The sequence below is a fragment of the Cherax quadricarinatus genome, chromosome 4 (genome assembly GCF_038502225.1).
Source record: "Cherax quadricarinatus isolate ZL_2023a chromosome 4, ASM3850222v1, whole genome shotgun sequence".
NCBI classification, from domain to species: domain Eukaryota; kingdom Metazoa; phylum Arthropoda; class Malacostraca; order Decapoda; family Parastacidae; genus Cherax; species Cherax quadricarinatus.
This window is the reverse complement of record NC_091295.1, coordinates 13,128,758-13,200,846: the sequence shown is the minus strand read 5'-3', so window position 1 is coordinate 13,200,846 and position 72,089 is coordinate 13,128,758. Positions and strand designations below refer to the sequence as shown.

Below are 72,089 nucleotides of genomic sequence, written 5' to 3'. Positions count from 1 at the left end.
TTTTTTATTAATATACATATACACTTTAATTATTATAAAGAAAGCATTGTTAAATTCTTAGCTCTGCATTTTAGTTGAACTATCCATACACTTATTAATGGCTGTGGCAAGTAATCATTTAATTTTAATTTTGATGTTTACGTTATATTGTATACATATTTTGAACAAAGTACATCAGCTATCCCTTAGTATCAGTCTTAGTTTGTGGAGAAAATTGACTTTTTTTTTTTTTTTATGAAGCTTTCCATTGTGATATCTAATTCGTCATTCAGTACCTAGTGATTTTGTGAGGAAAAATTGGCAGCTCCACTGTGTGGTGCCCCTTAACACACTACCTCCTCCAAAGAAGGTATTACCACAGGAATGTTTTGTTTCCCATACTCACAAACATCCTTTATCTACCAAGGTTAATTGTGAGGACTAGCAGTTCATTCACATTAGGTTTGTGACATTTTGTCGCACTTCCATATGTTCTATCCTCTATGAGAACTCCTTGTATCTGGAGGTAAATAATGAGCTTTATTGATATAATATCCCAGGGCATATTACAGAACTGTCTTATGGCTGTTCCTTGGCTCTTTGTATAAAGGCATTTTAAAGCCTATATACTAATCATTTTTCATTGTTTAACTACAGTGAGATTGTATCCTGGAGCAATTGTAAATAAAGTATTGGCTGACCATGTCAGTAGCTGATATTACATGTTGTTAATGCTGCTTAGGTATGAATAACTATGAATGCATGGCTTGCATGCATTGCAGATTTTACAGTTCATCAGTTATGATTAAATAACGTCCTGACCGATTTAACAAATTTTGTGAAGCAGCCATTTTAAAGAAGTGCCCTATGCAGGTGGCTCCTCTGCTTTGGGTATGAATTTAAGTAAGTGGGGACATGAAGCATTATCACTGTAAATACTGTAGAGTTTTTATGTAAAACCTTCATGCTATAGTATCAACTGTTCTAGAATAAATCTTTGTTGGCTTACGGGATATAATAAATTATTTGATGTTCAGAGCATTTCAATTATCCAATTTATTCTGGAAAATTTATGGTTAAAATTATACAGAAAACCTCTCTTTTTCCTTCCAATTGAAGTTGCCTTGACTTTGCTGTGTGTGTGTTTTGGGTCGGGGGGAGTGTACATCCCTGTTCTTCAGAGTTGCACAACATTTATCGTGAAGTTACATACACTAAGTCTCTGCAGGGTCAAACCATGAATTATTTACCATTAATGACATATAAAAAGTATTAAAACGCCTGCATAAAACTTGTATGAGTAATACGCAAAATACTTTAGAGTTAAGCCTTGATACGATACAGAATGTATATCCACAGGGATTTACTTTTTTTCCTCAGGGCTCACTTGGTCAGCATGAATCAACTGGAGGACACCTTTATATTCACTAGACCTGAACATTACACAAATAACCCGCACATAGGAGAAAGCTCACGACAACATTTCGGTCTGATTTTGACCCTTTACAAAGCCAGTCACTTTGTAAATGAGTGTGTAAATGGTCCATGCCAGACCAAAATGTCATCATAAGCTCCTCTCTCATATGTGTGGGTTATTTGTGTATTGTTCCAGTCACGGTATTGTGCTTTTTTTTGTTCTTTCTAGACCCGAACATGTCGGACTAAGCAGTTACAAAAATGCATTGATTATTCTCTTGGAAACCCTCAATGCAATCATATCGATAAGCACATTCTTGTTGTCTACCCACCTAATTTCTTCCAACAAGCCTTGCTACCATTTGTTTGTATAGCCATGAAATGTAGACAGAGTTCTTTATACTCCAGTCATGTGCTGCTTAAGGGTGTATTAGCTAACATTTGTCCTTGTAGTCTGTTCCTAGACATTCTTTGAACACACCGGCCATATCCCACCGAGGCGGGGTGGCCCAAAAGGAAAAATGAAAGTTTCTCCTTTTACATTTAGTAATGTATACAGGAGAAGGGGTTACTAGCCCCTTGCTCCTGGCATTTTAGTTGCCTCTTACAACACGCATGGCTTACGGAGGAAGAATTCTGTTCCACTTCCCCATGGAGGTAAGAGGAAATAAACAAGAAGAACTAGAAAGAAAATAGAAGAAAACCTAGAGAGGTGTGTATATATATATATACTTGTACATGTATGTGTAGTGTGACCTAAGTGTAAGTAGAAGTAGCAAAACGTACCTGAAATCTTCCATGTGTATGAGAGAAAAAAAAAGACACCAGCAATCCTACCATCGTGTAAAACAATTACAGGCTTCCGTTTTACACTCATTTGGCAGGACGGTAGTACCTCCCTGGGTGGTTGCTATCTACCAACCTACTACCTAGGTCCTAGACATACATTCTATATATATTACATAGAAATATAAGGTTTACATTTTCTGCATACAAAGTTCCCTGCAGCCTGTTATTTGAAGTTGTAGTTTCATGGTTCATTGGCATGCCTAACCAGCTTCATTCTAAAATTGCTGGAATTTCATGCATGGTCTTCACAAGTCCTTTGGAAAGACTACAGATTCTTATGGTTAGGTAAGGATTGTCAAGAAACAGGACACGCGTTTCCTGACGCAGGTCTTAGTCAGATGATGCCCTGCCACTGGAGCTTTCGGTTATCTGACCGAGGCCTTCCCCTGGCTTACTGGCCCACCCCTTTAACCCTTTGAGGGTCGACAGGCCCTCTCCGAAACTCGTTCTCAGGGTCGGCCAAATTTCAAAAAAAAAAAAATTATTTTTTCTTATGAAAAAATAGTTTTTTTTTCTAAACATTATAGGATAAACAAAAAAATTTTACCATCAATACTTACGGAGATATGGATGCATGAAGTTTGCAGAAAATGAGCCTCGTATGGCAACAGCGGCGACTGCCGCTCATCCGGTAAACTTTAGTTTACTTGTATTTGAAGGTTTGTTGTTTTTTTCACTATTTTATTTTTTCACATAACTTATGTGGACTATGAGACCAAAGTAAGGTGCAATGTACATATATACACTCGTTGTATACAACACAATAAGCACACAAACATAATTATCAATATATTGTTTACAAAACTTGTTTACAAAAACAAACAATACAAAACATTGTTTATTATTATTGTTCTATAATATATATACCAATATACAGTCACTGAACATATTCCTATTAGTTCTGCAGCTTGTGGAACTCTGAAACATGGTGTCATACACAATGGTGTTTTATCTTTCTCCCTCATTCTATCTCTTTCAATCTGTCTCTCTCTTTCTATCTGTCTGTCTACCTCTGTCTCACAGGTACACATAAATACAAGTATACATAGTATAAATTACCTAGGATAACCCAAGAAACCCAGACAAAGTGCTATACTCTGCTTGAAGATGTGAGTAAAAGTGATGACACAGTCTTGTGGCTCTCTGAGACAGAGAGCTAGACGGATAGACAGGGAGCTTGACAGACAGGCAAATAGACAGACAGAAATGTTAGTATACCAGCAAAAACAAAGGGAGGGAGATGTTTATCTCATCTTTTGGCATCAGCTCTACCCTCATTTACCCTCATCAAACGTCAGCACTTATCAGATGTTATCTCCCCTTATCTTGTTACTGTCATGGGTGAACATTTATTATTACCTATTATTATTATTATTATGTATTATTATTATTATGTATTATTATTATTATGTATTATTGTTATCATTACGTATTCTTCTTCTTCCTCCTCCTCCTCCTCTTCTTCTTCCTCCTCCTCCTCCTCTTCCTCCTCCTCCTCCTCTTCCTCCTCCTCCTCCTCCTCTTCTTCCTCCTCCTCCTCCTCCTCCTCCTCTTCTTCCTCCTCCTCCTCCTCTTCTTCTTCCTCCTCCTCCTCCTCCTCTGCCTCCTCCTCCTCTTGCCTCCTCCTCCTCTTGCCTCCTCCTCCTCTTGCCTCCTCCTCCTCTGCCTCCTCCTCCTCTGCCTCCTCCTCATCCTCCATTCTTGGAACAAGTTTGAAGAGCTTGTAGTTCATAATCACTATCACTATCATCACCAATGCTCACATCTGAGTCTGGGATTTTGGAAAATAGGAGTTTCCTCTTTGATTCTGGTACAACTGAACGTGAACAAGATGGCCCAGCACCAGAGGTGGAAGGCTGTGGGTTGTCTGGGTTTTCCTCACTATTACCCATATTTATGGTCATTAGTTTCGGTCAAAACCTCACCAGAACCTTGAAACTCATCTTCACTGTCACTTCCATCTGTATTAGAACTGTCACTGGGGAACAAAAGTGTCCCAATTCGCCGAGGAGTGAGGAACTTCTTACCGCGAGGCACGGTGGAAATTGTGTACTATGATGGCATTCCCACAATGCACCACTGGGTGCCAGATTTTTTTCCTACTGCGCACACCCACCACACAGACCCATTCTCTCACATCTAGGTTTATCAGCCTTTTCCTGTGAGATTTGAGGCCGCTAGAATTTATGCGTACTAGTACGACAAAAACCCCTACGCGTAAGACGTACTAGTACGACCAAAACCCTCAAAGGGTTAAAAACTGTGGTCATTTATAACCATTTAGTAATTACAGATTCTTATGTTTCTTTAAAACTCTAAATTCATAGGGGTCATACAGTGCATGGGCATGTGGAGATAGAGGTTTGAGCCAGGGAAGGGAAGGGTAGATCGTATTTATTTTTTGCTGATTAAAACTCTGTCGGGGCCCATTGTATCATGGCTTTGAAGGCAGTGTTGGTCCCGTAGTATGACGCCATGAGCTCAGCTCGCTCAGATAAGCTGTGAGCGGTAAATCTGGGCCTAGATACGAGAGAATGGGTCTCTGCGGTAAATGTGCACCATATAAAAAAAATCCTACAGCATGCAGTGCACAATGAGAAAAAAACTGCAAGTGTTTTTGGTTAAAGCAGTGACTTTGCGGTGTATTTTCGTATGGTTTTTATGGTTGTATTCTTGGCTTCGTGGTCTCCTTTGATAAAATGGAAGATATGTTACAGAAATAGAGATGATTTTGATTAGTTTCTGAACTGAAAGTAGCTTGAAATCGAGCTCAAAAGGCAGAAATGTTCGATTTTTGCTGATATTCCAGAGTACACAAATGACATCACTTATCCAATACACGTCCAACTGCTCAGTTTAGTACGCATTTAGGAATGTGCTGATTTTATTTATACGATTACATATTACAATAATGCAGTAGTCTGCATAAAAGTAAATTTTCTATTTTTTGTGTGAATAATTCAAAATGGGAAGCAAGTGTAATATAAGAGGGGCCTGGAGACATGACTAAGGAGCGGAGGAAATGTTTATTTAGGGCCAGGGATGTCTACATTGTTTATTCTGGACCCTATTTTCAATTTGGTAATTGTTGAATTTTATGTGAAATTGGCCAAATTAACTGATTTCTGATCATCATTGGGAAAAGATTCTCTATCATTTCATAAGATTTTTTTTTAAATTCCTCAACCCTGGGAGCAAGTTTATAAGCAGGGGTCTCAACACTGAAAGGGTTAAGAAAATATAAGCTTTCATGACATACACATACAGAATGCTTTCAGTAAAACTGACAAAATATTTCCAAGTTCACATTACACAATTTTTTTTTTTTTTTCTCCCCAGAGGGAGGGAGGGAGTTCCCATCTCTGTTATCCAATGGACAAGGCTGTTGTTTTCAGGGAAAGGACTTGTCACTCCATGTATTTACCCACTCCAGTTGTCTCATGGATGCACCCCATACCTTATTCAGTTGTGTGTTAATAGATTTTGAAGCTTTTAATTACTCCATCCCTTCTGGATATTAACCACAGCGCCCAAGAGGAACGCTAGTGATGCTGGAAGTGCTGAGAAGTAAACCACATGTAAAACTCCAAACATTTGCAAGAAAAATTGAGCCACGAAGGCTAGTAACCCATAATTACATTGCAGTTCACCGTGATTGCTAAAAGTGTGAAAAAATTAAGCTAGAAAATTGTGAAGTTGATATTCACTGGTATGGCAGCTGTTGGGGGGGCTTTGAGGGGCCACCACGGTACTTCAGTATTGAGCCTTGCGAATATGGTGGCCACTTTGACAATAATTTCTATAAGCACATGATACAAATATTACAGTCCTAGCTGACATCACTGGCTTGGTATATAGAAAATCCCTGGTTATGTAGAGCATTTTGGCCATCTTGCATTAATCTTGCACAAATAACCCGCTGGCAATATAAACACAAATGCAGTATAATGTGATCCTTTATTGACTACGTTTCGCCCACACAGTGGGCTTTTTCAAGTCACAAACAGAACTACCTGGGGTGGAAGGAACGCGAGTATTTATAGTCCGGCTGAGGTCAGGTGAAGAATGCTGCATCTGATGATGTACCGAGTTGGGTTGTAGAGTCTAAAAACTTGGGTAGCTTGGAAAGGAGACTGGACAAGTTTGTGAGCAGACCTTCTACAGTGTTCTTATGTGGGATAGCGATGAAGAAGTTTCTTGGCAAGTGGTTCAGCTATGTTATAGAAGCCACTATTCTGGTTGAAGTTGTCGGATATAGAAATAAGTGATGATTCCAGGATTCTTCGGTATTGAGTGTTGTCTTCTGTGGCGATAAGTCTTGAGTTTCTGTAGTTTATCAAGTGGTTGTGTGAATTACGGTGTTGTACGCAGGCATTCCTTGTGTCGTCAGACCTGCTTGCGTATTGGTGTTCTGAAATACGTGTTTGGAGGTCCCTTGATGTTTCGCCCACGTATAACTTGTTGCAGTCATTACAAGGGATTATGTATACCCCTGCAGAGGATGGAGGCTTGTCCTGCCTACTACTGGTGATGTCCTTGATGGTCGTGGTTGTGGAGGTAGATACTTGGAATGATGTTTTGGCAAAGATGTTGGAAACATGTTTGGCAATGGAGTTGGTGGGAAGGACTATGTATCTCTTCTCGGCAGTGTCTTCTCTGGGTGTGTTGAAGATGTTTAGTGCTCGCCGTCTGCAGTCTCTGATGAAGTGACGAGGATAGTGGAGTTTGGAAAATACTTGTTCAATTATAGTGCATTCTTCCTCAAGGAACTCGTTGCTGCAGATTCTGAGTGCACGCAGGAAGAAGCCTATAATTACACCACGTTTGGTTTTGGTGTCGTGGTGAGAGTAGAAGTGGAGAAGATCGTTTTGGTTGGTGGGTTTTCGATAGACTTTAAAACGAAGTTCGTGGTCAGCTTTGCAGAGTAGAACATCAAGGAAAGGAAGAGTGTTGTCGACCTCTTCTTCAAGTGTGAACTGGATTGAAGGCTCGACCTGGTTGAGCTTGTCTTGGAGAGCTTGAACGTTGAAGCGTTTAGGAGTTATGAGGAGAATGTCGTCAACATAACGGAGCCAGGTGACAGACGAAGGAATAATGGTGGAGAAACGTTCGGCTTCTAGATGTTCCATGTATAGGTTCGCCAGGACTGCACTGAGTGGCGAACCCATGGGTAGTCCAAAAGTCTGCTGAAAGAGGTGATTTTCAAAAGAGAAACACGTAAAGCCAACACATAGTTCAACCAGGTCGATGAAATCGCTGGCTGGAATGGGAAGATCAAGTGAATCGTCAATTTTCTTGCGCAAGAGATCGATGGCTTGTTTAGTAGGTACTTTAGTGAATAGGGAAGTCACGTCAAGGCTGGAAAGTTTCTTGTTCCTGATGTTGATGTTGCGAATGCGATTGAGAAGATCACCTGAGTGTTTGAGATGTGCTGGACTGATAGTGCCCAAGAGTTTCGAGAGGTGTTTGGCGAGAATTCCTGAGAGCTGGTGGGGAGCACTGCCTATTCCCGAGGATATGGGCCTCAGTGGGATACCAGGCTTGTGAGTCTTTGGCAGGCCGTACATTCTGGCAGGTCTGGGGTTGCTGGGCATGGTGTGCAGAAGTTTCTTCCCTTGTTCTGAGCTCCTCAGAATGCGGCGAGTCCTTTGAAGAAAAGTTTTAGTAAGGTTGTCCACTTGGTTAGTTGTGAGAGGTTTGTAGGTATCTGGGTCATTAAGTAGATTGAGCATTTTGTTCCTGTAATCGTCAGTGTTCATGATAACAACACCACCTCCTTTATCAGCGGTGGTGACCCTGATGGTCGTGTCTTCTGCTAAACCTTTGAGTGCATTGATGTAACGTCGGGGTATGACTGGGGAGCTGCGTGTTGAGATGGCTGCTGAGATGATGCCTTGAAGATAGCCTTTTTGGAAGTCGGAGTCATTGTGTCTGTAGTTTTTGGCGATGAAATTGAGGTCTTGTTTTGGTTTCGTAATTCCTGTTGCGAATTTGAGGCCTAAGCTGAGGGCTTCAGTTTCTGTGGTTGACAGTGGACGAGATGAAAGATTTTGAATAATTTCAGGTCTTCCTAAACTTTTCCAATTACTATTATCGCAGAGTGTTTGTAGTTTCCTAGTAAGTCTGATCTTCTGTTGAACATTCGCTGTGGTAACTCTGCTGCGAATGATTTCGGCGGTGCGTCTGTTCATGTTGCCCCGGAGTGTTGTGCCTAGTGTTCTGGCTTGGAGAAAAGCTTCCTTTGTAGCATTGTTTAAGTCATCTGCACACTCTTCAAGGTAGGTCCGAGCTGTAGCGGAGAAAGGTGGTTTGATGTTGGCAATTTGAGGAGGAGTAGATCTTGGTAAGACCATTTCTTGGATGCAGTCACGAAGAAAATTGTGTCTGTTGCGAAGTGAGTAAGCTTTTAGAAGAAGGTCCAGGTATTCTCTGTGTGAAGGATCCATTTCTACTGCAGTGTTTGACACGATGGAAATAAATGGTATAAAATACCGACACAATGGCAATATAAACACAAATGCAGTATAATGTGATCCTTTATTGACTACGTTTCGCCCACACAGTGGGCTTTTTCAAGTCACAAACAGAACTACCTGGGGTGGAAGGAACGCGAGTATTTATAGTCCGGCTGAGGTCAGGTGAAGAATGCTGCATCTGATGATGTACCGAGTTGGGTTGTAGAGTCTAAAAACTTGGGTAGCTTGGAAAGGAGACTGGACAAGTTTGTGAGCAGACCTTCTACAGTGTTCTTATGTGGGATAGCGATGAAGAAGTTTCTTGGCAAGTGGTTCAGCTATGTTATAGAAGCCACTATTCTGGTTGAAGTTGTCGGATATAGAAATAAGTGATGATTCCAGGATTCTTCGGTATTGAGTGTTGTCTTCTGTGGCGATAAGTCTTGAGTTTCTGTAGTTTATCAAGTGGTTGTGTGAATTACGGTGTTGTACGCAGGCATTCCTTGTGTCGTCAGACCTGCTTGCGTATTGGTGTTCTGAAATACGTGTTTGGAGGTCCCTTGATGTTTCGCCCACGTATAACTTGTTGCAGTCATTACAAGGGATTATGTATACCCCTGCAGAGGATGGAGGCTTGTCCTGCCTACTACTGGTGATGTCCTTGATGGTCGTGGTTGTGGAGGTAGATACTTGGAATGATGTTTTGGCAAAGATGTTGGAAACATGTTTGGCAATGGAGTTGGTGGGAAGGACTATGTATCTCTTCTCGGCAGTGTCTTCTCTGGGTGTGTTGAAGATGTTTAGTGCTCGCCGTCTGCAGTCTCTGATGAAGTGACGAGGATAGTGGAGTTTGGAAAATACTTGTTCAATTATAGTGCATTCTTCCTCAAGGAACTCGTTGCTGCAGATTCTGAGTGCACGCAGGAAGAAGCCTATAATTACACCACGTTTGGTTTTGGTGTCGTGGTGAGAGTAGAAGTGGAGAAGATCGTTTTGGTTGGTGGGTTTTCGATAGACTTTAAAACGAAGTTCGTGGTCAGCTTTGCAGAGTAGAACATCAAGGAAAGGAAGAGTGTTGTCGACCTCTTCTTCAAGTGTGAACTGGATTGAAGGCTCGACCTGGTTGAGCTTGTCTTGGAGAGCTTGAACGTTGAAGCGTTTAGGAGTTATGAGGAGAATGTCGTCAACATAACGGAGCCAGGTGACAGACGAAGGAATAATGGTGGAGAAACGTTCGGCTTCTAGATGTTCCATGTATAGGTTCGCCAGGACTGCACTGAGTGGCGAACCCATGGGTAGTCCAAAAGTCTGCTGAAAGAGGTGATTTTCAAAAGAGAAACACGTAAAGCCAACACATAGTTCAACCAGGTCGATGAAATCGCTGGCTGGAATGGGAAGATCAAGTGAATCGTCAATTTTCTTGCGCAAGAGATCGATGGCTTGTTTAGTAGGTACTTTAGTGAATAGGGAAGTCACGTCAAGGCTGGAAAGTTTCTTGTTCCTGATGTTGATGTTGCGAATGCGATTGAGAAGATCACCTGAGTGTTTGAGATGTGCTGGACTGATAGTGCCCAAGAGTTTCGAGAGGTGTTTGGCGAGAATTCCTGAGAGCTGGTGGGGAGCACTGCCTATTCCCGAGGATATGGGCCTCAGTGGGATACCAGGCTTGTGAGTCTTTGGCAGGCCGTACATTCTGGCAGGTCTGGGGTTGCTGGGCATGGTGTGCAGAAGTTTCTTCCCTTGTTCTGAGCTCCTCAGAATGCGGCGAGTCCTTTGAAGAAAAGTTTTAGTAAGGTTGTCCACTTGGTTAGTTGTGAGAGGTTTGTAGGTATCTGGGTCATTAAGTAGATTGAGCATTTTGTTCCTGTAATCGTCAGTGTTCATGATAACAACACCACCTCCTTTATCAGCGGTGGTGACCCTGATGGTCGTGTCTTCTGCTAAACCTTTGAGTGCATTGATGTAACGTCGGGGTATGACTGGGGAGCTGCGTGTTGAGATGGCTGCTGAGATGATGCCTTGAAGATAGCCTTTTTGGAAGTCGGAGTCATTGTGTCTGTAGTTTTTGGCGATGAAATTGAGGTCTTGTTTTGGTTTCGTAATTCCTGTTGCGAATTTGAGGCCTAAGCTGAGGGCTTCAGTTTCTGTGGTTGACAGTGGACGAGATGAAAGATTTTGAATAATTTCAGGTCTTCCTAAACTTTTCCAATTACTATTATCGCAGAGTGTTTGTAGTTTCCTAGTAAGTCTGATCTTCTGTTGAACATTCGCTGTGGTAACTCTGCTGCGAATGATTTCGGCGGTGCGTCTGTTCATGTTGCCCCGGAGTGTTGTGCCTAGTGTTCTGGCTTGGAGAAAAGCTTCCTTTGTAGCATTGTTTAAGTCATCTGCACACTCTTCAAGGTAGGTCCGAGCTGTAGCGGAGAAAGGTGGTTTGATGTTGGCAATTTGAGGAGGAGTAGATCTTGGTAAGACCATTTCTTGGATGCAGTCACGAAGAAAATTGTGTCTGTTGCGAAGTGAGTAAGCTTTTAGAAGAAGGTCCAGGTATTCTCTGTGTGAAGGATCCATTTCTACTGCAGTGTTTGACACGATGGAAATAAATGGTATAAAATACCGACACAATGGCAATATAAACACAAATGCAGTATAATGTGATCCTTTATTGACTACGTTTCGCCCACACAGTGGGCTTTTTCAAGTCACAAACAGAACTACCTGGGGTGGAAGGAACGCGAGTATTTATAGTCCGGCTGAGGTCAGGTGAAGAATGCTGCATCTGATGATGTACCGAGTTGGGTTGTAGAGTCTAAAAACTTGGGTAGCTTGGAAAGGAGACTGGACAAGTTTGTGAGCAGACCTTCTACAGTGTTCTTATGTGGGATAGCGATGAAGAAGTTTCTTGGCAAGTGGTTCAGCTATGTTATAGAAGCCACTATTCTGGTTGAAGTTGTCGGATATAGAAATAAGTGATGATTCCAGGATTCTTCGGTATTGAGTGTTGTCTTCTGTGGCGATAAGTCTTGAGTTTCTGTAGTTTATCAAGTGGTTGTGTGAATTACGGTGTTGTACGCAGGCATTCCTTGTGTCGTCAGACCTGCTTGCGTATTGGTGTTCTGAAATACGTGTTTGGAGGTCCCTTGATGTTTCGCCCACGTATAACTTGTTGCAGTCATTACAAGGGATTATGTATACCCCTGCAGAGGATGGAGGCTTGTCCTGCCTACTACTGGTGATGTCCTTGATGGTCGTGGTTGTGGAGGTAGATACTTGGAATGATGTTTTGGCAAAGATGTTGGAAACATGTTTGGCAATGGAGTTGGTGGGAAGGACTATGTATCTCTTCTCGGCAGTGTCTTCTCTGGGTGTGTTGAAGATGTTTAGTGCTCGCCGTCTGCAGTCTCTGATGAAGTGACGAGGATAGTGGAGTTTGGAAAATACTTGTTCAATTATAGTGCATTCTTCCTCAAGGAACTCGTTGCTGCAGATTCTGAGTGCACGCAGGAAGAAGCCTATAATTACACCACGTTTGGTTTTGGTGTCGTGGTGAGAGTAGAAGTGGAGAAGATCGTTTTGGTTGGTGGGTTTTCGATAGACTTTAAAACGAAGTTCGTGGTCAGCTTTGCAGAGTAGAACATCAAGGAAAGGAAGAGTGTTGTCGACCTCTTCTTCAAGTGTGAACTGGATTGAAGGCTCGACCTGGTTGAGCTTGTCTTGGAGAGCTTGAACGTTGAAGCGTTTAGGAGTTATGAGGAGAACGTCGATCGAAAACCCACCAACCAAAACGATCTTCTCCACTTCTACTCTCACCACGACACCAAAACCAAACGTGGTGTAATTATAGGCTTCTTCCTGCGTGCACTCAGAATCTGCAGCAACGAGTTCCTTGAGGAAGAATGCACTATAATTGAACGAGTATTTTCCAAACTCCACTATCCTCGTCACTTCATCAGAGACTGCAGACGGCGAGCATTAAACATCTTCAACACACCCAGAGAAGACACTGCCGAGAAGAGATACATAGTCCTTCCCACCAACTCCATTGCCAAACATGTTTCCAACATCTTTGCCAAAACATCATTCCAAGTATCTACCTCCACAACCACGACCATCAAGGACATCACCAGTAGTAGGCACGACAAGCCTCCATCCTCTGCAGGGGTATACATAATCCCTTGTAATGACTGCAACAAGTTATACGTGGGCGAAACATCAAGGGACCTCCAAACACGTATTTCAGAACACCAATACGCAAGCAGGTCTGACGACACAAGGAATGCCTGCGTACAACACCGTAATTCACACAACCACTTGATAAACTACAGAAACTCAAGACTTATCGCCACAGAAGACAACACTCAATACCGAAGAATCCTGGAATCATCACTTATTTCTATATCCGACAACTTCAACCAGAATAGTGGCTTCTATAACATAGCTGAACCACTTACCAAGAAACTTCTTCATCGCTATCCCACATAAGAACACTGTAGAAGGTCTGCTCACAAACTTATCCAATCTCCTTTCCAAGCTACCCAAGTTTTTAGACTCTATAGCCCCACTCGGTACATCATCAGATGCAGCATTCTTCACCTGACCTCAGCCGGACTATAAATACTCGCGTTCCTTCCACCCCAGGTAGTTCTGTTTGTGACTTGAAAAAGCCCACTGTGTGGGCGAAACGTAGTCAATAAAGGATCACATTATACTGCATTTGTGTTTATATTGCCATTGTGTCGGTATTTTATACCATTTATTTCCACTGGGGATTGATACCAGACCCTCAAGTGTGTGTGATGCTGTCACTGCTGCATAGTCAGCTGTACATGACCTCCCATTTTTATATAGAGGTGTTCCATTCATGGACTATTTTGCTGTATGTAATTGCTACCCATCTTCGCACCCGTTGGCAACGATGTTGGTCTGATCTGCTCCATAAACTTCATTCTATTAAACCGAGTATAGGTTTCTGGCCATCATCTTGTCATCAGTATCGAGGTTGGGAGACTGCTCTCTCCCTTCTTCGCATCGGCCACACTCTTCTTACGGGTATCTCATAGAGAGACGCCCTGTTCCTCTCCATGAGAATTGTCGAGTTCCAGTATCTGTTAGCTACATTCTGTTGGACTGCCCACTCTATCAACGAGAACGCAGAATTTACCTCCAACGTCATCTCCGCTCTGCTGTCCTTTCTTTACCTTCTCTTCTTGCTGATGGACCCTCCTTTAATCCAGACTCTCTCATTGACTTTTTGACACTCTCCTTAGTCCTTTCTAGCTTAATCTCTAGTTACCCACTACCCCTGCACTATCCACTGCCTCACGGCATTTCATAACCTAATAATCATCCCTCTCCCTCTTGCTACCCATTACTCTTGCATCTCTTCCCTGTTGCGTTATATAACCCTTGTGGTTTAGCGCTTCTTTTTTTTTATTAATATGTGGAACTCTAGGGTGTGTCTTCTGATATGAATGCCATAGTAGCAATGTTATTTTTTTTTATTTATTATCACACTGGCCGATTCCCACCAAGGCAGGGTGGCCCGAAAAAGAAAAACTTTCACCATCATTCACTCCATCACTGTCTTGCCAGAAGGGTGCTTTACACTACAGTTTTTAAACTGCAACATTAACACCCCTCCTTCAGAGTGCAGGCACTGGACTTCCCATCTCCAGGACTCAAGTCCGGCCTGCCGGTTTCCCTGAATCCCTTCATAAATGTTACTTTGCTCACACTCCAACAGCACGTCAAGTATTAAAAACCATTTGTCTCCATTCACTCCTATCAAACACGCTCACGCATGCCTGCTGGAAGTCCAAGCCCCTCGCACACAAAACCTCCTTTACCCCCTCCCTCCATCCTTTCCTAGGTACATATAGATAAATAAGCTAACTATTATTATTATTATTATTATTATAATCATGGGGGAGCACTAAACCCATTGGGAAAGTAACCTAACAAAAAATGCTACGAATTAGGGATGACAAATTCACTGGATGAGGTGGAAATGTGTGATACCAAATGTAACATTTCCATGTTCATCAAAAATATTTTATACAAAGCAGATTTAAAATCCAAGCAAATTATTGACTTACAGCAGCGCTGTATAGCCCTTGTGGCTTAGCGCTTCTTTTTTATTATAATAATATTGACTTACAGGATACCTAGATAACTAGAGGATGTAAAGAAATTAGCTACAGGATACTTAGATAATTGGAGGTAGTAAAATTAATACTGGATGTTGCCAAAAAAAAAAAAAGACAGCACTATATGGGTTTTAAAAGAATGTGCAGAACTGAGCTATTCAATTTGCACATTGTGTCAATATAATAGTGACAAACTCTTTCAACTATAAACTGGTTTTGCTTCCAAGTGATGTAAAAATTTTAGTAAACCTATTGAAGAAAAGTGGATATAACTTGGAGATGAACAATAACCTAATGGTTAGTAAACAATTCAGTTTAGAAATAACCGTTTCAATAACACTGAGCTATTAGGACAGTCACATAATTTGCTCATAAAAAAAATGGATGGGCAGATTGTATTTGTCTAGATTTTAATTAAGCTTTTGATAGTTCTCCATGGACTTACTTTGCAAATTTTAAAACATAAGAGGGATAAAAGGCAAGCTACTACAGCTAGCCCTCCACTTTTCTTAGTTCCAATTTCGCAAGCCTCGAACATTCGTAAATGCCCAGCCGCCCAATCATATTTACCAAACAAATGTGGGAGAAATGTACCAGAAAACGCTTCCCACTGCATCCCTACTACACTCCCTCTTACTCCCTCGACAGGCAGTCCGCCACTCATTGTCCAGTTACTGTTCACGTTAGTCATATCGAGTTACTCTTTGTGTCCTACCGTACATGTTTTTGTGTAGCGGTGTATGGCCCCCAGGCGAGCAGCAATCGCTATTGATGAGCTAACTCTGACTAACGATGTTGGCAGTAACACTGGCAGTGAAGAGTTAGAATTCACACACTGGACTAATCATACCATGCAGTTACACTCCATATAATCACCTCCATTCAACTGTCATCAGTAACTGCATGGCTATCATCACCATCATTGTCACTGTCATCATCACAAGTCGTCAGAGTTCGTCTGCCTAACCTTACGAGTGGTGAGTGTTTTGTTTTTTCATTATTTGCATTAAATATTTGTACTTAATGTTGTAATTTGTTTACTGTAATTTTTACCACTGAATATATCATTGCTTAGTTAATCTTAAGTTAATTTTAAGCCTGCCCATAATGCTCTGCATACAAGGGGCTTTTGGCATGTACACTCAACCATTGTATTTCTTTGTACAACTATGTATCATGTCCAAATAATAAATAAATAAATAAACCATAACATGTACATACAATATTTTACAATGTTTTCATGTGTTTTATGATTGTTCATGGTTCAAGAGGTTAAGGAAGCAGTACTGTTTGGTTAAGTAAATGCTATTATTATATTTCACTAAAATATATTTGCGCATCAAAACATTCACAAACGCTACTTTCACACCAAACATTTGCAAATTTTCAAGATTCATGAGGTTCTTGATCCCTTAACCCTTGTGAATGTGGAGGGCCTCCTGTATAGTGGATGAGACTGAGGAAAATGTGAACAAGAAAATGTCAGCTTGGGGATATGGCACCATGTTTTTACTTGTATAATTTAACAAAAGGAAAAAAAACCTGAACTTGTCTGCAGATGATGCATGAATCTTATGCAAAATAATAAAATGTACACCCCTCAAGGGAGGTTCCTTGATGCTGGTGAAGGGCTCTTGATCTAAGAAATTGAATCTCTGCTTCAGTTCTTTTGAATAGTCTGAACGCTTCCCATTCCCCCAGGCAATGTATGATCCCTACAGGTTGACCTCTCCTCCGTGAACATGAAGTGCTGCATGACCCTTTCAGGTTTAGTGCTTCATTTAGTTATTTCATTTTCACCATGAATGTACTGTAATAATAATAATGTAAGCCTGTAAAGATGACCTGGCTAAATTGAGTGACATGATGGAATTCAGTGATGATAAATGCTATGAAATAGACACAGAAAAAGTGAAAATACGTAGGGTGCTAAACCTATTTAACAAAAAAAAAAGAAACCGATGGATTAAAACTGGATAATATCAGATTTAGAAAGGATATGGAAAAGTACTGGTTTGGCAGTGAAGTTGTTTAAATGGAACGTTATTAGTATTATTATAATCATGAGGGTAGCACTAAACCCGTAGGATTATACAGTGCCTGTGGGGGGGGAACTGCAGCACAGATCCAATTCCCTCGATCAAGAGCCCCTCACCAGCATCAAGGAACCTTCCCTGAGGGGTTAAATGGAACAATATGCCAAGTAAAGTAAATGAAGTCAACACCTGTTAAGGTGTCTGAAATGAAAAAAAAAAGTTGGACAAACATAAAAGTGAAAAAGTTGAGCTTTAGGACATGCCTAGCATGATCCAGTAGGCCTGCTACAGTGCTCCTCCTTTATGTTCACAACTTAGTCCCTGGCACAGATGAAAACATAAGGCATGTTTTCTTAAACCTGCCCCTGTTCACCTAGTAATAAGTAGGTGCTCCTCACTTTACAATGGTTCAACTTGGGATATTTCCACTTTATGATGTTGTGATAGCAATGCACATTCAGATGTCATTTTTTTTAACACGGCCGTTTCCCACCAAGGCAGGGTGATCCAAAAAGAAAAACCCCAAAAGAAAGAAAAAACTTTCACCATCATTCAACACTTTCACCATCACTTGTACATAATCTTTGCAGAGGCTCCCAGATATGACAGTTCAGAATGTCCTTCTAAACTACCAATATCCCAAACCCCTCCTTTAAAGTGCATACATTGTACTTCCCATTCCAGGACTCAAGTCCAACTAACCGGTTTCCCCGAATCCCTTCACAAAATATTACCCTGCTCACGCTCCAATAGCTTGTCAGGTCCCAAAAACCATTCATCTCTATTCATTCCTAACACTCATGCACGCTTGCTGGAAGTCCAAGCCCCTCATCCACAAAACCACCTTTGCCCCCTCCCTCCAACCTTTTTGGGAATGACCCCTACCCTGCCTTCCATTCCCTACAGATTTGTATGCTCTCCAGGTCATTCTTTGTTCCATTCTCTCTAAATGACCAAACCATCTCAATAACCCCTCTTCAGCCCTCTAATACTTTTAGTAACTCCACACCTCCTCCTAATTTCCACACTACGAATTCTCTGCATATTTACACCGCACACTGCCCTGAGACACGACATCTCCACTGCCTCCAGCTGCCTCCTCGCTGCAGCACTTACAAGCCATGCTTCACATCTATATAAGAGTGTTGGTACCACTATACCCTTGTACATTCCCTTCTTTGTCTCCACCACTCACCTTTTTTTCTTTCATCAATTCTATAATTAACCTCATTCTTCATAAACCCATCCGCTGACAAGTCAACTCCCAAATATCTGAAAACATTCACTTCTTCCATACTCCTCTCCAATGTGATATCAAATATTTCTTTATCTAAATCACTTGATACCCTCATTACCTTACTGTTACGGTTCGAATCTTAATGTTTAGCCAGGTTAGTGCACTCCGTAACAACACACTTCATAGAATGAGAGGATATGGTTCCAAACTTAGAAATGTAAGGCACAAATAATAGTTACTCAGTCTTTTCTAGTTTCTTTTTATTTAAAACTTTAAATACTTTAGATATTCATAAATATCTATTAAATATCACTGTCAGAAACTTTCCTTCACACAAGAAAATTCTTAAATAGAATGTACATCATAGACCCCCTCTGGAGACTGTCAATATGGTCACTACACTTGATAATGATCAGAGGAATATTACTGCTTCCTCAATAGTAACATTACTTGTGTGTAAGTACATATATTGAGAATTAACACTTTCACTGAGTAACTCCCTGGCATAAGGAATATATCATAAAGTTCTAAGCTTGATACTGGTCGTCACATCGTAACCTGAAGGTAACAGTATATAATTGTCCGCAGACTTCACTTCGCAATAAACCACAAGCTGGTTCAGGAGTTTCTATAACACAATTCTCTATCCAAGTGAGAATAAGACAGAGTACATACTAGGAGGGTAGCTCAGTCAATGCACACTGAGTCAGCAGAGAGAGTGAACTGGCCATAGACAGTAAATCCCTTCATGACATCAACTCGTCAAAAGGGGGAGAGGGTAGAGCGGTGCGAACTACCCACCAATGGACATACTTTGTTATAAACCTTAGCCAGGTGTACCTACCTAACACATTACTCAATATATATATATATATATATATATATATATATATATATATATATATATATATATATATATATATATATATATATATACAGTGGACCCCCAGTTAACGATATTTTTTTCATTCCAGAAGTATGTTCAGGTGCCAGTACTGACCGAATTTGTTCCCATAAGGAATATGGAGAAGTAGATTAGTCCATTTCAGACCCACAAACATACACGTACAAATGCACTTACATAAATACACTTACATAATTGGTCACATTTGGAGGTAATCATTATGCGGGGGTCCACTGTACACTTACATAATTGGTCGCATTGGGAGGTGATCGTTATGCGGGGGTCCACTGTATATATATATATATATATATATATATATATATATATATATATATATTTTTTTTTTTTTTTCAACAAGTCGGCCGTCTCCCACCGAGGCAGGGTGACCCAAAAAAGAAAGAAAATCCCCAAAAAGAAAATACTTTCATCATCATTCAACACTTTCACCACACTCGCACATTATCACTGTTTTTGCAGAGGTGCTCAGAATACAACAGTCTAGAAGCATACATATATAAAGATACACAACATATTCCTCCAAACTGCCAATATCCCAAACCCCTCCTTTAAAGTGCAGGCATTGTACTTCCCATTTCCAGGACTCAAGTCCGATTATGTGAAAATAACCGGTTTCCCTGAATCCCTTCACTAAATATTACCCTGCTCACACTCCAACAGATCGTCAGGTCCCAAGTACCATTCGTCTCCATTCACTCCTATCTAACACGCTCACGCACGCTTGCTGGAAGTCCAAGCCCCTTACCCACAAAACCTCCTTTACCCCCTCTCTCCAACCCTTTCGAGGACGACCCCTACCCCGCCTTCCTTCCCCTATAGATTTATATGCTTTCCATGTCATTCTACTTTGATCCATTCTCTCTAAATGACCAAACCACCTCAACAACCCCTCTTCTGCCCTCTGACTAATACTTTTATTAACTCCACACCTTCTCCTAATTTCCACACTCCGAATTTTCTGCATAATATTTACACCACACATTGCCCTTAAACAAGACATCTCCACTGCCTCCAACCGTCTCCTCGCTGCTGCATTTACCACCCAAGCTTCACACCCATATAAGAGTGTTGGTACTACTATACTTTCATACATTCCCTTCTTTGCTTCCATAGATAACGTTTTTTGACTCCACATATACCTCAACGCACCACTCACCTTTTTTCCCTCATCAATTCTATGATTAACCTCATCCTTCATAAATATATATATATATATATATATATATATATATATATATATATATACATCATACCCGGGTATATTCCTAAATCAGATAATATTATAAACTAGTGGAATCTTTAATTTAGCTAATATTAAAGAAACCCCGAGTATAATATTAAGTGGATAATACATATAAATTAATCTCAATATGACCTTGGTCATAACACTTACTCTTATGTATGTTCACTTTCAACTTTCTACCTTTACACACCCTCCCAGACTTGTTATTTTATAATCAAAACTAAGCACTAAACCCACCAGGGTCATGCAGCACTGCAAAGTAGGGTGTGTGAACTGGGTAATATGCTTGATCTGAAACTGGCAAGGGTGGAGAGTATAACGGAGGGAGAGTTGGTGAGGGCAGTAGTCATCAGTCTTTGAATTTTTTTGTTTGTTCCCAGGCTAGCAATATACTTTTAGATACTTTCTATTAATGCCAGGTGATGGCAGCATCCACCCATTCCCATACTCAGTCTCAAGGTGTAATGAATGCTTGTCAACAGAAAGGTAAAACCCACATGTGGATATACATGAGGGAAGAACTACATGTTTATTTTACCCTCCAACTGAGATCCTCTACAGCAGATGGCAAAAACAAGAAAAATGCCAGTTGTATAATAAGTGTCATCTCATTAATTAGGGAACAAAGCAAAGTAGCTTTAAAGATTTGCCCATGATGTGGCAGTATCAAGTCTCAAGTTTAATGCTGGAATAAGTTTCTGTAATGAAAATTACAAAAATCTACCTTTGAAATTATAATTTGGCATAGTCTATCAGAACTGATTCAATTTGTCTTTTGATGGAATCTTCCATTTGGTTTAATCATCTTTGCGTATCAATCCTGCTCCTTCCCAGTTTATGGTGTGACTGCAGGTTTTTGTGTATCAAAACACTATTGGATTCTCTTGATCACATCTTAAGATTGTTTGTGTTCTGTATCCTTGTTAATTACAGGAGGACCCTGCATATTCAGCACCCTCTTTTCAGTCCCATTTTTTCGGCCATTTTCAATCGAGCCATTGTTCATTATGCTTGGGGCTTTTTTCCACTTTTCCGCACAACAGTTGCATAGGGAAGGGCATCTGGTGCCATATTTTAAGGCAAGTATTGTATGTACTGTGTATGTATTTTACTTTTGTATATATATATTTTTTTATGCCTAGCTGTATTAAGCACTTAATATAAGATTGTGTAAAATGTTAAAAGGCATTTTAGATGCATTCAATATTAAAAAAAAAAATCTGATCGCTGGCAATTTTAGTCTCTCTCCGGGGTTCAGGAACCTAACAGCCGTACAAACAGGGCCCTCACGTATAGAGTTTATTAAAAATGCTTCAATTACAGTAGTCCCCCCAAATTTGTGAGGGTTACGTTCCAAGACCACCCACAAATTTGGAAAAAACCACGAATTCTAGACACGGTTAAAAAATGCCTATGCCCATTTTTATAGTTTAAACCTTAAATATGCCCCAAAACACTTAAATTTAATTTCAAACTCAGCTTCATACATCACCCTAAAAAAAAAAAAAGAAGAATGTAAAGATAAACCCATATACAGTACTGTACTGCTGTGTCTCCTGTAGTGCTAGAATGTATTATTATTATACTATACATGTACAGTACTGTACTGCTGTGTCTCCTGTAGTGCTAGAATGTATTATTATTATAATCAAGGGGGAAGCGCTAAACCCGGAGGATTATACAGCGCCTGGGGGAGGGGGGGATGTGGAAGGCATTCAGGCTTAATTTGGGGAACTGGAGCACAGATCCAATTCCCTAAATCAAGAGCCCCTCACCAACATCAAGGAACCTTCCTTGAGGGGGTGCTAGAATGTAAATTACTGATGTTACCCCCATATGTACTGTAATTCATGCAACCCCATTTTCTTTGGTATACGTACGGTAAATATACGGAAATAATTTATACAGTACAGTGAAACCCTGGGTCAGCCACTTTGGGTTTTGACTGCTTTTTTCGGCCAAATTCTGTCCCGCATTTTAGCCACTACCCCGGGTTTCGGCCGGCATACCAGTGCAGGCATCGTGAGCCAGTCTAGCGTTCTTTATCCTTGAGTGAACATTACCCTGCGTGCTCATCCTGCCAGCCAGGCAGCCATTAATTGTGACTGTGAAATAAGCCACTATGGGCCCTGTGGTAAAGAAAGTGAGGAACACCATAGCAGTGAAGGAGGAGATAGTAGAAAAATACGAGAGTGGCGTTCGTGTGGAGGAGCTTGCCAGGATGTATGGCAAAAACAAATCAACTATCACTTCTCTCCTGGCAAAGAGAAAAGTGCTCAAGGAAGCTGAAGTTGTGAAAGGTGTTGTCATATTATCCAAAAATAGATCACAGTCGAAGAGGCTGAGAAGTTGGAGGTATGGATCAATAATAAACAGATGGCAATCACTTGTGAGAAGGCAAGGCAGTTGCATGCCGATCTTATAAAGAAAATGTCTGGAACCAGTGCTGATGTTAGTGAATTTAAGGCCAGCAGAGGCTGGCTTGACAGATTTAACCCTTTCAGGGTCCTGGCCGTAGATCTACGCCATGAGCTCAGCTTACTCTGATAAGCTGTGAGCAGTAAATTTGGGCCTAGATATGAGAGAATATATCTATGTGGTATGTGTGCACCACATGAAACAAATCCTGCAGCACACAGTGCATAATGAGAAAAAACCCGAGACCGTAATTTTCAATTAAAACAGCGACTTTGCAGCGTTTTTTCTTATGTTTTTTAGAGTTGTATTTGCAATTTCTTGGTCTCAATTGATAGAATGGAAGATATACTACAGAAACAGAGATGATTTTGATTGGTTTATATACTGGAAATGGCTTGAAACTGAGCTCAAAGTAGCATAAATGTTAAATTTTTGCCGATGTTCAAGAGTAAACAAATGACCTCACGAGTCTAATACATGACAGCTGGTGGGTCTAATGTACATTCACAAATGTGGTGATATTATTTATACAATTATTACAGTATTGCATAGCAGTAAATCTTCTATTTTTTGGTTTTAATAAAAATTCATTATGTGAATAAAAAATCAAAATGGAATTCATTTGTAAAGCCTGAAAATGCAACTAATGAACAGAGGAAATGTTAGTTTAGTGTCAGGAATGCTTGCATTGTTTAACCCTTAAACGGTCCAAACGTATATATACGTTTTTTCAACATCTGAAAGTATGTAAAATAATGTAGATATTCTTTTTTGTTTTACATTTGAAAACATGTAAAAAAACTTTTATCTACATTTTTTTTTGCTATATTTGAAAATACGTAAAAAAAAGTGGATCTACTTTTGGAGCACTACGAATTTGAACGTCGATCTGTTTGGACCGTTTAAGGGTTAATCTGGACCCTATTTTGAAATTGAAATATTTTGAACTTTGCATTAAATTGGCCAAATTACCAATTTCTGGTCACTTTATTTTGTTGTTGAAACAGTTGATTTGGCGATTTCTTGTGCTCAATCGATAGAATTGAAGTAATACTAGTGAAATACCTAAGAATTTGGTTGACTGGAATACTGTAATTGCCCTAAAATGGGAGTAAAAGTTGGCAAAATCACCAATGTGTAAATGTCGCCGACACATCAAAATTCGCAAGAGCATAATTTTGTCAATTTTCCATCAAATTTCATACTTTTTGTTTTATTACCTTCAGAAAAAGATTCTCTACCATTTCATAAGAAAAAATAACAAAATTATTTTTTTAAAATTCTTGGACCCTGGTGCACACTTTGAAATTTGGCCTCTGGACCCTGAAAGGGTTAAGAAGCATAGTGGTATACAGAGTGTGATAAGGCATGGTGAGGCAGCATGTTCAGACAAACGTGCGGCTGAAAACTTTGTGAGTGAATTCAAGGGGTACATAGAGACTTAAAAATTTAAATCCCAACAAGTGTTCAGTTGTGATGAAACAGGCCGGTTTTGGAAGAAAATGCCGAAGAGAACCTACATTACTCAGGAGGAAAAGGCACTGCTTAGACACAAGCCTATGAAAGACAGGCTAACACTCTTGTTCTGTGCTAATGCTAGTGGGGATTTTAAAGTTAAGCCTTTACTAGTGTATCAGGAAATCCCAGTGCATTCAAGAAAAACAATGTCATTAAGAATAAATTGTGTGTCTTGTGGAAAGCAAATAATAAGGCATGGGTCATGAGGCAAATTTTCAAAGAGTGGGTCCATGAAGTGTTTGGCCCCAGTGTGAATTTTTTTTTTTTTTTTCAACGTCGGTCGTCTCCCACCGAGGCAGGGTGACCCAAAAAAAGAAAGAAAATCCCCAAAAAGAAAATACTTTCATCATCATTCAACACTTTCACCACACTCACACATTATCACTGCTTTTGCAGAGGTGCTCAGAATGCAACAGTTTAGAAGCATATACGTATAAAGATACACAACATATCCCTCCAAACTGCCAATATCCCAAACCCCTCCTTTAAAGTGCAGGCATTGTACTTCCCATTTCCAGGACTCAAGTCCGACTATATGAAAATAACCGGTTTCCCTGAATCTCTTCACTAAATATTACCCTGCTCACACTCCAACAGATTGTCAGGTCCCAAGTATCATTCGTCTCCATTCACTCCTATCTAACACGCTCATGCATGCTTGCTGGAAGTCCAAGCTCCTCGCCCACAAAACCTCCTTTACCCCCTCTTTCCAACCCTTTTGTGAAAAAATACCTCCTGGAAAATAATTTGCCAATTAGTGCCTCCTGGTAATGGACAATGCTCCTGCTCATCCTCCAAACTTGGAAGACCTATTGTCTAGGGGCTTCAGTTTTATAATAGTTAAGTTCTTACCTCCTAACAACACTCCTCTCCTCCAGCCCATGGACCAATAGGTCATTTCTAACTTCAAAAAACTCTACACCAAAGCAGTGTTTGAAAGGTGCTTTGAAGTGACTTCACACACTCAGTTGGCCGTAAGAGAGTTCTGGAGGAAGCACTTCAGTATCCTCCATTGCATAAGCTTTATAGGTAAGGCTTGGGAAGGAGTGACTTCCAGGACTTCGAAATCTGCTTGGAGACGATTGTGGCCACAATGTATCGTCCAGAGGGATTTTGAAGGGTTTGAGGCTGACCCTAACCCTGCCGACTCTCTGCCTGTTGTGGAAGGTATTGTGGCATTGGGCGACTCCATGGGGTTGGAGGTGAGTGGCAAGGATGTGGAAGAGTTGGTGGAGGACCACTAGGATGAGCTAACCACTGACGAACTGCAAGAGCTTCAACTGGAACAGCATCAGACCACAGCTTAGGAACTTGCTTCAGAGGAGGAGGAGGAGGAAGAGGGAGTGAAGGAGGTGCCTTCTTCACTGATTAAAGACGTGTGTAAAGTGGAATGAGTTGCAAACTTTTGTTGAAAAGTATCACCCTGACCAAGCTGAAATAAGCCATATCTGCAACATGTTCAGTGACAAAACTTTGTCCCACTTCAGAGAAATCTTAGAGAGACGCCAGAAACAGAGGACTCTTGACAGTTATTTTGCATGACAGGGGTCCAGTGACTCAAGTTGGTCCTAGTGGCCTTAAAAGACAAAGAAGGGAAGTAACCCCAGATAAGGACTTGATACCTAAAGTCTTTATGGAAGGGGATTCCCCTTCCAAACAATAAGTCCTCCCTATCTTCCAGATGCCAGCAAGTCTCTTCAATAGAGTAAATGTTATTTTAAATGTTTATTTAAATTTTAATTTATCTATTGTATAATATATTTGTATTTATCTGTGTTGTGTATGTAAAATTATAGTTATTCTTTAAAAAATGTATTTTTTTTGTGAATATTTTTGTGGGTTTGGAATGGATTAATTGTATATACATTATTTCTTATAGGAAATATTGCTAAGCCTTTCGGCCGTTTCGAGTTTAGGCCTAGCTCCTGGAACGGATTACAGCCGAAACTCAGGATTCCACTGTATTATATTTTATATGGAAATTTTGCTAAATTTACATTAATACATGTATTTTTAGCACTTTCTTTGATTATAATAATAATACATTAATATTTATGTTACAAAATTATTAAATTATATTTTTCTTAATATTTAGCATTAAAACGCATAAAAAATTATATACAGCCTCTCCTCACTTAGCGACATACTCGCTTACCAATGACTCAGACTTATGACGGGCTCTCTGACCAGTATGCATACCTCAATAATGTATATTAGAGCTGATTTCCTCGATTTTATTTATTACAATATACAGTACATTACTGCATAAACATTTAAAAATATAAATGGTGCAAAGGTGACATCAAAACAAAATAAGAGATGATTGACACAAACCCACTTCCATTATAATATGCTCCTCACTTAACGACAAATTCGTTTATCAATGTGGTCTTAGAAACGGAACTCCTTCGTTAAGTGAGGAGAGGCTGTATTGCCACAAAAAAAGCCAAAAAAAAAAACTTCCATGAATTTGTGGGGATTTCCGCGAACAATTATTAGTTAGGTTCTAAGGAAAAATCCACAAATTGCTGAAGCCACAAATTTCGAACCGCAAATTCGCAAAGGTCCACTGTATTCTGCTTTACTGTACCAATTTTTTTTTTTTTTTTACAATACTTTCCACCTCATTAAGCATGTTTAATATATTTGGGGCAACTTCAAATGACTAACAAGGTCACAAAGAAATTCATGAAAATAAAGTTTCTAACGACAATTTTTTTTTAACTAACCAGTCATCTCTCAAAGAGGTAAGGTGACCCAAAATATAATAATAAATATTAATAATAAGCCATGAGGAAATGGAACAGAAGTCTTCCTCCATAAGCCACAAGAGTCATAAGAGGTGATTAACATGCCAAAAGCAAAATTTAAAAAGAAAAACTATTGTTTTTCTTTTTGGGGTCACCCTGCCTCAGTGGGCTATTGCCAATTTGTTGAAAAAAAATAGTAGCAGCAGTTTATCCCCACAAGGTATAATTACAAAAAGGATGACATTTAATAGTATAATATGGTCAAGCTACTTACAGTATGTGTTACTTTAACATATATATATATTAGCTTATCATATATAGTAGGAGAAAGTTCTTTGATGTATACACTAAATTTCCTGGGTAATTAAAAATAGGAAGTGTTAAGTATTTTACTGAGTAAAGGCATGAATATAGCATGTGAATAAAATGAAAATTTAATACAAAATCACTGCTATTATAGTGTCAGGAAAACTAATTTTACCTGCATTTATAACATTGCACAATATTTAAATAGTGAAGCTCATAAAATCTGGTACACAGAGCATGGTTTTAAATTGCATGATTTTTAAGAAAAAAACACCTAATCCAAAGAGATTAATTACATTATACAATGTTCTTTATAATAAATGCTAAGTTTTCAAAAATCATGTGTAAGGTAAACCATCCAAGTATTTCCAAAGCATAGCCAATAGCATTATAAATTTTATTCTAGGTATTAATATTTAAGATGTGTACCGAAAAAAAAGGACAAAATACTGCAGATTTCACATTAAACAGAGAAGATTTGAACAATTATTTATCATCACATTCCATCTGCTGCTGCTGCTTTAGCCTTTACTGCCTCTGCTTCTGCTTGTTGCTGTTGTATAGCTGCTAACTGATGATCAAGTTTGACCTCCATCATGTCCATCACAACTGAAACACGATACATATGAGGCTGGACAAGATTCTTGCAACAGAACCTGCACCATGACTTGTAGGTTTATACAAGATACTTACAGATGACATATGACACAATACAAGATTTATACAAGAGAAACATGATGATACACGAGATTACACAACTCTTAACCCTTTCAGGATTTCGGCCATACTAGTACGGCTTATGCATCAGGGTTTTTGACGTACTAGTATGCCTAAATTCTAGCGCCCTCAAATCTAGTGGGAGAAAGCTGGTAAGCATACATATGAAAGAATGGGTCTATGTGGTCAGCGTGCACAGTATAAAAATCCTGCAGCACACAGTGCATAATGAGAAAAAAAAACTGACTGTTTTTGGAATAAAACAGCGACTTTGCACTGTATTTTCGTATGGTATTTATTGTTGTATTCTAGTTTTCCTGGTCTCATTTTATAGAATGGAAGACATATTACAGAAATTGAGATGATTTTGACTGGTTTTACAATGAAAAGTACCTTGAAATTGAGCTCAAAGTAGCAGAAAGGTTCAATTTTTACCAAAGTTCAAAAGTAAACAAATCATGCCAAGCGTCCAATACACGTCAACTGGTGAGTCTAATATTCTTTCACAAGTGCGCTGATATTATTTATACCATTTCTACACTAATGCAGCAGTCTGCATAACAGTAAATATTCTATTTTTTGTAAGAATAAAAATTGAAAGTGGAAAGCCAAAGAAATATAAGAGGGGCCTGGGGATGTGACTAACGAACAGAGGAAATGTTATTTTAGTGCCAGGAATGTCTTTCTTGTTTATTCTGGACCCTATTTGGAAATTGCCATCTTTTGAAATTTGTGTGAAATTGGCAAAGTTGCTAAATTCTGACCACTGTATTGGATAGTTGAAATCGGTAAATGGGTGGGTTCTTGTACTCGTTCAATAGAAAAAATGGAGTTCTAGAGAAATAGTTATGATTTTTGTCGACAAGTACACTGGAATTGGCCGAAAATAGGGCTCAAAGTGGGCAAAATCGCCGATGCGTAAACATCGTCGAGACCGCTAACTTCACGAGAGCATAATTCCATAAGTTTTCCATCAATTTCATACTTTTGGTGTCATTATGATCAGGAAAAGATTCTCTATCTTTTCATAAGAAAAAATAATTTTTTTTGAATTTGGCCGACCCTGAGAACAAGTCTCGGAGAGGGCCTGTCGACCCTCAAAGGGTTAACACTCGGTGTGCACCATATTAAAAAAAATCTGGGTCCACTTAGTACCTTGTGGGAGCACAAGTTAAATTGAGCCCCAGCTAGAGCAAAGAGTGCAGCAAACACCAAGGATTCACTGATGTAATGTCATATAAACACTCCTCTTTTAAGAGGAAAGTGATGTTAACCCCAAGTTTAGGGTCTGTCGATCTCTGTCTCTGTCTTTGTCTATCTCTGTCTCACAGGTACACATAAATACAAGTATACGTAGTAGAAAATTACCTAGGATAACCCAAAAAATCCAGACAAAATGCTATATTCTGCTTGAAGATGTGAGTAAACGTGTGATGACACAGTCTTGTGGCACTCTCTGAGACAGAGAGCTAGACAGATAGACAGGGAGCTTGACAGACAAATAGACAGACAGACATGTTTGTGTACCAGCACAAACAAAGGGAGGGTGATGCTCATCAAATGTCACCTCTAATCTTTTCTTATCAGCTACACCCTCCCCCACCCTGTGTATGCACATCAAATGTCAGCTCTTATCAGATGTTATCTCATCTTATCATGTCACTGGCAGGGGTGGACTTTGTTTTTCATGCTTCAAGGGAACTTATTATTACCTATTAATTTTTTTTTTTAACAAGTCGGCCATCTCCCACCTAGGCAGGGTGACCCAGAAAGAAAGAAAATCCCCAAAAAGAAAATACTTTCATCATTCAACACTTTCACCTCACTCTCACAAAATACTTTCATCATTCAACACTTTCACCTCACTCACACATAATCACTGTTTTTGCATTATTATTATTATTATAATAAGAAGCGCTAAGCCACAAGGGCTATACAGTGCTGCAGGGCAGGAAGGAAGCGAGGGCATCAGGTGGCAAAAGGGAGGTGGATGAGTAATAGGTTACGGATAACAGCGGAGCAGTGGATGGTGAAAGGGTAAAGGGCAGCAAGAGACTGAGCTAGAAAGGGCTGAGGGGAGTGCGTAAGGTATTCTCATCATCAGAGTTTGTGGAGTAAATCAGTCGTTGTCAAGAAGTCAATGAGAGAGTCAGGATTAAAGGAGGGTCCATCAGAAAGAAGGGAAGGTAAAGAGAGAGTAGTAGAACGAAGACGGCATTGGAGGTAAATTCTGCGTGCTCGTTGATAGAGAAGGCAGTCTAACAGAATGTGGCTAATCGATACTGGAACTTGACACTGCTCACAGGGAGGTACAGGGTGCCTCTCCATGAGATACCCGTGAGTAAGACGAGTGTGGCCAATGCGAAGACGGGAGAGAGTGGTCTCCCAACCACGGCACTGATGACAAGAAGACGGCCAGTAACCTATGCTCGGTTTAATAGAATGAAGTTTGTTACCAAGCAGAGTTAACCAACGTTGTTGCCAACGGGCGCGAAGGTGGGCAGCTATTGTAGCAAAATAGTCCAGAAATGGAACACCTCTATAGGAAATTGGTAGGTCATGTACTGCTGACCGCGCAGCAGTGTCTGCCTGTTCATTGCCCTGTACGTCAACATGACCAGGGACCCAACAAAAAATAATATCTTTATGCTTCCTAGAGATACGGCGTAGCCAAAGTTGGATACGGAGAACTAGGGGGTGAGATGTATCAAATTTTCGTACAGCCTGTAGAGCACTAAGGGAGTCTGAGACTACCACAAATGATGACACAGGCATAGATGCGATACGAATAAGTGCTGCAAGAATGGCATACAGTTCAGCAGTAAAAATGCTAGCCGAAGATAGTAAATGCCCCCGCACGACGCTGTCCGGAAACACTGCTGCGAATCCGACGCCGTCTGAAGACTTAGAGCCATCTGTGTACACAGCGGTGGCATGAGAATGAGAGTGGAAGTGATCAAGAAAAAGAGAGCGGGAAGCCACCGTAGGCAGTTGAGCTTTCGAGCAAGGGAGTGAGAAAGAACAGACCCGAACAGCTGGAACTTCCCAGGGGAATAGGGAAAAGTGAAATGCTACATGAACATATAAAGGTGGTAACTGAAGAGAAGACAAGAGTGAATGTAGGCGAAGAGAAAAGGGACGGAGCAAACAGGGGCGGCGAACGAATAAAGAATGTCTACTAATATCGGTGACCATTCTATAAATGGAAGGATTGTGTAGATCGTGAGAGCGTACATGGTAGCGAAGGCAATGGGCATCACGGCGATCAGACAAGGATGGAACATTCGCTTCTGCATAGAGGCTCTCAACAGGGGAAGAGCGAAAAGCACCAAGGCACAAACGTAATCCTTGGTGATGGATAGAGTTAAGGCTAGAGAGAGTAGCAGGAGAGGCCGCGGAATAAATCTGGTCACCATAATCGAGTTTCGATAAAACGAGGGCTGAATGTAGGCGAAGCAGAGTTCGACGATCAGCTCCCCAGGAAAGATGAGCAAGGGTTTTAAGAAGGTTTAGCCGGCTGTGACAAGTTGCCTTCAGAGAGGTAATGTGAGGTTTCCAGGATAACCTACGGTCAAAGAGAAGGCCTAGAAACCTGACTATCACGTTCGGGGATACGGGAGCCATAGAGATACAAAGGATGATCGGAGATAACAGAGCGTCTAGTGAAAGTAATTTGGTGAGTTTTGGTACTTGAAAATTTAAACCCATGCGTGGTGGCCCAAGTGGAAACACGGTCGACCGCATGCTGGAGAGAAACTGCAATAAGATGACAGTCAGCACCTGCACAAGCAATAGCGAAGTCATCAACATAGAGTGATGACCAAATATTGGGTGGAAGAACAGAGGCCAAATCATTTATAGCAAGGAGAAAAAGTGTTGTGCTTAGAACACATCCCTGAGGGACACCTTCAGCTTGGACGAAGTCCGGGGAAAGAATATTATTGACTCGAACACGGAAATGTCTGTCAGTTAAAAAGTTGTTAAGGAAGGATGGTAGATTGCCTCGGAGGCCTAAGGAATGGGCCTGGGCCAAAATATTATACCTCCAAGTTGTGTCATATGCCTTCTCAAGGTCAAAAAATATGGCAATAATTGAGTGATTATTCGCAAAAGCATTACGAACATACGTATCCAAGCGTAGTAAGGGGTCTATGGTAGAACGACCCTTACGAAAGCCATATTGACTAGCGGAGAGACTGTTGTGTGTCTCTAAATACCACATTAAACGTCTATTTACGAGACGTTCCATCACTTTGCAAACTGCAGTAGTAAGAGCGATAGGACGATAGTGGGAGGCATCATGTCCTGTAGTACCCGGTTTGTGGAAAGGGAGAACAATGGCAGATTTCCACAGCTGGGGAAGAACTCCTTGTGCCCAAATAAGATTGAAGAGGTGTAAGAGGACTACAAGGGCTGACCTATGTAAATGTTGTAACATACGAATATGAATGTCGTCAGGCCCAGCTGCCGATGAGCGTTGCCTCCAGTTCTTGAAGTGTAAAAGGCACATTATACTGTTCTTCTCTGAGAGAAGAAAAGTCCAAGGGTACTAACTCTCTGGCAGACTTTGAGGAAAGAAATGAGGGGCATAGATGGAGCCCCCGGGAAATACGGACCAGATGTGTGCCAAGTTCAATGGCAACGTCGAAAGGGTTTGCTACATCAACACCAGTGACCCGTAGAACAGGAGCCGGGTCAGGAGAGTATTTACCACTCAATTTCCTCACTTTTTTCCAGACTGCACTCATAGAAGAAGCAGAGGTGATGGTGGAAACATAGTCTCGCCAACAAGTGCATTTAGCTTCACGGATGACACGGCGAGCGATCGCACGCTTCTGCTTAAAATCAAGAAGTCTCTCAGCGGTTCTATTGTACCGGTACCTGCCCCATGCAGCGCGTTTCAAATGTACTGCACGAGCACAAGCAGGAGACCACCAAGGCACGCACTTCTGAGAATGCCTGCCTGAGGTTTGGGGTATAGAATGAGAAGCTGCGGTATAAACTGACGTCGAGAAGATGTGTAGGAGCTCATCAATGGAGGATGAAGAAGGAACCTCACTAAAAGCAGTGAGGTGTGAGTAAAGATCCCAATTTGCCCGATCAAATTGCCAGCGAGGGCTACGGAAAGGTGGTGAATAGGAAGGAGAAGTAAGAATGATTGGAAAATGATCGCTGTCATGTAAGTCCGGTAGAACAGACCAGGTGAAGTCTAGTGCAGTGCAGGAAGAGCAGACTGATAGATCGATGCAAGAGAGAGTATGAGTACGAGGATCAAAATGGGTGGGAGTACCCGTATTTAAAACATGGAGGGGGTGAGAGGCGAGAAAAGCCTCCAACTGGATGCCACGTGAGTCACAATGAGAGACCCCCCCCCAGAGGAAATGGTGGGCATTAAAATCACCAAGTAACAGAAGTGGTGGATGTAAGGATGAAACAAGAAAGGCAAAGTCTGGGATAGAAAATGCTCGAGAAGGAGAGAGATATAAAGAACATATTGTAAACCACTTATTCAAGTGGATACGGGCTGCAGTGTAATGCAGCGAGGTATGGACAAATAGTTGACAGTACGGAATATCATTGCGTAGAAGAAGGGCACTTTCATTAAAGGTCCCATCTGAGAAAGGATCCAAAGAATACAATAAATTATAGCCTGAGATAGGTTGGAAAACAGCCAAGTGTAATTTTGGTTCTTGTAAGCAAGCACCAACAGGGGAAAACCTGGACAGCAACATCTGAAGCTCACCCCGATTACCCCTGAGGCCGCGGATATTCCACTGTAAATAGGCCATGATTGGTGATGAAGAAAATACCAGGAATCTGTAGGTAAAGGCACCTACGGACTAGAGGGGTTAGAAAAGTCAATGTGTGGTGGCATTGGAAGACGTTCAAGCAGTGAAGGAACGGAGCATTGCGAAGAATGGGGTTGTGAAGATGGAGGAGAGGGAAGAGAATGAACAGGAAGTGAATCAGTGTCCATTGAAGGTTTAGTCTCTGCAATATATTCTGAAATGGCTTCAAGTGTTTCTGAATTCAAAGATGTATGGGAGACCATATTGGAGATAGAAGGAGGAGGGTGAGTAAAGATTGGGACAGTAATGGACTGTACCAAAGTAGAGGGGGAGGGAAGAGTGTAAGGGACTGGAGATGAAGTGTGGGGGGGGACAGAAAAGGCAGAAACCTGGGAGGTGGCAGAAGAGGGAGAAACTTGGGAGGGGACGGGGGTGGAAGGCATAGTACGAGGAGGAGGGTGAATCTCCACACTTGTAATAGAGCCAGAGAGAGGGGAAGAACTAGGTACAGAGACTGGAAAGGTAAAGTGTGGAGGTGGAAGAAGGGAAGGAAGGGGCAAAGAAGATTTGAGCAATGTGGATTTTTTGGACTTCTGAGAAGTAGAGGGGCGATTGGTATTAGGTGTCGTACGAGGTCTTGTCGATACTGGGGCTTGTGAGGAAGGACGCGAAGATGTGAGAACAGACTGAGTTGTAGTCGGGACGTCAGAGCCAAGGACAGCAAAAGGATTAGATGCCGGAGTGGCTATGGGAGGGGTAACAACAGAGGAGGCTGTAGAAGATGGAACCCCAGAAGTGGGGGGATGTTTGGAAACACGAGAATAAGAAACACGAGGTAGTCTCCCTTGGAGGCGGAGATGAGTAACTGCCATAGCATAAGGGAGACCTTCTGCCTCTTTGAGGAAACGTATTTCACGTTCATTTAAGTAGACCTGGCAACGGCGGGAGTACGAAGGGTGAGTTTCATTACAATTAAGGCAAGATGGAGGTTGACTGCAAGATGTATTAGAATGGTCGTCGGCACCATAGACTGGGCATTCGGCCATAGATCTGCAATATTTCGCCGGGTGACCAAAACGCCAGCAATTTCTACATTGTTGTGGTATAGGTATCACCTTTCGAACTTGTAACCGATGTCCCGCGACATATACAGAGGACGGGAGTTCTTGGCTGTCAAAAGTTAAACGAGCCACATTGCAAGGGTATCGTCTCCGCCCCCAGGCAGGAAGGACATAAGTGTCTACTTTGAGGATTGGGAGATCCTGGAGTTCCAGCTGTTCAAGAATGTCATTGCCACATGACTGGAAATTCTGTTGGACTATGGTATGGGGCAGAATGACAGTACCACTACAAGAATTGAGAGAAAGATGTTTTTCAATAGTGATAGGAGTAGTATCGATATTCGAAAGGAGAGAAAGATCATGAGCTTGGGTAGCATTCTGGACAGTGACGATGTGCGTACCGCTCTTGAGAGCATGAAATGAAATATCTCTACCAACATGACGCAGGAGCACTTTGCCAATACTATGGTCAGAAAGGTAGGCAGAAGAAGAAGTCGGTCTTAAAGTAAAGAATTTAGTCCATTGTGTGGTCCGAAACTGAGCGTGGAGAGGGAGTGCTTGACGTGTCGGTCTTTTCCGAGTAGAATGGGAAGGTAACGAAGGAGCATCATCAGGAGATTGACGTTGGCGTTTAGGAGTAGGACCGGAGTTGGTCCGGCGTGAAATGGGCGGGCGATTCGAAAATTGCCGTACCGTAGAGGGAGAAGCCGGAAGCATAGTCAAAGGAGAGCGGAGTTCAGACAAATCGAAGGAGTCAGTCGAAGCCCCGGTACCTGAAGCAGGTGAGGAAACAGCACCAGCAAGAGGTACAGGGGCATCAGGAGTGTCCGAAGAGTGGTCTAAACACAAGGCAGGGTCAGAATGGGGTGCGGTATCAAGAAGGGGCCCGGGGGTAGTGGGTTCATGGATTGGGTTCTCCATGTTTAGGTTACTCCTTTGCTTTTTGTTTTTAAGAAAAAAAAGAAAGAAAAGAAAATAAAAATAAAAAAAAAGAATAAAAAAAGGGGGTAGCAGGGAGGAATAGTTCCCAGGAGGAATGAAAGGGCCAGAAATCTCCCTCCGCGCCCAAGAGGACCTCAGCACCGCTAGTAGCGCAGATGAAGCATGGAACCCGTGCCATACCCTACCCTTCATGCCAGTAAACCAGCAATCCGGGATAGCAACCTCACATCTGCCGAGCTACCTCAGTGGACAAAAGAGAGGGCGGCCGGATATCCGCCACAAAGCATACCTCCTTCGGCCACCACCCCCGGAATCCGAAAGGTGGCTTCCAGAGATACAACCGTCGCCCAAAAGACACCCAAAGCTACTCCGGGATACTGGAGAGGGATCGGGACATCCCCAGGCAATCCAGATTCCACGGCAAACTACGCCACCGCCAAGAACCTCAATGGAATGGGATGGACCCCGGTGTCCTTTCCCCTACCTAGGAACTAGCGCGCCTGTGGGAGAAATCCCAAAGGCCAAAAAGAGGAAGGGCAAAAGGGAGGGGTGGGGAGGAGGAGGAGGAATGGAAAAAGGGGAGGATGGGATAGGGGAGGGGAGAATGGGGGTAATTAGGTTCGGTCTGAGGAAGAAGACCGACAGGGCTAATTCCTCAGACCAAGAGCCTCTTCACCACGCCAAGGAGCCCCCCTTGAAGAGGACTGTTTTTGCAGAGGTGCTCAGAACACAACAGTTTAGAAGCATATATGTATAAGGATACACAACATATCCCTCCAAACTGCTATTATTATTATTATTATAATTATTATTATTTTCTTCTTCTTCTTTTCCTTCTTTTTCTCCTCCTCCTCCTTCTTCCCCTCTTCCTTCTCCTTCACCACTGCCACCGCCTCCACCACCTCCTCCTCCTCCTCTTCCTCCTCCTCCTCTTCCTCCTCCTCCTCTTCCTCCTCCTTCTCCTCCTCCTCCTCATTGTTATTATATACTTCCACATATCCAAAACATTGCTGGGACATATAAATACTTTGTATATATTCCAAGACAATAGTAAATGGCAAAGGCAGGTGTAAATGTCCACCTGTCAATGTGTTTGTAACAATTTGAGTGCAATTTCAGTACCTAATACTAGTGTCAGAACAAAGATTAGTTATGAAATGACAAGAACTACTATAAATTGTAATTATCAGAACATAAAAATTATATAAAATAATATGAAAAATAGAAAAAAGGTATATAGGCAACACTTCTGCAAGCTGAGGGACTCGATGTTGCCATCACATGAGCATCCAGTGCCAACTTCTCAGCCTCATATCTCTAAGTACTGACCCTAATTTTTTTTATTCTAAAACACTTAAAAAATGTGCTCTTTTTTCTATATAAAAAAAAACTTTTTTTTTTTTTCAAAATATTCGGGGCGCTGCGCGAGTGAAAGTATATATATATATATTTGGACGTTTAAAGGTTAATAAAAACATAACTGAGGTCTTGAATGTCACTGGAGCGACTGACCAACCTGGCTTTAATAAGTATTAAAAAGAATTTCTCACAGCTGATGCAAAAAGTGTAGTAGTTCAAGTGTTACCTGAAAGGAGGGATCATTTGGGAAAAGAACTTAATAAACATTTTATTTGATTTTAATATAAATCAACTAAGTGTTTATTTCATGTTTCATCTGTGTTTACATATTCAAAATATCTCCCCTTCTCATAATATTTCTCAGTACTAAGCCTTATACTCGAGTCTTTGGGGCAAACAATCAAGGAGCTGTCCCCGGGCACCACCAGACCTCTGCACACCACTGATCAGATGCTTCACACTTGCACCACCATCATGTTTTTCCAACAACTTGACTTTGTGATATATATACACATAAATGCTTCCTCTTTTTCTTTTCATTATTACCAATAGGACTTCTTGAGATTTTTCAACACTATCTTCACACCACAGAGCATAAAACACATGGTAATCAGTGAGTAACTGCTGCTGACAACAAACTTAATGATCCATTTGTAGTGTACCATAACACTAAAAGCTTTTGGAGTTTGGAGGATTTTGGAATTGTGGATAAAGAATTCTTGTTGAACTACACAGTTGTTATAACCTGGCACTTTTTATTGCTGCTGACCTAGTCTCTCTCAGGGAAGTGGGTTCAGGAGAAATTAGGAAAAGATCAATTTTTCACAATACCTGGTATCTTTCTTGCCCTCTCACTCTTCATTATATTTTTTGTCATAACAAATATCAACTTTTCATAATTATGAATGTTGATAAAAGAATAAAAATTTTATATTCATAGTACCCATAGCTGTTTTTTCACAGATTTTATAACAAAATTTCTGAACATACAGTACCACAATGACTTATTCACAAAATATCACTACACATATCTCTATTGCTAAAAGCCATAATTACATACCTTCTCTTAACTTGCTCTTCTCAGATGCTATTTTCTGGATTTTCTCCATTTGTTCAGTCACAAATTTAATTTTTCGGTTGAAGTAGTCCTTAGCACCATTTACATTCTGGAAAAATAGAATAAAAATAGTACGGTAGAACCCTGGTTATAGTCCATCACGGAAATCGACCAATTTGGAAATCAAACACCTCTATTGGCGAAATTTTGCTCCAGATATTGGCCATGCTCTTGGAAACAGGCTGTATGAGACGCGTCACCTCGGACCAGTGATGCTCTTCATGCATATCACACTCAGTCTGCGCATCTCCCTTGATGAATAAGGAATATTTCGCGGTTTCATCCATTGCTTCTGGTGTTTTTTTGATTGCAACTGTAAAATAAGCCACCATGGGGCCAAAGAAAGTTCTTAGTGCCAGCCCTTTGGTAAAAGGCTGAGAGAGAGGGGAAAATGTGCCTTCTTCAGTGATTCAGTGATTCTACGATATGTATGATACTAAAGCAGCAGGAGTCGATAAAGGCTATAGCGCCAGCCAGCGATAAAGTGTAGCATTAACAGTGTAGCAAGTAAGTTAAGCGATTAAGCAATAGAAAAAGGATGACACAAAACTCTTCCAATGTTGCTGGAGGCACGTAGGGCCACAAACAACATATGCCACCCTGTGTATCTTCCACCACCCTAAACCACTTTATTTCATTACATTCTCCACAATAACCATTTTATTTCTTTACATTCTCTACAATAACCACTGTTCTTTACATCTCTATTATGTTTTTATACAATAAAGTGGTCCCTCATTTTTCGTCAGTAATCCGTTCCTGGAAGTGTGACGATTATCGAAATGGACGATTTTCGAATCCATTTTCCCCATAAGAAATAATGTAAATCCAATTAATTCGTTCCAGACACCCAGAAGTATCAACAACAATTTTTTTTTTACCTAAAAGATAAATTTACATGCACAAAAGAATGAACATTCAACATGACAGTTACCTTTATTGAAGGCTGTTGTTGATGAATAGAAGACAGGGAGGAGGTGAGAGGAAAGAGAGGTTATTGTTTGGAAGGGGAATCCCCCTCCATAGGACTCTAGGTCACTTACCTAGCATAAATATAGATTTACATGCGGAAAAAAATGCCAAATAAATGTAAAGCACTAATAAAATGTATAAATGAACAATGGTAATAGAGGTAGTTGATGAGTGGAACGGTCTGCCTAGTAGGGTGATCGAAGCTAAAACATTGGGTAGTTTCAAATTTAGGTTGGATAAATACATGAGTGAGAGGGGTTGGATTTGAGTCGGACTTGGACCTGAGCTTATTGCTTGGGTAGCATTTGTTCTGTTAGTGGGTTGGATCTGTGAAGGACCGGCCTATTACAGGCCAGCAGGCCTGCTGCAGTGTTCCTCCCTTTTTATGTTCTTATTGAAGACTTGTTTGTGTGAGGGAGGGATGGCAAGTTTATTGTTGGAGAATATGACACTAATATCAACTCTACAGCTTATTTATCTATCACAATTCAACTAATATGACATAATAAACAATATTAATAATATAGAAACATGGAATATACTCTAGAATGAATAAAATAAGTCATTACGTATGTCATGAGAGGTGTTGTGGTGTGTTGTTGTTGGGTGTATAAGGGCCACTGAGAGTAAGCCGTCAATAATGGTGGTGAAGCAGCAGCTGAGGCAATGGTGTTTTCTGTAGCCCTATATAACTCCAACAACATTGGAGGAGTTGGTAGAATCGCTGAATCACTGAAGAAGGCACCCTCTACCACCATCACTACCACCTTCTACCACTATTATAACTGCTACCACTTTCTACCACTATTATAATTGCTACCACCATCACTACCACCTTCTACCACTATTACAACTGTTACCACCATCACTACCACCCACTACCACCATCAACCACTATCACAACTGCTTCCACTCTACCACCACCACCTTTGTATTTTTCTACAAACTTTTTCATAAATTATATGTGTTTCTCACATTCTTTACCAAAGGGGTGGCACTAGAAGCTTTCTTTGGAGCCATGGTGACTTATTTAGCAGTTGCAAGCACTAAAACGAATTGAATACTATTATGAAATATTTCGTATGAACAAGTGAGGAGACCGTCGCTCACTGGTAAACAATGGCACACTGGCTGGGAAGAGAGGCCAAGGCAGCTCAGAGCGTGAGTATGTGTCCCGGACAAAGGACGATTAGCGAGTAAACCGACCATTTGCGAGCCAATGTTTGGACGAGAATAACATGACGATTTCCGAAAAAGACAACTATTGAGCCAGACGATTATTGAGGGACCACTGTATTTCTTATTTATAAATTATGTACGTTGTTTCAGTGTGACTAGTGGTGTTTCAGTGTGACTAGTAGTATGACTAGTGGTGGCAGTCGCTGCCGCTGCCACCACCATACAGTGGACTATCAGTTAACAATATTAATCTGTTCCAGAGAGCGTGTCCTTAACCGATTTTATCGTTATCCAAATTAATTTTCACCATAAGAAATAGTGGAAATCCAATTAATCCGTTTCAGACACCCAAAAGTATTAGACAAAATAATTTTTTTTTCATGAAATATAAATTTCCCTACACAGAAAACAATGAGACATGCACAATAAACAATACTGAAATGACACTTACCTTTATTGAGGACTTATTGATGAGTGATGAGATGGGAGGAGGGGAGAGGATGGAGGTTTATTATTGTTTGGAAGGGGAATCCCCTTCCATAAGGACTTTAGGTAGCAAGTGACTTTCTGGGGTCACCTCCCTTTTTTGTTTTTTAATGCCACTAGGGTGTCTTGCATGGATTAATTTGATTTCCATTATTTCTTATAGGGAAAATTAATTCAACCTACAATCATTTCGTCTTACGGTGGTGGAGGAATGGATTAACCCTTAAACGGTCCAAACGTATATATACATTCACGCGCGTAGCACCTCAAATGTATATATACGTTTTCTTTGTCATTCATTCAACATTGCCACAATAAGCCTGAGTCACCTAGACATGAGAGAATGGGTGTGCGCACTCACTGTGTGCCATATTAAAATAATTGGGGATGCCTGGGTACCATATGCTCTTTTTTTCCTTTTAAAAGAAAAGATTTTTTTTCTCTCAAAAAATTTGGGGCGCTACGCGAGTGAACGTATACATACGTTTGGACCGTTTAAGGGTTAATATTGTTAGTCGGGGGTCCACTGTACAAATAGTGGGGATCCTCTCCAAGATACGATACTATGTACCGCAAACTGCCCTTCTCACACTATACCATTCACTTATATATCCATACCTCACCTATGCTATCTGTGCTTGGGGTTCAACTGCAGCAACACGCCTTAAGCCAATAATAACCCAACAAAAAGCTGCAGTAAGAATAATCACTAAATCCCATCCCTGGCAACACACCCTCCCACTCTTCATAGATCTAAACTTACTCCCTGTTCAGAACATCCACACTTACTACTGTGCAATCTATATCTACAGGACCTTAAATTCCAATATTAACCTTGACCTAAAATGTTTTCTTGATAGTTGTGACAGGATCCACAGGCATAACACCAGACACAAACATCTCTATGACATTCCCCGTGTTCGACTAAACCTTTACAAAAATTCAATGTATATTTCAAAGGACCTAAAATCTGGAACACCCTACCTGAAAACTCTAGAACTGCAGACACATTCATCACTTTCAAAACTACAGTTAGAAAACATCTTATCTCCCTGATCCACCCCGACAACTAACTACATGATAAACCACCTAGTGGTTCACAATTACACTCACTCACCCACTGACTATAAACCCAGAAATACTAATCTTAAAATAATAAATCCTAACTAGTCATAAGTTTGCCTATGATACTCCAATATAGACACCTTGTATTGTGGCAAAACAAAAGCATTCACATTGCTAAACTCACAAATTATGATGTAGTCACTTAGCCTTAATACCATAATCTGTAAGGATTTAATGTTAAGATTTAATCTAAGTCTGCTCGAAATGCCTAGCCATGCTAGGTGTCCTAGTGGCCCCCTCTGTAATTAGTATTTTATAACATGTAAACCACACAATACCCAAAACCTGTAAACCCCACATTGTAACCCTTATAGAGAATAAACTTGAATTGAATTGAATTGAATTTCTAAAAATACTAAGGTAACACTGTAAATACTTACACGTTCCAAGTAATAGCCTGTACCAACATCAATGAGCAAACTCTCAGCATCAGCTATTGTGCCAGGAACATACATGCAGCTAGTGAGAGGTACCAGCATCTCCTTTCCTTTAGTTTCTGGTGTTACCTGTCAAAAAGGAAAACATATAAACACAAAGAGAAAAGATAGAGCACATAGCACTCAAATGGATTTTGTGCATGACTATATGGTAATATGGTGTCTAGCAAAATATTAAAACAAACAATTAGATAAAATTGAAGTATAGTACATTTCACTCCAGAGAAAAGGGAGAGGAGGGAGGTGAGGATGATGAGAGGGAGATGAAGAGACAGAAATACGTCATAGCTAATACCTACCAGTAATTTCTTTTTGAACACATCAGCCATCTTCCACCAAGGAAGCAATGACCTCAAAAAAGAAAACCACATTCATGATCACTCTTGCCACAGCAATTAGACAAGGTTTCTGTGGCATATATGGATTTGGAAAATGCATATGACAGGGTGGATAGGGGAGCAATGTTGCAGGTGTATGGTATAGGTGGGGGGTTACTGAAAGAAGTGAAGAGTTTTTAAGAGGATAGTGAGGCTCAGGTTAGAGTATGTAGGAAAGAGGGAGATTATTTCCCAGTAAAAGTAGGCCTTAGACAAGGATGTGTGATGTCACCGTGGTTGATCAATATATTTATAGATGGGGTTGTAAGAGAAGTGAATGCGAGGGTCTTGGCAAGAGGTGTGGAGTTAAAAGATAAAGAATCAAACACAAAGTGGGAGTTGCCACATTTGCTCTTTGCTGATGACACTGTGCTTTTGGGATATTCTGAAAAGAATTTGCAGAGATTGGTGGATGAATTTGGTAGGGTATGTAAAAGAAGAAAATTAAAAATGAATATATGAAAGAGTAAGGTTATGAGGATAACAAAAAGATTAGGTGATGAAAGATTGGATATCAGATTGGAGGGAGAGAGTATGGAGGAGGTGAATGCATTCAGATATTTAGGAGTGGACGTGTCAGCAGATGGGTCTATGAAGGATGAGGCGAATCATAGACTTGAGGGGAAAAGGGTGAGTGATGCACTTAGGAGTCTGTGGAGACAAACAACTTCGTCTGTGGAAGCAAAGAGGGGAATGTATGAGAGTATAGTTGTACCAACACTCTTGTATGGGTGTGAAGCATGGGTGATGAATGTTGCAATGAGGAGAAGGCTGGAGGCAGTGGAGATGTCATGTCTGAGGGCAATGTGTGGTGTAAATATAATGCAGAGAATTCGTAGTTTGAAAGTTAGGAGGTGTGGGATTGTCAAAACTATTATCCAGAGGGCTGAGGAGGGGTTGTTGAGGTGGTTCGGATATGTAGAGAGAATGGAATAAAACAGAATGACTTCGACTGTATAAATCTGTAGTGGAGGGAAGGCAGGTTAGGGGTCGGCCTAGGAAGGGTTGGAGGGACAGGGTAAAAGAGGTTTAATGTGCGAGGAGCTTGGACTTCCAGCAAGCGTGCGTGAGCGTATTTGATAGGAGTGAATGGAGACAAATGGTTTTTAATACTTGACGTGCTGTTGGAGTGTGAGCAAAGTAACATTTATGAAGGGATTCAGGGAAACTGGCAGGCCAGACTTGAGTCCTGGAGATGGGAAGTACAGTGTCTACATTCTGAAGGAGAGGTGTTAATGTTGCAGTTTTATAACTGTAGTGCAAAGCACCCCTCTGGCAAGACAGTGTTGGAGTGAATGATGATGAAAGTTTATCTTTTTCGGGCCATCCTGCCTTGGTGGGAATCAGCCAATGTGTTAATAAAAAAAAAATAAAAATTCAAATAGCTCTCTGAGCTGCAACATCCACACCCCTCCTTGAGTGCTGGCACTGTACTCCCTACCTCCACGACTCAAGTCCAACTTTTCATAAATAGTTCCTCACACTCCACCAGCATGTCCAACAACAACTGCCAATGCCATCATTTGTTATATTTTTATTATTACAGAGAAGCACTAAACCCATAGATGACATATAGCACCTCAGGATGTAACCAGAATGATGCGAGGAAGGGAAAAGGAGTTCCAACTTAGTGAATCAAGAACTCTTCACAAGCATCAAGGTATCTCCAATGAAAGATGAAAGAAATAAAAAAGGGAGGAAGGGGTAAGGAAGAGAGGAATAGGAGAGGCATAGAGTTAAAAGGGAAAGAAGGAGCATTGAGGAGTTAAGCGGGGGGATAAAAAGGGAAGAGAAGAGAAAAGAAAAGATGAGAAGGAATCAGGAGAAAAGGGATTGTAGAGATAGGATAAAACAGGGAAAGTTAGAAAAGTGGAGAAGGGCAAGGATGAGAAGAGAAGGGAAGAGGGTAATACAAAGAGGGAGGAATGAAAACAAGAGAGGAGTTCAAATGAGGCAGTAGGATAAGAGAAGGAAAAAAGGGGTGTGAAGGGTGATCATATGAAGGAGTCGAGATGAGTGAGGGAAGATGACAAGGGGAAGAGGAAAGAGGAAATAGGGGTAAAGAAGGAAGAGGAGGAAGAAGTAAGGAAAACAAAGAGAGCAGAGAGGGAGAATAGTTCTTGATCATTTTGCTGTATTATAAACAACCATAGCAGTAAACTTAATATTAAACAAGGACATACTGTACCTTTTCAACACATTCACCAGATTCATTGAATTTCAATTGGGCAATTTTTAACTGTTGTAGAGATTCATTAAAAAATTGAAGCTCCTGCAAAAAAAAAAAAAAAACATTCAGAACCAAGATAGTTTGAAGATCATTTAATTAATAAACTTTAAGCAAAACTAAAAATTATTTACTATGGTATAATACATATTTTTGAGCTTTGCTATAAATTACATAATAAATAAAGACTAATTACCTATTTGTAATTACCACAGCTATGCTCATGGTGTCCCATCTTCAGTAATTTGTGCATCAACTAACTGATTTTAAATTTCTGAGGGTTGTAGCATTTACTACATCTTCTTGTAATTCATTCCACTGAACTACTCCTCTGTTTGTAAGAAAACATTTCCTAGTGTTCCTTCAGCTCCACCTTTTTCTCAGTTTACAAGTGTGGCCTCTTGTCACTTCTGTCACTGGTATGAAATTTTTTTTATCTAATGTTTCACGTCTTTTTATAACCTTGTATTGTCGTTATCATGCCTCCTCTCTTTCTATTTGCCATTATGAGCATCTTTAGTGCTTACAGCCTTTCATCATAGCTTATATGTACAGTAGAACCTTGGCTTATGAGCTTAACCCCTAAACGGTCCAAACGTATATATATGTTCTTACCGCTAGCGCCCCAAACGTTTATATAAGTTTTATTTTTCCTGCCTCCAAATTTAGCATGATTGGCCTGAGATGGCTGGTCAGCACAGAATGGGTCTTAACACTTGGTGTGCATCACTTTAAAAAAATCTAGGACCACTTAGTACCTTGTGGGAGCGCCAGTTAAACTGAACGCCAGCTAGAGCAAACAGTGCGGCAAACACCAAGGATTCACTGATGTTATGTCATATTAACACTCCCCTTTTAAGAGGAAAGTGATGTTAACCCCAAATTTAGGGTCTACCTGTGTATCTCTATCTCTGTCTATGTCTATCTGTCTCTGTCTCTATCTGTCTCTCTCTCTCTTTATCTGTCTCACAGGTACACACAAATACAATTATACATAGTGTAAATTACCTAGGATAACCTAAAAAAATCCAGCTCATCTGCACCCTCGTTGGCACCCATCAAATGTCATCCTTTATCTCATCTCTACACTATCTCATCTTATCTCTGCACCCTTGCTGGCATGCATCAAATGCCATCGCTTATCTCATCTTATCACTGCCCTTCCGGATGCTTGTCACTGACACACATTGCTTCAAGGGAACTTCTTCCTTCTTCCTTCTTCCTCCTCCCTTCTTCTTCTTCTATACTCCCATGTATCCAAAACATTGCTGGGACCTATAAATACTTTGTATATATTCCTAAACAATAGTAAATGACCAAGGCAGGTGTAAATGTCCACCTGTCAATGTGTTTGTGACAATTTGAGTACAATTTCAGTACCTAATATTAGTGTCAGAACAAAGATTGGTTATGAAATGACAAGAACTACAATAAATTATAATTATCAGAACATAAAAATTACATAAAATATAAAATGAGAAAAAATGGTTATATCGGCAACACTTCTGCAAGCAGCAGGACTCGATGTTGCCATCAGGTGAGCATTAAGTGCCAACTTTGCAGCCTCATATCTCAGTAAGTACTGACCCAATTTTTTTTATTTTAATCCTATAACACTTAGAAAAAATTTTTTATTTCAATGAAAAAAAAAAAAAAAAGATTTTTTTATTTTTCAAAATATTCAGAGCATTGGACAAGAGAATGTATATAGTATATGTTTGGACTGTTTAGGGGTTAATGCGTTCCGTGACCCTGCTTGTAACCCGATCTGCTTGTATGTTGAGTCAATTTTCCTCATTTAAATTAACTAAAATGTCATTAATCCATTCCAGCCGAATACCTGTTCTCAGGACCCAGGACAAAATACCTGAATATGACGCTAATATCAAATGACTTACTGACTTGACTGACTAACTGAATGACTTACTGACTTGGCTGAATTACTGACTTACTAAATGACTTAAAGTTAGACTTTTTCACTGAAGAGGACACTGAAACAGTATCTAGAGCAACTGATGCCTTATTGTCAGTTGTATAATGTACAGCAGGGTAAAATAGAATGGAAATCCATTACAGAGTTTATGCACACTGCAGTACAACCATCAACTTCAGTACCAGAACCTCTACCATCCACCTCAGCCCAGTAGGACCACAACATAACTCTCCACTCTCTTCACAATCATCCACAAACACCAGCAACCACAATTTAAGGGAAGAAATAGTACTATTATTTCTATTGCAGTTATAGTCTTAAGCAGTAAAAACAACATAATACATCATGATAATGAACTACAATTATATATTCACTTTTATTTTTATAAAATCTGGAGGTCTAAAAAAAAGTTGTTTGAGGGGGAAGCTCGCATCCTGAATTTTTGCTCATGTCCAGAAACAAAAAATCGACTGAGTGACTGCTCGTATCCTGAAAAACTTGTATGGTGGGGCACTCGTAAGCAGAGGTTACACTGTACTATATTTTTTAATTCTGGTAACTATTCTGTTACTCTTTTTTACACCTTTTCTAACTTATCCACATATTACTATTACTATTAATAGTAGTAATGTGGAGCATTATACTTCAAATAAACACTGTTTTATTGGTACCCAAGAGAGGTAAACAGCACCACTGGTACACGCTCAACTGCTAATATGCCAGATGCTCACCCATGCAAAAATCACGTGCATGCTCTACATAGGTAAATGCTGCTGCTGTTGCTTTGGAGAGTTTGAAGCTACTCAGGAGAGGCATTTTCAAGTTAACAAACAGAAAATTAAGCAGAATTTTAAAAACTAACAAATAACACAGGCATAACATAAGACACAAAACTCCCTGACATCCCTTGTGTCCAACTCACCTTATGCAAAAACTCAATGTGCATAAAAGGCCCTAAGATCTTCAATTCATTGTCTGAATCACTGAAAGGTCCCCTGTCTGCCAATCAATTCAGAGCTATTGTTAAAAAAGCACCTCATCTCATAACTAAACCAACACTATGCTATACCAAACATAACCAGATCATCCAAATCTATCCCTGTACTGTACTTCTACTGAAACTAACTTCCTGTATCTTCACCATATCTCTCGATTGTTCCATAAATTGAAGACTCTGAGTCAGTTTGAAATTGCTTACAAAATCCTACTTAACCGATCACCACTGAATCAGTTCAAAGTATACCTGGAGAGAGTTCAGGGGGTCAATGCCCCCACAGCCCATTCTGTGATCAGGCCTCATGGTGGATCAGGGCCTGATCAACCAGGTTGTTACTGCTGGCCACACGTAATACAACATACGAACCACAGCCCGGCTGGTCAGGTACTGACTTTAGGTGCCTGTCCAGTGCCTGCTTGAAGACAGCCAGGGGTCTATTGGTAATCCCCCTGATGTATGCTGGGAGGCAGTTGAACAGTCTTGGGCCCCAGACACTTATTGCATTGTCTCTTATCATGCTAGTGGCACCCCTGCTTTACAGTGCGGGATGTTGCACTATCTGCCGAGTCTTCTGCTTTCATAGGGAGTGATTTTCGTGTGCAAGTTTGGTACTAGTCCCTCTAGGATTTTCCAAGTGTATATAATCATGTATCTCCCTCCTGCATTCTAGGGAGTACAGGTTTAGGAACTTCAAGCATTCCTAGTAAGTGAGGTGGTTTATCACAGTTGTGTGTCCCATGAAGGTTTTCTGTACATTTTCTAGGTCAGCAACTTCACCTGCCTTGAAAGGTCCTGTTAGTGTGCAGCAATACTCCAGCCTAGATAGAACAAGCGACCTGATGAGTGTCATCATGGGCATGGCATCCCTGGTTTTGAAGGTTCTCATTATCCATCCTGTCATTTTTCTAGCAGATGCGACTGATACAATGTTATGGTCCTTGAAGGCGAGATCCTCTGACATGATCATCCCCTATTGTGTGGTTGGGATTTGTTTTATACTCCGATGAAGTTTTAATCTCTTCATGTTTTCCACATCAGAGTAATGAAATTCCTCGTCATTGAACTTCATATTGTTTTCTGCAACCCATTTAAAGATTTGGTTGATGTCCGCCTGGAGTCTTGTAGTGTCTTCAATGGAGGACACAGTCATGCAAATTCGGGTGTCATCTGCAAAGGAAGACACAGCGCTGTGGCTTATATCCCTGTCTATGTCCGATATGAGGATGAGGAACAAGATAGGGGCGAGTACTGTGCCTTGTGGAATAGAGTTTTTCACTGTAGCCACCTCAGACTTTACTCTGTTGACTACTACTCTTTGTGTTCTATTTCTTAGGAAATTATAGGTCCTGTTATTCCTTTATCACGCATTTTGTGAGCCATTACACCATTGTCACACTTGTGAAAGGCTTTTGCAAAGTCTGTGTATATTACATCTGCATTCTGTTTGTCTTCTAGAGCATCCATGACCTTGTTATTTAACTACCTCTCATTTTTGTACATTTAAAAACTCCTACTTAATAACCCATGTCTAGTTCTTAAGCCGTCTTTAAGCATTAGGATTAATCTGCCTGAAATGCACCATATAATATTTTATTACATGTAAACTACATTACCTGTATACTGCAGGAAAGAAATAAACTTATTATTATTTTTATTATTATTCTTGTTACAGTTGAACCCCTGTATCTACTGATCCGGTATCCACAGTTTCAGTTATCCACGGTTTTCTGTGGCTCAAAAATACCTCAATTTTGCATAATAATGGATCCAAAACACAAAATTAAAGAAACTGGCAGTTCTTCAAAGCCTAAGAAAAGTAATGAAGTGCTTTCCATCAGTGAAGAAGTGATAGTTCTTCACTTAATGCGCATAATTTATCAATTAAATTTTATAATAGGTATGTACAGAAATTATATACAGGGTTTGCTATTATCTGCAATTTCAGAATCAATGGTAGGTCCTTGGAATGTATTCCCCTGTGGATATGGGGGTCTTACTGTATTATTATTATAATAGACCAGCCATGAATGTCTAAAGCCACTCTTAGGAGGCATTCTCAAGTGACACAGGAACCTTGAAGGGAGATTTAAAAAAAAAAATCTAAGATCTGCATCTAAAAATCTAACATCTGCAAGGGGGGACAATTGGTGTCTCCTTGCAGATGATACAAATATATACATTAGTGCAAATAATGCATATAATGATTTTGGACATTCCTGTTGATTTAATTTCAAATAAAAATCCTTATGTACAAGTAATGTCAGCCCTGCTGAAAGAAAACCTTCAAGACTGCCACAGCTCGTGAACACATAGTGGAATGCTTGATGATATCTTTACTGCTCCTGACTTAGAGGTATCCTCTCAAGGAAGTTGTCTTGATGCTCGTGAAGGGGGTCTTGATCTGAGGAACTGGACTTAACCTCCCCTCTTAAGCTCTTTGGAGTGAATACAAATAAATGCCTTCCGTTCCCCAAGGAGCTAAATGACCCCTACAGGTTTAGCACTTTCCTATGATTAAATTTAATGAATCCCAGCTCAGGGTTAAAGATTTCATCAGCAGGTAATAAACAGGGAGGCCTGGCCACAGCCTGGGCTGTGAGACTAGGAAAACTCTCCAAGTAGATCACAGGTATACCTGGAGAGGGCTTCGGGGGTCAACACCCCCACGGCTCAGTCTGAGACCAGGCCTCGTGGTGGATCAGGATCTGATCAACCAGGATGTTACCGCTGGCCACACGCAAACTGATGTACGAACCACAGCCCAGCCGATCAGGTACTGACTTGTGTAATATCACATGTAAAATAAGAGGGAAAAACACCGAGATGAATCATACTCATGAGAATCACTAAACCTGTATGGGCTATACAGTGCTTAAGGAACAAGAGGGAGGGGGGAAAAGGGGTAATCAATTTGAGCCAAAGAAAGGGAGGGGTAGCTCCAAAACTTTGGATCAACAGTCTTTCACCAACATCAAGATTTCTCTTCACAGGAATGCCCTGTGATGTATGACAGAGTTATTACATTCACAGGGAAGTGCAAAACCTAATGGGATAATATAAGGCCTAAGGAATAGGGGGCAATCAGATTTAATCCAAGGAGGAGAAGATAACTTTAAATTCTTTGGATCAAGAGCCCTTCACTGCCATCAAGGTGCTTCCCTTTCAAGGACCGTGATGGCAATAAGTCACTGACTATTTTTGGATTATCCTGGGTAGTTTGTAAATTATTATACAAGACAATTATAATCCAAAGTGTGTGTATTTTTACCTGAATAAACTTGTATCCCTTGACGGTGTATGAGAGGAAAACTATCTTACATGAAGAATATAATAAAAATAAGAGCTAAACCCGAGAGGGTCAAACTGCACTTTCAACATCCTGCATGAGGAATGACAAGAAGCATCGTACATGATGGGTTAATTAATTGAACACAGTCAGTTCTTGCAGTAACCTTGTAATACGTCCTATACACTGGGCAGCCACACAATATACACTGGGTAGCCACACAATATACACCGAGCAGCCACACAATATATATCGGGCAGCCACACAATATACACCGAGCAGCCACACAATATACACTGGGCAGCCACACAATATACACCGAGCAGCCACACAATATACACCAGACAACCACACAATATATACTGAGCAGCCACACAATATACACTGAGCAGCCACACAATATACACAGGGCAGCCACACAATATACACCTGGCAGCCACACAATATACACCTGGCAGCCACACAATATACACCGGGGAGCCACACAATATATACCGGGAAGACACACAATATACACCAGGCAGCCACACAATATACACCAGGAAGACACACAATATACACCAGGCAGACACAATATACACTGGACAGCCACACAATATATACCGGACAGCCACACAATATACACCAGGCAGACACACAATATACACCTGGCAGCCACACAATATACACCTGGCAGCCACACAATATACACCGGGCAGACACACAATATACACCAGGCAGACACACAATATACACCAGGCAGACACACAATATACACCAGGCACACACACAATATACACCAGGCAGCCACACAATATACACCGGGCAGACACACAATATACACCAGGCAGACACACAATATACACCGGGCAGACACACAATATACACCGGGCAGACACACAATATACACCGGGCAGACACACAATATACACCGGGCAGACACACAATATACACCGGGCAGACACACAATATACACCGGGCAGACACACAATATACACCGGGCAGACACACAATATACACCGGGCAGACACACAATATACACCGGGCAGACACACAATATACACCAGGCAGACACACAATATACACCGGGCAGACACACAATATACACCGGGCAGACACACAATATACACCGGGCAGACACACAATATACACCGGGCAGACACACAATATACACCGGGCAGACACACAATATACACCGGGCAGACACACAATATACACCGGGCAGACACACAATATACACCGGGCAGACACACAATATACACCGGGCAGACACACAATATACACCGGGCAGACACACAATATACACCGGGCAGACACACAATATACACCGGGCAGACACACAATATACACCGGGCAGACACACAATATACACCAGGCAGACACACAATATACACCAGGCAGACACACAATATACACCAGGCAGACACACAATATACACCAGGCAGACACACAATATACACCAGGCAGACACACAATATACACCAGGCAGACACACAATATACACCAGGCAGACACACAATATACACCGGGCAGACACACAATATACACCGGGCAGACACACAATATACACCGGGCAGACACACAATATACACCGGGCAGACACACAATATACACCGGGCAGACACACAATATACACCAGGCAGACACACAATATACACCAGGCAGACACACAATATACACCGGGCAGACACACAATATACACCGGGCAGACACACAATATACACCGGGCAGACACACAATATACACCGGGCAGACACACAATATACACCGGGCAGACACACAATATACACCGGGCAGACACACAATATACACCGGGCAGACAGGGCAGACACACACAATATACACCAGACAGACACACAATATACACCGGGCAGACACACAATATACACCAGGCAGACAGACACACAATATACACCAGGCAGACACACAATATACACCAGACAGACACACAATATACACCGGGCAGACACACAATATACACCAGACAGACAGACACACAATATACACCAGGCAGACACACAATATACACCAGACAGACACACAATATACACCGGGCAGACACACAATATACACCAGACAGACACACAATATACACCAGACAGACACACAATATACACCAGACAGACACACAATATACACCAGACAGACACACAATATACACCAGACAGACACACAATATACACCAGGCAGACACACAATATACACCAGGCAGACACACAATATACACCAGGCAGACACACAATATACACCAGGCAGACACACAATATACACCAGGCAGACACACAATATACACCAGGCAGACACACAATATACACCAGGCAGACACACAATATACACCAGGCAGACACACAATATACACCAGGCAGACACACAATATACACCAGGCAGACACACAATATACACCAGGCAGACACACAATATACACCAGGCAGACACACAATATACACCAGGCAGACACACAATATACACCAGACAGACACACAATATACACCAGACAGACACACAATATACACCAGACAGACACACAATATACACTGGGCAGACACACAATATACACCAGGCAGACACACAATATACACCAGGCAGACACACAATATACACCAGGCAGACACACAATATACACCAGGCAGACACACAATATACACCAGACAGACACACAATATACACCAGACAGACACACAATATACACCGGGCAGACACACAATATACACCAGACAGACACACAATATACACCAGACAGACACACAATATACACCAGGCAGACACACAATATACACCAGACAGACACACAATATACACCGGGCAGACACACAATATACACCAGACAGACACACAATATACACCAGACAGACACACAATATACACCGGGCAGACACACAATATACACCAGACAGACACACAATATACACCAGGCAGACACACAATATACACCAGGCAGACACACAATATACACCAGGCAGACACACAATATATGCCAGGCAGACACACAATATACACCAGGCAGACACACAATATACACCGGGCAGACACACAATATACACCGGGCAGACACACAATATACACCGGGCAGACACACAATATACACCAGGCAGACACACAATATATGCCAGGCAGACACACAATATACACCGGGCAGACACACAATATACACCAGGCAGACACACAATATACACCAGGCAGCCACACAATATACACCAGACAGACACACAATATACACCGGGCAGACACACAATATACACCGGGCAGACACACAATATACACCAGGCAGACACACAATATACACCAGGCAGACACACAATATACACCAGGCAGACACACACCGGGCAGACACACAATATACACCAGGCAGACACACAATATACACCAGGCAGACACACAATATACACCAGGCAGACACACAATATACACCGGGCAGACACACAATATACACCAGGCAGACACACAATATACACCGGGCAGACACACAATATACACCAGGCAGACACACAATATACACCAGGCAGACACACAATATACACCAGGCAGACACACAATATACACCAGGCAGACACACAATATACACCAGGCAGACACACAATATACACCAGGCAGACACACAATATACACCAGGCAGACACACAATATATGCCACCAAACTTTAATCATACGAAGATAATGTCACATGTGTTCCAGCCTCGACTGGTCACGCCTTAGCCTTCAACTTCGTATTTCATTATTAATGTTGACCATCTAACTAGTGATCATCTCCCAGAGAGAAGCGACTAACAGCATACCTGATCAAGCTGGTTTTTTAACGTCGTCAATTGCTCCAAATTAAGTTTGGAGAGATCAATGACTTGAGGTCCGGAACCTTTGCTGGAAGCCATGATGAATGTTTGTTTACAATACTCCACATATCACTACATCTTCAAAAATTACCATTATTTTTGTTTTGTTTATTGCCAGAGAGTATGGTATACAATTGTTGTAAAATTAGATGAAATTCTGAGCATACTTTTAACATAATAATTATACCAATTCAAGTATAACTGGTAATATTGATTTTTAAATTTTATATAAATTACATAAATATCAGCATTAATCAAATAAATGATTTGTGATACACTTTTAAAATATAGTAAAATTTATTTTAATACAAAATATTAGTATTAAGTGTTTCAATGAAGAGTTTATATATATGGTCATTGAAAGGAACTGAATGCTTCAAAGAAAACGAAATAATAACAGGGATAACTTCCTGAGTCTTAATGGTAAGTAGTCACTCTCGTAGGCTGAAGCACATGCTCAGGTAAGTAACCACCTGAGTATGTGCTTCAGCTCCTTAGTCTGAAATAATGTTCCAGACTATTGAGCAGAACTTTTCTCCAGGTTGAGGGACCGACCTCCTCAAAAAAACACTTATTATATATAACAAATCAGATCTTACTCCCAAATCAATATTATATCATAGTGACTATCTGTCATTTTAACTTTGTTTACCATTACTTAATTTAGTCCCTTATATTTTTTCTCTTTTATTTTAGCTTTATTTAACAACCTTAGTTCATATATTCACAATTGTTGAAATAATCAAGGTGCTATTCTCAGGTGCTAGTGTAATAAGCTCATTATTTTGCCATTATATTCATTTATTTGATTACCACTTTTTTGTTCACCACAAATTATTTTAGTCCCTTTTATATTGCCTCATTTATTTTAGCTGTAAAGAGCTACCTTAGCTCATATTTTTTACATTTGTTAAAATAATTCAGGTGCTATTTTATAGCTTTAGAATATTTACTTTGTCTTATACTTAATTCTAACAATAGATTCACTATAAATCTTATGATAACAAGCATTGATCCTGATACCAACCTCTTATCTAATGACTTAATGAATCAAACAGTTACTGTAATTACTACACAGCAGAACAATCAAAGGCACTTCTCAGAGCCAACAACAACATAACTGTCTTTAACTACAATATCAGATCTTTAAGCAAACATTACGACGACCTCACAGCATTACTAAATTCCCTGCATGCCAGTATGTCCATCATTACTCTCACCGAAACCTGGCTAAAGCCTGATACTACAGAACCTACAGGCACAACACCAGACACAAACATCTCTATGACATTCCCCGTGTCCGACTAAACCTTTACAAAAATTCAATGTATGTCAAAGGCCCTAAAATCTGGAACACCCTACCTGAAAATTCCAAAACTGCAGACACATTCATCACCTTCAAAACTACCATCAGAAAACATCTTATCTCCCTGATACACCCTGTCAACTAATTACACGAATACCACCTGGTGGTTAACACTTACACTCACTCACCCATTTGACCATAAACAGAAATATCAATCTCAATCTCAAAATAATGAATCTTAACTAGTCATAAGTTGGCCTGTGATACTCCAATACTGAAACTATGTATAGTGCCAAAACAAAAGCATTCACATTGCTAAACTCACAAACTAGTATTTAGTCACTTAGCCATAATACCAACTTACCTCATAATTTTGTAATATTATTTTAAACTTAAGATTTAATTTAAGTCTGCCCGAAATGCCTAGCCATGCTAGGTGTTCTAGTGGTACACTCTGTAATCATTATTTTACTACATGTAAACCACACAATAACCAAATTCTGTAAACTCAGCATTGTAATCCTTATAGAGAATAAACTTTGATGTCTATGCCATTCCTGGTTACACAGCCATACACAACTGTAGGCCAGATCAACAAGGGGGTGGCACAGCTATGTACTACTCAGACCAACTAGAATGTATCACTAATACTTGCACAAGGGATGAACATGGGGAATACATAATAGCTAAATTCAAATCCAAATACCTACAAAAACCTCTCACAGTGATAAACATCTACAGAGTACCACAGTCAAACATTAGCCGTTTTAGTGAAAACCTAGAAAGTATAATTTGTAATATTTTAAAATAAGAATTAAACTAAGTCTGCCCGAAATGCCTAGCCATGCTAGGCGTTCTAGTGGTACGCTCTGTAATCATTATTTAACTACATGTAAACCACACAATAACCAAATTCTGTAAATTCAACATTGTAATCTTTATAGAGAATAAACTTTGAATTGAATTGAATTGAACTGATGCACGCATGAACAAAGATCACTTACTACTCTCAGGTGACTTCAATATAAATCTCCTACAAGACCAAGACCCACGTGTTACTGAATTCACAAACACTATGAGTAACTGCATGTTGCTACCAGCAGTAACAAAACCTACAAGAGTTTCAGAGACTAGTGTTTCCCTACTAGACCACATCTGGACCAACACCATATCCCCCTTAAGATCAGGCATAATCACAGATAATACCACAGACCATTACCCAACCTTCCTCATAACAAACCTTGGCAAATTACCCCTAGACACTACTAAAGTCACTTTCAGACTTCACAGTGAGGCAGCTATCAATAACTTCACAGCAGCAGTGACAAACACTGACTGGCACACAGCTAGAAATCTATACAGATATTGACGAATGTATTAATAATTTTCTAAAAAAAGACCCAATACCTCTATAACAAGCACTGCCCTAAAAAAAACTAAACAGATGACTGCAAAGAGACTGAACAGTCCCTGGCTAACACCCAGTAGCCTCAAATCCATAAATACAAAGCACCTATACGAAAAGCAGTACAGAATGGGCCACATAACCAGAAACCAAACAAAACGTTACTCGTCAATCCTAACCAGCCTATTAAGAAGGGCTAAAAAATTGTATTATGAGAACAGATTATCCAACTTACGAGGTGACATAAAAAAGACCTGGAAAACCCTATCAGAAATACTAGGAACAAAAAAGATAACACGAAACAGCGAAATTGAGTTAACAAAACCAGATGAACCCCAATTCCCACCTACTGAAACAGCAGACTCAATGATTTCTTCTCCACTATAGGAAAAAAACCTTGCCAATAAAATCCCAAGCTCAGATACCCCACCCAATGACTACCTCACTGGCAACTACCCCAACACACTGTTCCTAGCTCCGACTAACCCAACTGAAGTCTCCCTTATTATCAACAAACTAAAAAACAAGACAGGAGATTTAAATACCTTACCACCCATTATATACAAAAAAGTGTCACAGGTGCTATCACCAATCATTGCAACACTCTAACAAATCCATTGAATCCTCTACCTTTCCTTCAGTTCTCAAAATAGCAAGGGTCACCCCGATCCATAAAGGAGGAGACCACGCAGACTTGAATGACTATAGGCCAATATCCAACTTACACCCTCTCTCTAAAATCTTTGAAAAATTAATCCATAAGCGTATCTATTCCTACCTCATCTCCCACAACATACTCAACCCCTGTCAATTTGGGTTCAGACCTAATAAAAATACTAATGATGCTATTATCCACATGCTAGAACATATTTATACAGCAATAGAGAAAAAAGAAGTCCCACTGGGGATCTTCATTGACTTACGTAAAGCTTTCGATACAGTTGACCACGACTTGTTCCACATAAAATTGTCGCACTATGGTATAAGAGGGCACTCCCTCAACTACCTAAAGTCATACCTCAGCAACAGAAGCCATTATGTGTACACAAATGGGGCAAATTCTTCAGCACAGCCAATTACAGTTGGTGTCCCACAGGGAAGTGTCCTAGGCCCTCTTCTCTTTCTCATATACATAAATGACCTACCAAATGCATCGCAACTACTCAAACCCACACTATTTGCAGATGACACTACATACGTCTACTCTCACCCGAGCCCAGTCATGCTAGCCAATACTGTAAATACCGAATTACAGAAAATATCAACCTGGATGAGGACAAACAAACTTACTCTAAACATTGACAAAACCTACTACATTCAGTTTGGTAACAGAGCTGCAGATGTGTCTCTTAACATAATGATAAATGGATCACCTATCACAAAACTCACAGAGGGAAAATTCCTAGGAATCCACCTTGATAACAGACTCAAATTTCAAACACATATACAACAAATTTCCAAAAAAAATTCCAAGACCGTAGGCATACTATCGAAGATACGGTACTATGTTCCACAGTCAGCCCTCCTGGCCCTATATCACTCACTTATTTACCCCTATCTCACCTATGGAATTTGTGCATGGGGCACAACAACAATAAACCATCTCAGACCACTAATTACCCAACAAAAGGCTGCAGTCAGAATGATAACAAATTCCCACTACAGACAGCACACTCCACCAATATTCAAAACTCTAAACCTACTCACAATACAAAACATCCATACTTATTACTGCACCTACTACATACATAGAACACTTAACTCTGACATAAACCCTCCCCTCAAACATCTCCTTACCAACCTCAACAGAACATATGACCATAACACAAGACACAGATCACTCTTTGATGTTCCTTGTGTCCATCGCACGCTTTGCAAAAACTCAATGCACATAAAAGACCCTGGAATCTGGAATTCATTACCTGTGAATACAAAAGAAACACTGTCTGTTTATGAATTCAAGTCTCTTCTCAAAAATCACTTACTCACCCACAACTAAATAAATACTGAATTGTATCTCATAAATTGTATCTCATATATGTATCTCATTATTGTATCTCATAAATGTCAACCTGTTACCCAATCAAACTTTGTTACTATTTAACTTCATTACCTAACAGAATACTCCATACTACTGATTACACAGCAACATAGTAAATGACCATATGACCTGTCTTTTAATACTCATTTGTACTAAATTGTTATCTGTTTTACAATAATTTTTGTACCACTGAATACATCATTGCTTAGTTAATCTTAAGTTAATTTTAAGCCTGCCCATAAAAGAGCGGCTAAAAGAGGTCAATATATCTGAAATGCGTAGGGAGACACTGGTCAGAGAAATAGCAAGCATCGAACTCAAGCTAAAGGAATCTTATAGGAGTCAGGAATCGCGGGAAGAACTAAAAGCCATAAATGAAATCGAAAGAAACCCAAAGTATTTCTTCTCCTATGCCAAATCAAAGTCGAGAACAACGTCCAGTATTGGGCCCCTACTTAAACAAGATGGGTCCTACACAGATGACAGCAAGGAAATGAGTGAGCTACTCAAGTCCCAATATGACTCAGTTTTTAGCAAGCCGCTAACCAGACTGAGAGTCGAAGATCAAAATGAATTTTTTATGAGAGAGCCACAAAATTTGGTTAACACAAGCCTATCCGATGTTATCCTGACGCCAAATGACTTCGAACAGGCGATAAATGACATGCCCATGCACTCTGCCCCAGGGCCAGACTCATGGAACTCCGTGTTCATCAAGAACTGCAAGAAGCCCCTATCACGAGCCTTTTCCATCCTATGGAGAGGGAGCATGGACACGGGGGTCGTCCCACAGTTACTAAAAACAACAGACATAGCCCCACTCCACAAAGGGGGCAGTAAAGCAACAGCAAAGAACTACAGACCGATAGCACTAACATCCCATATCATAAAAATCTTTGAAAGGGTCCTAAGAAGCAAGATCACCACCCATCTAGAAACCTATCAGTTACACAACCCAGGGCAACATGGGTTTAGAAAAGGTCGCTCCTGTCTGTCTCAACTATTGGATCACTACGACAAGGTCCTAAATGCACTAGAAGACAAAAAGAATGCAGATGTAATATATACAGACTTTGCAAAAGCCTTCGACAAGTGTGACCATGGCGTAATAGCGCACAAAATGCGTGCTAAAGGAATAACAGGAAAAGTCGGTCGATGGATCTATAATTTCCTCACTAACAGAACACGGAGAGTAGTCGTCAACAGAGTAAAGTCCGAGGCAGCTATGGTGAAAAGCTCTGTTCCACAAGGCACAGTACTCGCTCCCATTTTGTTCCTCATCCTCATATCCGACATAGACAAGGATGTCAGCCACAGCACCGTGTCTTCCTTTGCAGATGACACCCGAATCTGCATGACAGTGTCTTCCATTGCAGACACTGCAAGGCTCCAGGCGGACATCAACCAAATCTTTCAGTGGGCTGCAGAAAACAATATGAAGTTCAACGATGAGAAATTTCAATTACTCAGATATGGTAAACACGAGGAAATTAAATCTTCATCAGAGTACAAAACAAATTCTGGCCACAAAATAGAGCGAAACACCAACGTCAAAGACCTGGGAGTGATCATGTCGGAGGATCTCACCTTCAAGGACCATAACATTGTATCAATCGCATCTGCTAGAAAAATGACAGGATGGATAATGAGAACCTTCAAAACTAGGGAGGCCAAGCCCATGATGACACTCTTCAGGTCACTTGTTCTATCTAGGCTGGAATGTTGCTGCACACTAACAGCACCTTTCAAGGCAGGTGAAATTGCTGACCTAGAAAATGTACAGAGAACCTTCACGGCGCGCATAACGGAGATAAAACATCTCAATTACTGGGAGTGCTTGAGGTTCCTAAACCTGTATTCCCTTGAACGCAGGCGGGAGAGATACATGATTATATACACCTGGAAAATCCTAGAGGGACTAGTACCGAACTTGCACACGAAAATCACTCACTACGAAAGCAAAAGACTTGGCAGACGATGCAACATCCCCCCAATGAAAAGCAGGGGTGTCACTAGCACGTTAAGAGACCATACAATAAGTGTCAGGGGCCCGAGACTGTTCAACTGCCTCCCAGCATACATAAGGGGGATTACCAACAGACCCCTGGCAGTCTTCAAGCTGGCACTGGACAAGCACCTAAAGTCGGTTCCTGATCAGCCGGGCTGTGGCTCATACGTTGGTTTGCGTGCAGCCAGCAGTAACAGCCTGGTTGATCAGGCTCTGATCCACCAGGAGGCCTGGTCACAGACCGGGCTGCGGGGGCATTGACCCCCGGAACTCTCTCCAGGTAACTCCAGGTAATGCTCTGCATACAAGGGGCTTTGGCATGTTGCACTTTAATAACTGTATTCCTTGTACTTCTCTGTATCATATTCAAATTAAATAAATAAATAAGTAAATAAATAAATAAATAAATAAATAAATAAAGACTGATTGTACAGCAATGCAAGCAACCATACGACCTGTTTTTGTAATACTCACTTGTGCTTGTTATCTGTTTACAATAATGTTTTACCACTGAATACTTCATTGCTTAGTTAATATTAAGTTAATTTTAAGCCTGCCCGTAATGCTATGCATTCAAGTGGCTTTGGCATGCTGCATTTAACTGTATTCTTTTGTACTTCTCTGTATCATGTTCGAATTAATAAATAAATAAATAAATAAATAAGGTTGATAGACTGATTACATTATCTCTGCCTCGCTACTATCTTTATTGTCTCCGTATTTAGTCATCTCTGTACTTGACTGAAAAAAAGCCTGAAGTGTATGCTAAACGTTCTCTCCAGGTAAACTCCAGGTACGCGAAGATACCGTGGTTTAATTCTCGGCATGGGTAGAAATATTGGAGATGTTTCCATACGCTGGTGAGAGCTCCATTGTTAGTACTAGTGAGGATAGGAGTGAGACAGGGAAACATGCACCAACAGGGAATACAGTCACAAAAACCCAAGGCAAACGGAAACCAAGCCTGTGCACATACTATGCACTTGGCATGGGAAATCTGGAAAAACTGATGGGAAGTGCAACTTTGACCACCCTAGGAAATGCAGTGCCCATATGACAACAAGAAAATGCAAACTCCCTTCTTGTCAGCTTTTTCACCCTGAAATGTGTACCTCTTCAGTACAGGAAAGACTGTGCTATAACTTAAGTTGCCAGGCACACCATCTAAAGGGGACAAAAAGATACAAAACATCCAGGCCATGGGAAAACCTGGGTAGCCACAGCCACACAGCAGTTGGATATTACCTGGAGTTTACCTGGAGAGAGTTCCGGGGGTCAACGCCCCCGCGGCCCGGTCTGTGACCAGGCCTCCTGGTGGATCAGAGCCTGATCAACCAGGCTGTTGCTGCTGGCTGCACGCAAACCAACGTATGCTGAATGTTGAAGACAGAGTAAAACAACTGAAGCTAAATCATGTTTATAAAATTGCTCACGAACAGTGTCCAGAATATCTTGCTGTCAATTTTGTCAAGGTTGGGAACCAAAGCAATCATAGTACTAGGGGGAGAGAGCACAACTTTGTAGTACCCACAGTCATTGGCCAGGCTTCAAACACCTTTTATTGTACAGCAATAAAGGAATGGAACAGACTACCCGCACATGTCAAAGCCAGTGATAGCATGAACCAGTTCAAGAAGAGTGCCAAAAAGTGTCTGATGAATGAAGCTACAGAAAGGGAGGGGAATGATTTTCTATTTTTTAGCTAAAATACGTGTAAATTTTACCTTATTCCTATTAATGACCCTCGTATTGTAGATAGTCTTAATGACCCTCGTGTAGTAGATAGTCTTTTTAGTATGATAATAAGATGTTATCTTCATTGTAGAATAATAAGAAAATATTATAACCTTTATATTATAATAATAAGGTAAAAGGACCCCAATGGAAATAAGTCACTCTGTCTGACTTTTTTGGGTTATCCCAGGTTCTCTACACATATGCTGCTATGTATGATAATTCTATGTAACTGTATTTGTGTATACCTGAATAAACTTACTTACACTTACACTTACACAAGAGGGAGTCTCTCTCTCTCTCTCTCTCTCTCTCTCTCTCTCTCTCTCTCTCTCTCTCTCTCTCTCTCTCTCTCTCTCTCTCTCATTCATTACCTTTGAAACTTGTCATGATTGTGACCAGCTCTACCTGGAGCTCATTACCTTTGTAAATTCTCATGATTAATGTGTTTATGATTCATTACCTTTGCAATTATTCATGAGTGTGACCAGCTACGGTGAAAAGCTCTGTTCCACAAGGCACAGTACTCGCTCCCATCTTGTTCCTCATCCTTATATCCGACATAGACAAGGATGTCAGCCACAGCACCGTGTCTTCCTTTGCAGATGACACCCGAATCTGCATGACAGTGTCTTCCATTGCAGACACTGCAAAGCTCCAGGCAGACATCAACCAAATCTTTCAGTGGGCTGCAGAAAACAATATGAAGTTCAACGATGAGAAATTTCAATTACTCAGATATGGTAAACATGAGGAAATTAAATCTTCATCAGAGTACAAAACAAATTCTGGCCACAAAATAGAGCGAAACACCAACGTCAAAGACCTGGGAGTGATCATGTCGGAGGATCTCACCTTCCTGGAGTTTACCTGGAGAGAGTTTCGGGGGTCAACGCCCCCGCGGCCCGGTCTGTGACCAGGCCTCCTGGTGGATCAGCGCCTGATCAACCAGACTGTTGCTGCTGGCTGCACGCAAACCAACGTACGAGCCACAGCCCGGCTGATCAGGAACTGACTTTAGGTGCTTGTCCAGTGCCAGCTTGAAGACTGCCAGGGGTCTGTTGGTAATCCCCCTTATGTGTGCTGGGAGGCAGTTGAACAGTCTCGGGCCCCTGACACTTATTGTATGGTCTCTTAACGTGCTAGTGACACCCCTGCTTTTCATTGGGGGGATGGTGCATCGTCTGCCAAGTCTTTTGCTTTCGTAGTGAGTGATTTTCGTGTGCAAGTTCGGTACTAGTCCCTCTAGTATTTTCCAGGTGTATATAATCATGTATCTCTCCCTCCTGCGTTCCAGGGAATACAGGTTTAGAAACCTCAAGCGCTCCCAGTAATTGAGGTGTTTTATCTCCGTTATGCGCGCCGTGAAAGTTCTCTGTACATTTTCTAGGTCGGCAATTTCACCTGCCTTGAAAGGTGCTGTTAGAGTGCAGCAATATTCCAGCCTAGATAGAACAAGTGACCTGAAGAGTGTCATCATGGGCTTGGCCTCCCTAGTTTTGAAGGTTCTCATTATCCATCCTGTCATTTTTCTAGCAGATGCGATTGATACAATGTTATGGTCCTTGAAGGTGAGATCCTCCGACATAATCACTCCCAGGTCTTTGACGTTGGTGTTTCGCTCTATTTCGTGGCCAGAATTTGTTTTGTACTCTGATGAAGATTTAATTTCCTCATGTTTACCATATCTGAGTAATTGAAATTTCTCATCGTTGAACTTCATATTGTTTTCTGCAGCCCACTGAAAGATTTGGTTGATGTCCGCCTTCAAGGACCATAACATTGTATCAATCGCATCTGCTAGAAAAATGACAGGATGGATAATGAGAACCTTCAAAACTAGGGAGGCCAAGCCCATGATGACACTCTTCAGGTCACTTGTTCTATCTAGGCTGGAATATTGCTGCACACTAACAGCACCTTTCAAGGCAGGTGAAATTGCCGACCTAGAAAATGTACAGAGAACTTTCACGGCGCGCATAACGGAGATAAAACACCTCAATTATTGGGAGCGCTTGAGGTTCCTAAACCTGTATTCCCTGGAAAGCAGGAGGGAGAGATACATGATTATATACACCTGGAAAATCCTAGAGGGACTAGTACCGAACTTGCACATGAAAATCACTCATTACGAAAGCAAAAGACTTGGCAGACGATGCATCATCCCCAATGAAAAGCAGGGGTGTCACTGCACGTTAAGAGACCATACAATAAGTGTCAGGGGCCCGAGACTGTTCAACTGCCTCCCAGCACACATAAGGGGGATTACCAACAGACCCTGGCAGTCTTCAAGCTGGCACTGGACAAGCACCTAAAGTCAGTTCCGGATCAGCCGGGCTGTGGCTCGTATGTTGGTTTGCGTGCAGCCAGCAGCAACAGCCTGGTTGATCAGGCTCTGATCCACCAGGAGGCCTGGTCTCAGACCGGGCCGCGGGGGCGTTGACCCCCGGAACTCTCTCCAGGTAAACTCCAGGTAAGCTCTACCTGGAGCTCATTACCTTTGTAACTTGGTCATGATTATGACCAGATCTAGTTCATTACCTTTGTAACTTGCTCAGCTATCAAAACTTTGGAGTCCAGTCCCTGGACCAATTATGTACCTCTGTAATCTTTTGACTACCGCCCACAGGATGGGTATGGGGTCCATAATAAACATATTAAACTAAAACTCTCTCTCTCTCTCTCTCTCTCTCTCTCTCTCTCTCTCTCTCTCTCTCTCTATCTATCTATCTCTCTCTCTCTCTCTATCTATCTCTCTATCTCTCTCTATCTCTCTCTCTCTCTCTCTCTCTCTCTCATCTCTCCCCTCTCTCCCCTCTCCTCTCTCTCATCTCTCCCCTCTCTCTCTCTCTCTCTCTCTCTCTCTCTCCCTCTCTCTCTCTCTCTCTCCCTCTCTCTCTTTTCACCTTTGTAATTTGTGATTAGGTGTAAGACCTTGTCTGTACCATCCATTATATGTACCACATTATTAACACCCACACAAGAAGCCTCTGAATGTATTTTTAGTGAGGTGCGCATCTTATTAAGTAGCAGTGACCTGAGTTGAGTATAATTGGAAGTGTTCACTGAACTTGAACCCTTGTGCCATTTGATCTATTTTAGACTTTTGATTTACCCTTGCATAAGCTATAAGGGGAAGGTAAGGGAGGAATTCTTGCGTTGTGAGTCTTATATGAGATAGCATCACCTGCAAACATGGCAACTGTCATAGAGGAACCTGTTTCAGCAGGTGATGGAAATGATGATAGCTTCCAGACCTTTAAAAGTAAACAAAGGAGAAAAGGTGAGAAAGGGCTAGAGCGCCGACGTAGTCAGACTCACTTGACTCGTAGACAATGTGAAACTAAACGTCCTTGGTGCACACAGGCTGCAAGAAGTGTTTCTTCAAAGATAAGAGATAAGATAAGATTTCGTTCGGAATTTTAACCCCGGAGGGTTAGCCACCCAGGATAACCCAAGAAAGTCAGTGCGTCATCGAGGACTGTCTAACTTATTTCCATTGGGGTCCTTAATCTTGTCCCCCAGGATGCGACCCACACCAGTCGACTAACACCCAGGTACCTAGTTGCTGCTAGGTGAACAGGACAACAGGTGTAAGGAAACGTGTCGAATGTTTCCACCCGCCGGGAATCGAACCCGGGCCCTCCGTGTGTGAAGCGGGAGCTTTGGCCACCAGCTGAACTTCCCTGACAACACCCTGATGCCTGCTAAGTGTGCATGGCTAATGGAAGCAGTAAGGAAACATCCTAAATCAAGGATCCAATTTAGGAAAAAACACACAACTTTGTGTTTGTGGAACAGAATGAAGAACTGATCAATGATCTACTTAGTACACCTTATGGGGGTATTAAGCTGCTCCGACCTCCATCAGACACTCACCACTATAAAAAAATGGGTCAGTATCATAATCTTTGGAAACCCTCTCTGCATGGACCCATCCCATCTGACTCTCAGTGAGCATATCATCAAGCCTAAAAGACTTAAAGAAAAATCCCAAATTATTGCCAGTTGGGTAGGCCCTGTGCCCCTCCCCCGAAATATCTGGGTGCATGGCCTACGTTTCCTAAACATCGAAGTGTACCTACCCCCTCGACGCAGGTGTTACAAATGCCAACACTATGGCCATGTTGCAGTAGACTGTGAAATACTACATTCTTGGTGTGGTAAGTGTGCTGGGAAACATTCCACTAGAGAATGCACAGTAGGCCTTGACAGCCAAAAATTTAAGTGTATTAACTGTAAAGAAGTTGGGGTTACAGTTTCCCATAAGGACTGCAGTCGGAACCCAAACAACCTTCGACGTAAACCAGATAACAGTCCTTTAATGGTAACTGAGGATGAGGCCATCCAGTCTACCATAGCCAGAGCTGAGACTGAACCTCTGCAAAGTGCGGAAGAACCCAACCTCACTGCAAAGGATTCTGGTAATACCAGAATGCCATCACACACACTAGTTGTGGAGGAGCTAGCCATCCCTGCTAGCACATATGGAACTACTGGTCTGCCACTACAGATACCTATGTCTACACCTGAATATGGGGATGAGTTTGTCATTTCTCCTAATACACACAACTACAACAATCAGACGGACACCACACAGGTAACCCCCCTGGAAACTGGAGATGAGTCAGATGCACAGGACCTACCTGCTATGAATGATGAAACAGACTTGCCACAGGCACCATCAGAGAACACTAATGTAACCATGGTACCTGTTAAGGTTAGTTAGTTAAAGATTAGCCGGTATTCTCCCGGCCCGGGCCTTTTCCAAGTGGTGGCCCGGCCTTGGCTCCCTCTTTAGGGAGTGTCTGAGACCTAAGTCTCCCATGGGAGGAGGCACAAGTACCTCTTCATCTTTGGGACCAACTGTCCCCAGGCCTAGCCACAAGCTAAGCTTGTGGCCTCTCTGGTCTGCCGTCCCCGCCCCAAGGAGGCAAATGGGAATGACAGTCTTATGAGCTAAAGGCTCGCCCACCTACCCTACCGTAGAAGGGTTAGGCATGGTATCGATCACCTGTTAAGGTGATAGGTGTTAAAGAAAGCACTAACTCAGAAGTGCCATCCTCCGGAGAGGCAATGGATTCGCCTGACCTTCCTCATATTATAACAAATTTGCAGAAAAAAATTGAGCATCTTGAACAGATCCTGACAAGTTTAATAAATATATGTAATCAGGATGATGCTCTTGAGGATGGTGATGATGTCAAAAGTGCAGCAATCTCCGTTCAGTTTCAAGCAATTTGTAAGAAAGAAGCCCTTGACTCTTGGCTTCAAGACTTGCCTTTTAATTGGCTGCCAAGATGCCGAAAAGTGCTTAAAAATAAAGGTCCTGAAGATAAAGACGTACAGACTATGCTATTAGCTCTTAAGTGCCTGCACACTGTAGTCAAAGCATAATAGTTTTACCATCATATGAGCAAGAGATTGCAATAACTTGACTCACGAAATCGTAATGACACGATTGCAAACAAACCATACCACGGGCGGGATTTGAACCCGCGGTCAGAGAGTCTCAAAACTCCAGACCGTCGCGTTAGCCACTGGACCAGCTGGCCACAATAAGATTCATCCAACTAGGTATATTTCTACACCATAGGAAGGTTAGCATAGGCACCACTGTGACCACAAATGCAAGTGCAAGCGGCTAACGCGACAGTCTGGAGTTTTGAGACTCTCTGACCGCAGGTTCAAATCCCGCCCGTGGTATGATTGTAATAACTCACTACAATGGATACATTACAAATCTTTCCATGGAACATTGCTTCCATCAGGAAGCGGTTGCCTGACTTACATCATATTAGTGCAACCAAGAATATTGATGTCATCTGTTTGCAGGAATGTAGATTGAAAGATGGAGCACCTCCACCAAACTTGCCTGGATATGCAGCTTATAACCTAAGGTCAACCAACTGTTGTGTGATGTATGTCAGAAAGAACTTGCCACATTCACTCCTTTCCTTGCAGAGTCGAGTTAACATGCAGTATCATGGTGTCAAAGCATATGCAGGCGATTTTTCCATAAACATTTTTAATCTCTATGCCCCAGCGAACCAACTTCGACCTGATGCTTTACCAGATCGCATCAGTAGTGAACCTACCATCATTCTTGGAGATTTTAATGCCAGACATAAGAATATTGGTGGGTCTATAACAAACACCAATGGAACTAAACTAGTGAAATTGTAGATTGAAAGATGGAGCACCTCCACCAAACTTGCCTGGATATGCAGCTTATAACCTAAGGTCAACCAACTGTTGTGTGGTGTATGTCAGAAAGAACTTTCCACATTCACTCCTTTCCTTGCAGAGTCGAGTTAACGTGCAGTATCATGTTGTCAAAGTACATGCAGGCGATTTTTCCTGGAGTTTACCTGGAGTTTACCTGGAGAGAGTTCCGGGGGTCAACGCCCCCGCGGCCCGGTCTGTGAACAGGCCTCCTGGTGGATCAGAGCCTGATCAACCAGCCTGATCAACCATAAACATTTTTAATCTCTATGCCTCAGCGAACCAGCTTCGACCTGATGCTTTACCAGATCGCATCAGTAGTGAACCTACCATCATTCTTGGAGATTTTAATGCCAGACATAAGAATATTGGTGGGTCTATAACAAACACCAATGGAACTAAACTAGTGAAATTGCTAAATGAGCATGATAATGTTCGAATTGTGGGCACTACTGAGCCTACTCACATATATGGTGGCATACTAGATCTGTGTCTTGGATTTAATACATCATATACGATGCATGACTCTGTCATAGTTGATGATCTTCTATCTGATCACTTCCCAAGACTAACAACTGTCAATCTTGATCACATCTCCAGCAATCAAGGAGCGAAATACAGAAGGAGGAAACTTATTCTCAAACCAGAACACAGAGACAACTTTATTAACCACTTGGATCAATGGTATAAGAATTACGAGCCCATTGGCACACAAAATTTAATGATGATTTAATTACCACTATTGAGAGTGTTCTCACAGATCAAGTGGGCAGGAATAGGAAACAAAGACCCTCCACTATAAATAACAATAAAAACCAATGTAAATACTATAATGATCCACAGCTACGCAATCTAACACATGCAGCTAGGAGGATTGGTAAAGCATACCGTGAATGTAGAACCCCAGACCTGCTCAGAACGTTCCAAGCTGCACTAACAAATGCAAGGAATAGAAAGGAAGAACTACAGACCGATAGCACTAACATCCCATATCATAAAAATCTTTGAAAGGGTCCTAAGAAGCAAGATCACCACCCATCTAGAAACCCATCAGTTACACAACCCAGGGCAACATGGGTTTAGAACAGGTCGCTCCTGTCTGTCTCAACTATTGGATCACTATGACAAGGTCCTAGATGCACTAGAAGACAAAAAGAATGCAGATGTAATATATACAGACTTTGCAAAAGCCTTCGACAAGTGTGACCATGGCGTAATAGCGCACAAAATGCGTGCTAAAGGAATAACAGGAAAAGTCGGTCGATGGATCTATAATTTCCTCACTAACAGAACACAGAGAGTAGTCATCAACAGAGTAAAGTCCGATGCAGCTACGGTGAAAAGCTCTGTTCCACAAGGCACAGTACTCGCTCCCATCTTGTTCCTCATCCTCATATCCGACATAGACAAGGATGTCAGCCACAGCACCGTGTCTTCCTTTGCAGATGACACCCGAATCTGCATGACAGTGTCTTCCATTGCAGACACTGCAAGGCTCCAGGCGGACATCAACCAAATCTTTCAGTGGGATGCAGAAAACAATATGAAGTTCAACGATGAGAAATTTCAATTACTCAGATATGGTAAACACGAGGAAATTAAATCTTCATCAGAGTACAAAACAAATTCTGGCCACAAAATAGAGCGAAACACCAACGTCAAAGACCTGGGAGTGATCATGTCGGAGGATCTCACCTTCAAGGACCATAACATTGTATCAATCGCATCTGCTAGAAAAATGACAGGATGGATAATGAGAACCTTCAAAACTAGGGATGCCAAGCCCATGATGACACTCTTCAGGTCACTTGTTCTATCTAGGTTGGAATATTGCTGCACACTAACAGCACCTTTCAAGGCAGGTGAAATTGCTGACCTAGAAAATGTACAGAGAACCTTCACAGTGCGCATAACGGAGATAAAACACCTCAATTACTGGGAGCGCTTGAGGTTCCTAAACCTGTATTCCCTGGAACGCAGGCGAGAGAGATACATGATTATATACACCTGGAAAATCCTAGAGGGACTAGTACCGAACTTGCACACGAAAATCACTCACTACGAAAGCAAAAGACTTGGCAGACGATGCAACATCCCCCCAATGAAAAGCAGGGGTGTCACTAGCACGTTAAGAGACCATACAATAAGTGTCAGGGGCCCGAGACTGTTCAACTGCCTCCCAGCATACATAAGGGGGATTACCAACCAGACCCCTGGCAGTCTTCAAGCTGGCACTGGACAAGCACCTAAAGTCGGTTCCTGACCAGCCGGGTTGTGGCTCGTAC

The 72,089-nt window shown here is 41.2% G+C and overlaps 1 protein-coding gene across 1 annotated transcript; it reads right to left on the bottom strand.

Annotated features, from left to right (window-relative positions):
• Positions 1–27,207: 27,207 nt before the first annotated feature.
• LOC128684203 (prefoldin subunit 5) lies at positions 27,208–55,168 on the bottom strand. The gene is made up of 5 exons (XM_053770360.2): positions 55,032–55,168; positions 45,025–45,108; positions 42,403–42,528; positions 38,204–38,309; positions 27,208–27,884 (listed from the first exon to the last, which is right to left on the bottom strand). The coding sequence occupies exons 1-5, from the start codon at positions 55,122–55,124 to the stop codon at positions 27,772–27,774; spliced, it is 522 nt and encodes a 173-aa protein (XP_053626335.1). The 5' UTR covers positions 55,125–55,168; the 3' UTR covers positions 27,208–27,771.
• Between the last annotated feature and the right edge of the window lie 16,921 nt (positions 55,169–72,089).

What these genes read in the sequence shown, in the direction of transcription:
- LOC128684203 (XM_053770360.2), bottom strand. Translation starts at nt 55,124, where the DNA reads ATGGCTTCCAGCAAAGGTTCCGGACCTCAAGTCATTGATCTCTCCAAA. An exon ending in TAAAAAACCAGCTTGATCAG is followed by an intron (nt 45,109 to 55,031) that starts GTATGCTGTTAG and finishes TTTTTTTTGCAG; the next exon opens with GAGCTTCAATTTTTTAATGA. An exon ending in GAAGAGCAAGTTAAGAGAAG is followed by an intron (nt 27,885 to 38,203) that starts GTATGTAATTAT and finishes ATCGTGTTTCAG; the next exon opens with TTGTGATGGACATGATGGAG.